This window comes from Vidua macroura, chromosome 8, assembly GCF_024509145.1.
Source record: "Vidua macroura isolate BioBank_ID:100142 chromosome 8, ASM2450914v1, whole genome shotgun sequence".
NCBI lineage: Eukaryota > Metazoa > Chordata > Aves > Passeriformes > Viduidae > Vidua > Vidua macroura.
Genome location: NC_071578.1, coordinates 17434783 through 17506614, shown reverse-complemented (window position 1 = coordinate 17506614; position 71832 = coordinate 17434783). Strand labels below are relative to the sequence as shown.

The 71832-nt window shown below is 44.4% G+C and overlaps 1 protein-coding gene across 2 annotated transcripts; it reads right to left on the bottom strand.

The window, feature by feature from the left end:
- Positions 1 to 41672: 41672 nt before the first annotated feature.
- Positions 41673 to 59946, bottom strand: CXCL12 (C-X-C motif chemokine ligand 12). 2 transcript variants are annotated; one of them, XR_008438184.1, is made up of 6 exons: positions 59736 to 59946; positions 54499 to 54616; positions 51008 to 51094; positions 47469 to 47566; positions 45057 to 45639; positions 41673 to 44845 (listed from the first exon to the last, which is right to left on the bottom strand). XR_008438184.1 is itself a non-coding variant. In XM_053984148.1 (5 exons), the coding sequence occupies exons 1-5, from the start codon at positions 59794 to 59796 to the stop codon at positions 45608 to 45610; spliced, it is 396 nt and encodes a 131-aa protein (XP_053840123.1). In that variant the 5' UTR covers positions 59797 to 59946; the 3' UTR covers positions 41673 to 45607. The 2 variants fall into 2 exon arrangements, 1 of the variants encoding a protein (XP_053840123.1); XM_053984148.1 differs by having other exon boundaries at positions 41673 to 45639.
- Between the last annotated feature and the right edge of the window lie 11886 nt (positions 59947 to 71832).

Sequence of the window (71832 nt, the reverse complement as noted above, 5' to 3'; positions counted from 1 at the left end):
CGTTCCACGCTGCTGTGCTTTCAAGTTGTCCCAAGGAGGTCCTCCATGCTGGCCTTTGAAGACAGAGCTGTGCTGCCCAGGTGGGATCTGCTCCCTGGCAGTGATGGAGAAGCATATCAGAGGCAAACAGCAGACCCTACTGTGCAAGGTTCTGCTCTCACTCCATTTCATGGTAGATCAAGCTGTCACCTAGAGGATGACACACTGAAGTGATTTACTGTCTTTTTTTTACAAAAGACTGGATTTTGTTAGGTGCATTAATAGCACTTGTAAGTACAGAGCCCAGATGAGAGAATCATAAGGATTTGCCCACTGTGGCTAGGGAACAATTCCAAAATCTCTCTAGGCAAAATATTTTGTACCACCAACTATTTCTTTCATTCTCTTCCTTCCCTCCAGGGGATGAGATATTTTCTGGCAGCATCTGCCTTACTTTTCTGCTATTTTCCCTTATTAGAGGCTGAAGCTTACAGGAAACATAAAGCATCTACTCATCTGGGCTTGGACTGGTCGCATTACAAGTTGAATTTTGATACCCATAAGCAAAACGTTTGCACTTTCTTTTCCTCAAGGCTATCCATGGGAAATTGAGTGATGAGAAAGTCTCTGGGCACTGGTGGTTTGCTACATATCTCTAAACTCTATCAGCCAAGAGTAACATAGAAAATGGAAGATGGGATAAGGAGGGATCCTTCTTAATTTCTTTCACTAAAATGCATTTGGACAAGGCAGTTTTGGCTAGCACGCTTGTGCAGACGAGGACTGGGCACTAAGTTTCTTCCTGAAAGCTTTAAGATCCCAAGAGAAACACCATTACCAGCAGCAAGCTGCTGCACCTCTCCTTGAATTTAATTCCATCTAAGCCCTGGTGTGCAGAAAACAATGGGATTTTGTCACCATTAAGGCTTAAATCTCTAGTTGCTGACGTTAAAAGCCAGGAAGAAAGTTTTTGACATAACCTCTGAACTCCAGAGGGCTGAAGGTCAACTTGGATCAAAGAGGAGTCTTTAAAGAGCTCCGTGCTGCACCAGGAGGGTGACATAAGGATGCCATGTACAAATTGCACTGCCTCTCAGGAATGCCTTGTTTTCTGTTATGGCTTTTGTCCTCCAATAGCAGATCCAGGATCCCAAAGCAGAATGTTGTATTAAAATACTAACAGAGGCTTTACCAACTCTGACTTAAATGGCCAGTTCAGAAATCCACTCTGGTCTCAGGACAGGCAGGATTTGAAAGGGATTGTAAATTAAGTGGTGCCTACAAGAGTGGGAAGTCCCTGAGACCTGAGACTTGTCATAATAACTTAGTCCCCAGATAACACACTGAGAGGACAAAGGCATGGGTTGGGTGAATGGGTTTGGCAGCATCAATTGAAGAGTTTGTGGCATCACCTAAATCCTTTTTCAAACACTCTGACCCCTTAACTCAACTGCTGGCTTCTTCCACACCTACAAGAGCCCTCCAGCACACAGCTGGGTGAAAATAAAGGAGGATGCATTGAACACAAACATATGATCCTTTTCTCTGATCCAATATTATGTTCAAAATGAAAGAGTGAAAATTAGATTTGATCCTTAACACATTACTTACACATTATTTACCAGGATGGTAAATTTAGGCACTTGTTTAAAAAACTGAGAAATGCCAAAGTGGGCAGCGAGCTCTAGAAGCCTTTATTTCAATGTTTTGGGGGTTGTTAAAGTATAAGATGTTCTCAACACCATCAGGAAACCTCAGTGGCTGCAGAAGCCTTCTACAGTGCAAGGAGCTGTACAACTAAGGCTGGGGCTAAAAGGCTGCCACATTCATTTGTTCCTGGAGCTGAATGTTGCCTTTGAACCTAGGCCATAGTGCTGTCTTTGAATGCCACAGGTCTATCATTCCCAAGAGGACAGAACACAAACCCAGATGTAAGCAGTAATGCTTTATACTGCAGTTTCCATCTTCTGAGTATTTTACCAGACAGGGCTTTCTAGAAACAATGTTTTCAGAGCTCACCACTCTGGAAATATGCTCCATGAATGAATTACCAAAAGAGGAAGGAGGACTGGATGCCTGCACAGCAGAAGGATAAATGTGCATGCTCCAGGCTTCCCCAGGGGCCAGGATTCGCTGCCTGCCAGGTGCTTTTCTGCACAGGGCCAGCTGGGGCCCACCAGCACTTACTAGCTCTGCAGCATCCCAGCTGCCTATTGCTACACTGAGGTTCTGGGGAGGTTTATTAATGCTAGAACTAATTTAGCTGAATGTACTCCCACCTTGCCATCGCTGGCAACGGTTCTCTGAAGTTCTAAAAATTCCTCCAAAGATAGCTCACAGCTGACTCCGCACAGCTGGGCAATTTATACATATTATGATGAATATATTTTGTTATTTATATAATAGTATAAGTAAAACCAAGTGAAATAAAGTACAGTTTCATATTTTATAATTTTTAAAATATGACTCAGAAAAAAGCCAAGGGACAGATATGTGTATTTCTTTGTTAGGATGTATGCACTCCCCACCCAAATCAGGATTCAGAAATCAGGGCACTGTAACATGTACTTAAAATAACTTAAGACTGTCTAAGTTCAAAAAATCAGATATAAATATGGAAAAAGAAAAATTATTAATGAATTCCTTAAAAACAGAGGAAAAATACTGCCTGATTTTGTTGCACTGATATTAATAGAGTTGCAGTAGGATGGAGCTTGCTCAGCCTCTCCTGCCTACAGCTCTCCTGGACTTGACTAGTACAGATGCACAGTAGATTTCCAGGCATAAAAAATGGGGTCCATTCAGGAAACTCCAGTACTTTTCCTCATGAATGGTCAGAGTTGATCTTTCCAGAAAATACAGGAAGAGTCTGAACTACCACAGCTGAAGGATTTCTTATTTTATTTTAATGAAAGGACACACAAACCATCTGAGTGGAATCTCCAGCTCCTACACAGAATTATGACCATGATTTCCATTCACTACAGCAGGAAAACGAAGTTCTGAGCACTTTTATGTTGTGTTTTCCTTCCCCTCACTATGCTTTGGCACCCATGAGAGTGTATGTGGGGGTTTGCAACACTTTCTGCATTGCTTTCACAGACAGTCTCCTGATACCTTTCAGACCAGAGGCAGAAAAACACTGAACTAGATGATGCTTTGAGGTCCCTTTCCATCTTGCTTTTTATGAGTCCATCAATCTGTCACAACGACTCAAATGGTTAATTTATTAATGTGGAGTGCAGACTTTTGGCTGGGGTTGGTGCCCCATCCGTTTCATAAACACCTGGCAGCTAATGGGGTCAAACCTCACTGCCTCCCTGTTAGTACTACCCAGACTGGGAAGGCACAACAGCATTCTCATGGGGTGACAACCTTGAGTACCCCACAGAGACTGCAGCTGGACACACTGTAGACAGGCATTCTGCTTTGGAGAGCCTTGCAAGACAAAGGTGCTCCCAGAGGGAGTGCAAGGCAGCAGTCTTGGTGCTGCTTTCACACTGTAACTTTTTTGTCGCGTCCATACCCAGTGCTGACCACCCGCTTCAAATCCAGACAGAACTCCTTACTCCTGGCATTTGGCCTCTGCTTCTCAAGGAATTTTCTATGAGCTTGGGCTATATCCCAAATGCTCAATGTCCTGCTTGGCCATTAAGCCTTCCTCTACCTACCTTGCTGCCACTTGCTGAAAGAGAAGTCATAGAGAAAAAAGCAATGGACCTTCAGCTACTCGCTCGCCCAAAAATGAGGTCAGTAGTCAAAGATACCAGAGAAAGAGTTTGTCCTTCCCCTGTTGTGCTTTGTATGTTTCCAAGTGATGCAGCTGCCAAGGATGGAAAGAGATTGGCAGTGTTTGCCCTCAATTCTAATCAGCTACAAAAAGACATTATATAAAGAAGAGACACTTCCCTGGTAATCAATCATGGGTTTAACTCCCCTGCTTGGAACAAGTTATGCTAATTTTGAGAGTTTATTAATAAAATATCAATTAGGATATCTGGGGCTCTGACGTCTGACTTAAAGCAAGTTATCCCCTATAAATTCTTGAAATGGGCAGCTTTCCATTGCTTTAGTGGATGAAGTAATTGAGCAGTGGAGTTATATTAAATCCAGACACATTCAGTATTTAATGCCAATTATGTCCTACTGACAAGGGAGTAGGATGCTGGAGATCTGGCTTATGTCATGCCCTTCCTTTATCCCTTTTTGACAAGATGAAGGTGGAATGACCTCGAATAATGGCATTGCCCTGCTGTTACTTTTGCTATAGTTGGCACATCATATTTTTTTTGGTTATTGATGGTTCACAGCTTTCATGTGTTGCAATCAAGGAGTTTTAAGGCTTTTCCCACCATCAGTATTGAATACAGCTTCCAGCTATCCCTTGCTATTTAATTCCAGATGGGTCGAATCTTTCATACTGCCTGCAGGCACATTGCTAGCTAATGAGTTGCACTGGTCTGAGATCATTGTTACAAGCATTATTTCCTTGGTAAATATTTTTGGTTCAGACCTGAGAAACGGCAGAGGTACAAACAGTCAAGATTTATAATCTGGCAAGAAGTTTGAAAGTCTAGTTGCAAATAACAATGGTTACATTTGTATTCTCTGTTTACAATCTTCTTCCTGCAAGTATGTTGGAGGCTTAAGCCAAGCAGTGAGCCCTGCCACAAGGATGGCACGTTCCCATGCTGAGTGCACAGGGATCAGCATCTCGGGGACTTCTGCTCCTGTCTCTGTTACAGAATCTCAGCCCTTGGCACTCATGAATGCACCAATCCCAGCAACCACCCTGGCAGAGATGTGAAAACGTTTTCCTTTCACAAATGAGAAGGCTGATGAAGAAGAAAGGGACTAAAGTGTCAGAAACACTTGGAGACTAAAAACACATCCAAATGCTTAGTAAGATTTTTCAGAATCTCCTTAATGCAGCTCAGGGTAGGATGCAGCCATGGGGAGGTCATGCAGCTCTCATCTTCTTCCTCAGCATCAGACCTGTAGCCTTAGTACTGAAAACATGCTTCTTCTTGGTAGAGCTCCCATCCCTTGCAGCCACCTATCCCAGAAAACCTGCACCTGCTTTTGATGCCTGCTGAGGCTTTCCTGCAGATTCCACCCTGCAACAGTCTGATCCTCCACCACCTCTGAAGGGATGAACTAATGGCTCCAGTCCTTGCATGTCTTTAAATACCTCCTGAAACAATTGATACCTTGCCTATGGTGGGTCAGAGGTACTGTGAATTAAGCAGGAGCTCAGGTCAGGCTGCCTGGACTCTGCTGGCAGCCTCTCACAAAGAAAGAGCCTCCAGTCCAAGGGACAGGTTTCTTATTGTGCAATACCATCTACATTTTAGGTCCAGTCCTGATTCTTTTACTTAAATAAGCTATCTCATCAGAGTCACCATGGTAGAATCTGATCTCAGTTAACCCAGAATCACCTCACCAATGCTAAGGGTTATTCTAGTTTTAATCTGAAGACATTTTGTTTTTTATGGTATTGCATCCAATTTACATAACTTTTCTGACCTCAGTTACCAGCCTGAAACCACTAATCCAAAACAGTGGCAGAATATTGTCAAAAAAGAGCTGTAAAAAATAAAGCAAATAATTATGAAAACTGGTTAATAGACATAACAATAAGAAACATGCCTCATCCAAATTTCTTATGAAACAGAGGTTTAATAGAATGCAGAGATGGGAAAATGCCAGTTTACATGTAATTATAGAGCATACAGGAAAAATCATATGGTCTCAGGAACTAGAATAAGATAAATGGGGCAAAAATGATTCACACAAATATGTATGCACAGGAATTAGGCTCAAGAATTGCCCCTTTGGCAGACAGACCATCAGTGGGAAATAACAAAGCTCTGCAGGCTATCTCAGAGTCCCCACTACAACACTGACAGAGGAATGCAGAACTTTTCTTAGGCTATGGGAAGAAAGGTATTTCCAAGAGAAGAGAGAAATATTCATGCCAGAAAGCAGAAGAGCTTTTCTGCGCATATCTGGTCATCCATAATCCAGTAAAACAAGAGCTACAAGGTTGCTGAGGAAACTGGAGAGTCTGTCCTGTGCAGGAGAGCTAAAGCAGCCTGCCTGGCTCGTGCAGCTCAGCAAAGCAGAGAAGAGGCAGTGTGGTTACACCTCCCAAAACTGCCATATGACTGCTGGCAAAAACTGCAGAGAAGGAAGAGCCAAAGAGACATATTGATACAGGACCTAATAAGCATAATTATATTTTTACTAGACATGAGAAGCAGTGGTATTCAGGATCAAACATTCAAAATGTAGCCAAATTGGATATCTACTTTTAGGCTGAGTTTAGTATTTTCAAGTGAATACTGGGGTTACAATACTCGTGTCTGTGATAGCAAGAAAGTGGAGTGGATGAGTCACCTGACTCTGTCAACCCTGTGTTCCTACCACATTCTACCATCAACCTTTTGAAACACCAAATGTTGCCCCAACTAGAGGTTTTGTCACATCAAAGCCATCAGCACTTCCTTATCCATGGAAAATTAACATTTTTGAGGGTTCAGATTACGTCTCCAGGGACACCCCATCCCACAAATTGTTAATTCTTGTGACTTTTCCTTCCTCTTAGCTCCTTTACTCCTTTCACTTTTGTCTTAAGATTAAAGGAGAAGCTAAAATATCTATATTTCCCATAGGACAGAGATTCAGAGCTTTCACATGTCTCCCATTAGCACTTGTGCACACTAACACAGCTCTGAATTCTTCTTATAGTCTCTGGCAGGAATGATAACAGGTCAGTGAGAATTGCCTCTGTTTAGTGGTGGTGTACTTGTCTAGGATGCAGACAGAAGGAAAAGATCCACCTGTTCCCTTCTTACCTAAGCTTGCAGAGTGCAAGACAGCTCTCAACGTGTTCCCTGCTCCAGCAGATGTGTCAGGTAAAGGACCAAAGTAGGATTTGCTCAACCTGACCTTTTTGAAGGGAAGGTTGCTTCTCTAACCCGCCACAGTACAGACCTTTGAGAGGTTCAGCTCTGCTCCATCAGTGCTGGCAGTGGCTGAAAGTCACCCAGGAGTGGCACCTGGAAAACTCCAACCTGTTACAAGCACAAGTGCTCAATTTCAAGTCAGACATTACACTAGGGGCAGAAAGACAGACCTGAAAGCTTAGGTTTGGAGGACTGGAAAACATCACTTTGACAAAAAGAACTTTTCTTGCCTGCTTCTACAAGAGGAAATAGTAGAAGTGAACACCCTCTAAGCCTTTACATCAAATGTAAAGTCCTTTTCATCACCTCCTCTACCCACTAGAAACCAGCACCTTGCCTACTGCAAAGCAAATATCCCCTGGAATGGATCCACATTCCAATATTATGGGGCTGCTGTGACTATTCTGGGATTATGATGGTATTATTCTACCTCTAGCTGTTTTAATAAATGTTATGTGATTGCCAGAGAGACCCTGAGGAACCGAATAATGCTGAATACCCATAGTTCTGAATTCCACCTGCATCTGAGTCAATTGCTATAATATGTAAATTAAGTAGTTAATGGATTAAAGCCATTAAATCTAAGACTGGGACATTCTGGGACTAACTATGCCTCTCTGAAAGCAGAAACTTGTTTACTCAGCAATTTCATTAACAGAGGAAAGTTAACTTGCCTAGAAATAGTGGAAATATTTCCCAAGCTGCCACTTCCACCAGTGTGACATGTCTAGGGCGGTCTTGCAGAAGTGACTGTGGACAGACCTGATTTCTTGCAGATGACCACTGAGCCACCAACTCTGTCTGAAAACCCGCAGTTTACAAGGCACTTCTCTGAAAGAGAGCTTACAGAGCTTTCCTAAAAAACCCAGATGTTTTGGGTTTGCTTATATTAAGGTTTTTCCTGTGTTCATAGTTGTGTTCATTATTTTGTTTTTCTTAAACATAGCAAGTGATACCTTTTTTGCAGCTTCTTAAAAGTCATATTCTAAGTTCTGGGTACAAAGAAGAAATTATTACAACGAACTTTGAATGAGACTGTTTCTACATCAATAACAATCTTCAGTATTTCCAGTGGATACTCATTAATATTCCTAAATCTACAAAACTTTTTTCCTTTTTTTTTCCTTTTCTTGTTAATTCTTACCCTAGTAAAAGGATAAGAATCTCATTTTGCAAAATGAGTCTGTGTATACCAGTCCTAGAACAATGTTCTGGCCATAATGGTCTGTGTGATGAGCTTTCTTGGCAGGATCACAGTCCTCAGCTGAAATCTCTTCATGATAGATCTGGGAATGATTTGGGAAGAGGCAAGAAGAGAGGCGACAATAAGTGCTGAGGATGAGGGGTTCTCAGCCTGAGGAGAGGGGTTACTGAGCAGTAGGGAACTCAATGAGGTAATTTTCATTTGCAATTGGAATGCTAAAAAGCACAAAGTATTTGTCCTGGAAAAGAAACAACTCAAATTCATAATATGCAATAATGGACTATAAGTTAGGTTGTGCCACTCCTAGAAAAGAAATCCTGGATTAATTATGTGGTCTGTGGAGACAGCTGTCTGCTTGATAGTGATCAGAAAGCATGAAAAGCTCCCGTATCCAGTAAATCTGGATCCAGTAAATCTGCATCCAGTAAATCTGAGCAGGCTGGCTGCTGAAAGGGCAGTTGCTCTGTTCCCTGTGTGCTCCCTCCCTCTCCCTTGCACCCTCCTGATGCTCATCTGCTCCTCAGCAGCAAACATACCCAGGAGCAGGAACAGCTATTTGGGCCATAGGTGTTATAAATTATGCAGTTTAAGTTAAATTTGTTTTACAGGAATATGCTAAACAAGGTGTCCTCTCACTGTGCATTTGAGCCCTGCTGTGGGGGCATGCCCAACATAGCAGTACACAATGTGGATGACACCACTTTCTGCACCCCTACCTTCACCAGCATCCTCACTGAGTGATTTCCATTGCACTCCAGCCCCTGGCACTGCATGCCTGATTGCAGTCCCTGTCCCTGGGCAGCCTGGCTCCTTCTGCAGGTCTGCACTGCATGATGTGATGGGGATTTGGCCCATGGAGGGAGGCACAGGAAGTGGGCGATGTTTGCATGTCCAGGGCATGGCAGGAGGGCTCAACCAGCCTGAGGGTCTGCCTGCAGTGGGACAGTGGCCTGGCAGTGCTTCCCAGTTCCTCAGCAAAAGCATTTAGCAGCAGGAAAGGGCTAAATCCTGTTGATAATCTTTGGTCCCAATTTGGCATGCCCCCAGCCAGAACACAGAGCAGCATCCCACCCCATCCCATCCCATCTCCTGGGACCCATCTGTCCCCCTAACCTGGAACCCTGTGACTCCCATCTCCTGCTCCCTGGCCCCCCTCTCCAGCCTTCTCTGAGTCTTTGCACCCTGCCAGAGGCTTTCTGACCTTTTCCTCCTGCTAGCACTGTGCTGGCACTCCATGCCACACATGGGAGTGGGTGCTGCCAGACACAGAGCAGGAAATGCAGCTGCCAGTCCATAAAGCACAGTTCATTACCCAGAGAGCAGAGTCTGAAGTTAATCAGTCTGCAGAAGGTGCTGTGTGCCACAGGCTTACTGCTCCCCTGCACGGAGAAGGCAGCTGCTCTCTTCAGCAAATGACTCAGCCTCCTGGGATTCTCTGGACTTGAAAGAATTCAAACCAGACCCTAGAAAGGTTGATAGGCTTGTGCTGGCCAGACTGCCCCCACTGTACTGTGAATTACTGCTACACATGCAGGGAAGGTGGGAAAGCAGGAAAGGTGAAACAGTTTTTGGCATCTCTCACCACCTCCAGTGAATAATTGACCCAACTGATGGTGGTACTATTAATTATTCAGTACTAATATACATTTTGTTCATGATCATGTATAACAGCAACATTCTGTACTTCACAGGAGGAATTACATTTTTCTCTCACAATGCTGAAAGGGACCTTGAGAGATCACCTAATCTTTTCTCCTGCCCAGGTCAAGATAAGCTTCATCTCAAACCCTTCTGAGAGATGTTGCAGTAGTTTGTCATATCACATTCACTTTTTCAGGGTCTGTCCTGCCAAGTTTTTGACCTGCATGATGTCATGGAAAAGGCAATTGAAGGTTCTGCAAAGAATTCAACAGTCTGCAACTACAGGCAGGGCAGTGCCTGTGGTGACATCAGCTGTCATCTCTGGCAGCCCTCAGCAAGGGGATCCCCTGCACCCACCTGACTTGGGGGCTGGAAAAGCCGTGTCTCCAGCAGCCACTGGGAACCCACGAACCAAGCTGAGCTCAGGAAAGGCATGAATTTGGATAGGCTCAATTAAACTGCATTAAGGTGAATCCACTTTGGGGAGAACAATGCTACTGGAATTTACAGCTGCAGACAGCTGTGTGCCACGAGACAGCTGTGTGTTCTGCAGACAGCTGTGTATCCTGAGCCAGCTGTGCACCCCACAGACAGTGTGTGCTCTGACATAGCTGTGCACCTTGACATAACTGTGCCCTGCAGAGCTGAGCACCTGGGGACAGATGTGTCCCAGGCAGAGCTGTGTGCCACACTGTGCCATGTGAACACTGGGACAGCCTGCAGACAGCTGTGCATCCTGCAGACAGCTGTGTGCCATGTGGACAGCTGTGTGCCATACAGCCAGCTGTGCTCCCTGCAGACAGTCCTGCACACAGCTGGGCTGCAAAGGAGCCTTCTGCTCACCACCAGAGTGCCAGCGCTCAGGAATGCCAGTAAAGCTGCTTACCAGGGTCTTCTCTACCTCATTCCTAGCAGAATGAGCTTGCCTGGGAAGTACCCATGATGTAAGAGCACAGGATATTAATAAGACAAGCTCAATTTGAGGAAAACAGTTTCAGAAAATAGCATCAGAAACAGCTCTGGCTTGGATCAGGACGATGGTGACATCTGGCAGATGTCGCCATTAAAGGGTGCTTCTAACAGAACCTGATCAAGAGCATTTCAGACTAATATTCTCTAGTGTGAAAGGGACATATTCCACATTAGGCAACTTTGATATCACCCAAGGCCTTAAAAAGAGTGCTACAAAAACCCATCAACAGTACTTCTTGAAGAGTGAAGGCATCCTTACATGTGCTGCTGCACACATGGTTTTGAACTGTGCATACGTGCTTCTAGTTGCTCTTCTGCCTTCTCTACTGAGCTCTGGGGTTTGGAAAAGGCTGGAGAGGAAGTGATTTTATCTTGGTCTTGCTCTCTGTAAAATCTTGTCCTCTACATTATCTTATAAGTGCAGAATAATTTCGATTGGAAAAGACCTTTAAGACCCTTGAGTCCAACTTTAAACCTAACACTGCCAAGTCTACCACTGAATCATGTCCTTAAGTACCACATCTGCTTGTAATCCCACTATCAGGCACTAGAACTGATGCTGCTGGAGCTCTGGCCTAAGCTACCCACTGTAACTGTATTCAAGATGATACTTCAAGCCAAATTTTACATGGAGTCTCAGTTTGTCTTTTACATCAGATTTATAAGTTGTCAGGTCCCCAGCAAATGAAAGGGAAAAGCACGGACCTAAAATTTTGCTAGCCCTGGTAATGACTAAATAGGCTTATTTGGATTTGTTTTTCTCCATTTCTCTCTTGCAGGGCCTTTTGGCTTGAAGAAGCTTGATGATCTGCTGCCACTGACTCATCACAATAGTCTGTGCTGCTGAATACACATAAGGAAATGGCATAGCAGTCACAGAGATGCACATTAGCCAAATGTGCACTGGGCTCATGGCCCTAAGCTAACCAGAGCTGGAGACTGTTTATAAAAGAGACTTTAAAAGGAAGATGATTTGCAATCTCTATAAAATAACGAGCAGATATCCTCTCTTTGAGACAAGATCTTGGATTCATTTTCCCCTGTATATGGACTGTTCAGGGAGAAAGGCAGCATGAATGTCAAGAATCCATAAATACCCCTGTTTAGTGAACTAAGCAAAAAGAGGGCTGCAGAGAAGGGGGGTGCTTTAAGTGGATATACACGTGCACAGGCATACCTGTTTCTTGCCACACATGCTCTGAAAAGGATGTAAGGTTAGCAGGGCTTCCACAGATCAGGAGGATGAGATCCTCACATGCATTGACTGGCTGCATACACCTTCTGCAGGGATGCCTGTGGCCTCAGACAAACCAATCAGTTGTTTTTCAGTACCAGAATGAAACTGGAGTGCACCAATTCTCACATTGCTGCTCTCAGTCTCCAAGGAGCTAAGAAATGATATAGTTTATAATCTAGCAAAGGATCATTGTTTGCAACAGCAAAACAAATGGGAGTCAAACATTTCCTACTGAAAAGTAAAAACCCACAGATTTCTTAGTTTTTATTTTGCAGTTCTTTTCTGGGGAGAATAATATAAAAAGTTACTGGCATGCTTTGAAATTCCTGTTTGGTGCGAAATCCCCGTTCTTCACAACAGCTTCATCAGAAATCCAACAATCAATCATCCTTCCAAACAAAACCCACTCAAGACCATTAAAATGGAGTAGTATCCCTGTTTCACTCAGTTTCCATCTATTGGTACCTTTTAAGTCCTTCATTGTCATGCCTTTACAGCACAGAGCTTTCTCAAGTCTTGAGGCTCACAGATGTAGTAACAGTCCCACACCCAAATGTGACACTGCCACAAATCCAGCATCCCCAAAAGTGACAGCACTGTACTCCAGCCAGCTGTAGATGGTCTGTTAACATATTCTGCTGTTGCTTTCATTACTGAAAGTACAAGGTCCTAAGATTATGTGATTCCACACAAAACTCTACTTGCAACTTTTTTTTTTTCCTGAGGAGTTTTATGTGGTCTTTGAATTGCAAAGGAAAAGCTTAGAAATGTGACTTTGAAAGCTACTAGAAGAGATCATTGTGCTTCTCTTAAGGGTGGAGAACAATTTTTCCTTTTCAAGCTTGGACTGTAATTATCTGTTCTTTGACTTCTTTCTTTTGTATTGGTTACAAATACTGGTAGACAGGACTCCATTTCTAGAACTTCTCAGTAGAGGCATTAATAGAGGCAGGGAACAGGCTACTATTAATAACACACATCACTGGTTTTCTGCACTTTTCTTTATTATCTAGATACCTGTAGCTACAGATGTGTCTTTTACAATACCAAAAATTTGTATTAGGAGAATCATGAAGTCGAGGTGGCAAATGTGAGGAAGTACCAAATCTTGTGGATGAATGGACTTTTTAAGATAAAATCTTTAATGGCAAATTACTTCAGACATTTTCTCAGCCTTCCCTACCACCTTACACATTCGTTCTGATTTTAAATATATTCCTTTCGAATCTCTGTGAGATCTCATTTGCCTGAGGTAGCTGATCAGTCCGTGGTGCTCTGCCTTCTTCCACGGGGAAAGCGCCGTGGGGAGGGATCGTGCTCGCAGGCAGCAGCCCCGAATGCTCCTTGTGGCCTGCAGAGACTGAGCTGCCCCTCTGTGCTCCACACCCACGTGAAAATGGTCTCCCACCTCAATTTTTCACTTTTCTATTATTCGGGTCTCCGGCCCTGGAGGGGGTGAGGACTGTGAGACAGGGAAAGTTCACAATGCCTGCTGAATCTCCACGAAGAAGGAAAATTCAACCTAGCTTAGGTATCCAGCTGTGGGGAGATGATCTCAGCTGTGCTGCTGCTGCTGATGCAGAGCTAAACAAATCTCCCTGCAGGGAAGGCTGATGCTCCCCCTCGCCTCTGCTCGGGAGTTTAGGCAGCTCCTCACACGACGAGTCCCCTTCTGCAGTCCCATTCCCTGGCACCTGGCTTCCCTTGCACTGCTGCCGGGCACCCCAGGCTCCTCCTGCAAGGCAGCAGGGCTCACAGCTCTTCTTCCACCTCTGCAAACGTGGCTGGAAGCCTCTAGGATCGGGTTTGCAGTGCAATCTCACAGTCCAAATGCCTCTCAGGATCTGGGCTCGTTTTAGTCCCCTGATCAAGTGCTTGCTAAGTCAGTGACATGCCCTTGGGAAACGGCATCATTAGATGCATTGTAAAGTGCACCTGAAATCACTGTTTGCAGCTTTGCAGTACATGTGATGCCTTATTTAACAAATTCAAATGTGTCTGCTTTTTCAATAGACCCTTCTCAGGGTTATTCTTGTGCAAATATGGAGTAGCTCTTCGAATGTCACTTAAATTACTCTCAGTTTATACAGTGGGATCAGAATTTATTCCACAAGGTTTTGCACTAGATCCAGTTACAAATGATGGAAATTTTGAATGCAAGGAAAAATCCATTAAATGTGAGAAGAATTTTACAAACGGAGTCCTTTTTAATGGGGAATAAGTGGAGTTCTAGATTATTTATTAGGAATGCATTTAGATGCAGCCACAATTTTACTGCTCTGGCAGTAAAGGGATTCAAACAAAACATACAAAAGAATTGCAAGTCCAAGAAAAAACTACAACTTATTAACAATAAATTAGACTGTTTAATGTGAGAAAGCTTAATAATGTTGGAATCCTTCCCTGTATACCTGTAAAAATCACACTGGATGACAAATCTCTGCCTACCTGCTGTGTGTGTATGGACAAGAGGGAAGGAAGGGAAAATGTCCATGGGAATAATGGGGATACCTGACACAGGGGGATAACAAGGTTATTCAGAAATTAAGCTTAACTCAAGAAGGAGAGGTCAGTAGAAAACTTTAAAAATCCAGGATAGTTTTTCATGGCTCACCACAAACCTGTGCCAATGTTATGCTGCCCAGATGACACAAAAGTGATTTTCTGACCTGGAAAGCAGAGGAATAAAAATCTCCCAATATTCCTTCCACCATCATGTAGCTTCCCTTTTTCAGTCCCTTTCTACACTCAACCAAATTTTCCTTGTCAGTGTTCACATCTAAATGTCTCCATGCTGGTTTACCCTGCAGAGACTTTCTACAGAAATAAAAACCTAATATTGCAGAAATAAAGCCAGACAGGACCATGGTCGCCCTCCTGTTTTAGTACAGGCAGCCCTTCACAGACTCTGCATTCCCAGCAATCCCTCTGGAATGAGCTGGCTTTTAGCCAAACGCAGCCTGGCCAAGTCCTTTGCATATCTTTGGGCTGCTGTGAAAACTGATCCTTAGATCTTTAGCTGCCCAGTGCCAAGGTCAGCTTTATCCCCTTGTTTTCCATCTAAAATTTGGAAGCCTGTTTCCCCTAGCCTGAAGGCAAATTGTGGGTGCATCTCCCTAATCCTAAAGTCTCCAGCTGTCGACCAAGAAAAATAAACAGGGAGAAAAGTGCCAAGTGCTCCACTGTCCCGAGTTGTGCCAAAATCAAAGCTGTGTATACAGTGTTTTGACTGAGAAATCAACACATTATAAAGTCAAACATGTTTCTCCCAACAGGAATCTTGTGCTTGAAGATCTATTCCTTCTTTCAGATTTGGGATAAGCATTATGCTCTGTCTATTCTTTACATGAAAAGATGTTAAAAATATCTTGGTTTTGAAAATGAAAGATTTACAAAGCCAGAAATATCCAAAGTGTTTTTACAAATCCAGGAAAAGATTTAAAACCTCATCATATTTAAATGCTTTTAATTCTAAACACAGACAGGAGGGTCTCTTGAAGCTTTCTCATTTACTTATCCAATTTTTTTTTTTCTGTAAGTATAATGAGTTTAGAGAGGAAATATTTTGTTTTCCTGCTAAATTCCAGGAATCCCACTTTAATGGCATTTTTCAATTCAGCCAAATATACATCATTGTTAGTGTGGGCTCTGTAATCTAATCAAACCATCTAGTTATCTGACATGATGGATGGAAAGTAGGAATATTATATTTGCTTTCCCATTGAAGGGTAAGGGCCAAATTTTGCTCTCACTACCAGCACTTCAAATTCATTCTATCCCTTGTTATTTTCCTCTTGATGTACTTGAGAGTGGAATTTAGCCCTCAGGGTTAACTAATGCCAAAGGCAGGTCATTTGCTTTGCTAATGAGCCCGCGAGCTTCCCTTCTTCACAGCTACACAAACAGCAATCGCTTCATTACACTTTCAGATAGCTGCATTTTTCTAAAGAAAATATAATTAAGCAGTATGATAGTAATCGTGCCCTGGAATAGCTCAGTGCTTTTGATAAAATTACCTGTACTTGAAACACTTTGAATCAGATTACTCCATTACTGAATGCTGTATAGATAAGAGGCCTCTGCCTAAGATCAGGGTTAAGTCAGAAAGTTTTCTAACAAAGACTACTTTATATCTGAAAGCCATATATATATACATTTGTGTATATATATATATATATATATATATATAAAAGACTGCTTTTGGCTATCATTCACCAAAACAAATTTAGATGAAATATTTGTTCTGGAAACTTACATTTTTCTGTTCTTTCACCTTTGCTTTATATATTGCTTTTCCACACAAAGAAATTTGCACATACAAACAAAAAAAATGGACCCGTTTCAAATCTCTTGGTGCAATATATCTTTATTGTTGGGCAAGATGTATCCCAGTACACTCAGCTAAATCCAAGGTACAGCTACTCTCAAATACCTTTTTAAGACATAGCATTTGGCAGTAAAGGTCTATTTTAGACACATAAGGCAGTCTTTCTGAATTTCATTGCAGTCTATTGCTTACCACACATGGTATTAAAATCTGAATTATATTTATGACCAAATATTACTGAGAGCTCCACACTCCAAATCCCTTTTGGGAATCATCTTAGCTTAAGTGTCTAATCATTATGAATTCCTGAGCCATTGAAAACCTCCACACTGCCCTTGCTAAAGCTGACTGCTTTCCAGTGATCTGTGAAATAAACCCATCTTTCATGAAGCAGTTTTTCAGAGGATATTTCATATTCTTTATGAGAGAATTGTTGACTTAGAAAAGGTAGTTCCTTCCAAATGGAAAAATTACAGAAGGCAATTTTAACATTTTGTTTAGGGGAAGCTCCAAAATGAAACATTTCAAAAGTACTGACACAACCTATTTAAAGAACTCACTTCAGATAAAAATTCGTGTTTCTTTTTGAAAATAAATTTTCAGAATGTCTTTTTAAAATAATTTTTAACATATAAAAGCATTTCAAGGCTTACAAATCAAAAGCAAAATGAAGAGTTCTAAATCTTTTTCATACATGGTCCTTAAGCAATTTGTCTTTATGTGTTTCATTTTACAATAGAAATGTTTTTGACATCTCATCTGAGTTTCCCACAAGACACAAAAGCCAGATCCTAGCTCAGTCATAGGCTTAGATCGAAGTGTATATGGTTTCTAACAAACAGAATCTAGCTTTTGGCACCAATTCACCAAGAATACACAAGTGACATGTGTAATACTAGAAGCTACTTCCTTAACCTATTTTTTTCTCCACTAGCATTAGGTATTTTCCTCAAAGGAAACCCCTTCTAATGTAATGCATGTTTGTCTAATCTCATACATGTTTAAATGGGCAAAATGCATCTCATTTTCTTAACTAACAAAAGATATTTTTTAATGCAACATCATCCGGTAGAGCAATTAAAACCCACATTAAATTCTTCATTAAAAAGTCCTCATTTGACTGTTTGCCATGATTTCAGAGTGGGATTGACACTTTGAACAGGTGAAAATCAGGATACCCAGAGCTAAGCTCTCTGTTTTGCACAGCTTCACTGCTGCTGGATGGGTTCTGACACAGCAAGCCCTCCAGGGATGCACCACTCTGAGTGCAACCCCAAGCACATCCTCACCTCAGAGGACTGCCTGGAGACAGCACAACAACCCACGTGAAGTGTTCAAGTTACTGCAGCCCTCCCTGCCCTGAGCGTTTAGGATTGCTCAAAGTGTCAAGTCCTATTTCTGGCAGGAGGGAAGAAAGTCCAGTGCTGTTGTGAGTCACTACTTTTGCTGCAATTTGCACATCTGTGAAGAAAAGCAAAACGCCTTTTGCTAAACACGGCAGGGCGAAGCTCTGGTCTTTTTCCAAGCAGCCCAGTGCACAGGTGGCCCTGCCTTTGCAGCTGCTCTTCAGGCTGTGACCCAAAGCTGAGGTATTGTGTTCCTTGTTTCGGCAGCTCACAACTTCTCTCTCCATTCTGCGCTCACCTATGTCACGGCTAAGAGGGGCAAGAGGGCCCAACCATCTTGATGGTAAGGGTACCAAGCTGTGTAAGTTACACAGGGGGTTGCATCCTTGTGCCAGGAGGCAATGCCAAGCTAAACCTGGGCAGTCATTCTGCTGCCTCCTTCCAGAGGTTATTGTCACAGCCCGTTCCATAAACGCTGCCTGCAGAGCTCAGTTCAGGGGTCAGGGGGATGCCTTCACTCCCCATGTGTGTGCATTCAGTCCCCAGTGCTGATTCCTGCTCTAGTAGCCTCATGCTGTACGTGCTGGCCTCGAGCCAACAAAGTACTTAACCACATGCCCAGCTTTACTCAGACAAGTCACTACTGCCTGTGTTACAATTTCAGGCCAAGCATGTGCTACAATGTTTTGCTGAATTAAAGTCACAGGCAACACTTAGGAGATTCTTGCATTTGACCTCTGCTGCACCCCCTGTAACCCCTGACTCAGATGCTGGCATCTGTTCATCTGTTGTGGATGTCTGAAGCTTACAAGAAGACCAGGACATGGCTGTGTTTGCCCAATGGCTTCACAAATGACCGGGTTATTTATTCCCTGGAAATGATCTCTCAGAGGTGAGAACAGAAAGGTCAGGTGTGGATATGAATTTTTCAAGATAGGTCTAACTCTTGCAGAGTTTATGCCTCCTGATTGGTCCTGCTCTCAGGACAAGCAATATTTTCCAGGTTGGAAAAAATGAAACTATTTTCTGTAGAGTTCCTCCATCTAATGAACTTCTTGCAGCTGCCACACTCAGAGCAATAGCCATGTCTGCAATAGAAGGATCCTGGTGACCTTCTTTTTATGGTGTGGCTGAGAGCAGGACAGAATAGCAATTGCAATTCCATGTTCCTGACAACTTCCAGATTTCATGTTGAAAAATAATTTTTAGCTATAATCTGTTTTATCTTTGCATCATCCTTGGGAAAGCAAAGCTGTTGGCTCTGTTCTTGGGTTAGCATCACTCTGATGTGAGCTGACCCACCCACACAAAGTCTGCTGTAAATTGCACCCTCATGAGCAGGATTTGGCTGAGGGGACCTGAAGAGCAAAGCTGTCTGGACACCAGGAGGGGCCTGACACAAGGCAGTAACAAAACCTGATTCTCCATCTACCTCCAGGCATACTCGGCCCCTGCAAGAGGCATCTCAACTCTCCTCCCCTGCAAGAGGCATCTCAACTCTCCTCCCGGGGTATGTGAGAGCAATTAAACACCTTTTGCTCTAGGAGTATTTCCTACCAAGGCTGGCCAAGGCAGTGGAGCATGCTAGTCCCACTGCTTCCTAGAAAGACAATAGAAAGGATCACATGTTGACCACGTCTTACTGAAAGCCAAGCCCTTTACAAATCCAGCTAAGGGATGGAAATTCTTAGACCTATGCAGCCCTAACTTGAGGTCTCACAGACTAAGTCCAGCTGGTCTGAGGCGTTCATCTATCAGCAGTGATAACATCACTCAACTCCTGAGCATCAGGATTGTGCCTTCCTGCTTTTTCCCAAGCAACCCAATATCTCCCTGTCCTCAAGCTGGCTGATGGACTCTCTATCACCTCTGTTTGCCCTGTAATTCTCATCTACCTGGAGATAGTGAAAAGTCTTCTACAAATCATGTTCTTTACTTAGGCCCTTTCGCTGCCTTGAGGTTTGAGTGCAATACCTGCAGGCACAGCTGGGACCAGCTACTTGAGGGACTGGTGTAGGGAAGGCACAACACAAGGCCTTAAGCCCAGGAGGCACAAACCTGCCCAGGGGGCACAAACCTACCCAGGAGCTTGTGAAAAAACACAAATCTGTTTGCCCACTTCAGGTGCCTCTTTACTGCAAATAAACAGGAACCTTCCTACAGTAAAATGCAGGTCATAGAGAGTGGGATTTCTAATCCATATAGCATCTTCAGTGAAAGCAGGTTTGCCTTAACTCAGGAAATGTCATTGTGGTTCAGTTCCACAACAGCATGGGCTAAAGCATCATGGAGCTGTCTCTGCATATCTTTGCAGTGCGTTATTGTGAAGGTATATAGATGCAGAGATAGATGACGTATATGGACATCTCTGTGTGTCTGTCTGCACATATGTATGTATGCATGCAAATTAATGGGGAGATTTCACAGCAGGTCTGTCTGAAATAAGTCTTTCTCCTTTAGAAACCATTTGGATTGTACCACTGCCTAAATGAAGATAAAAGTGATTTTTTTTTTTTTTTCTCAGAATTCAGGTAGAAGAATTATTCAGTCTTCATGGGAGAAAAAAAAAAAAAAAAAACACAAAACAAAACAAAACCAAAAAAAAAAAAAAAAAAAAACAAACAAACAAACAAAAAAAAAAAAACCTGAACAATTTAACAGAATTCAAAGAGTGACTTAGAAATGCCAGTGAGCATGCAAAATGATATTATGCCAGGGCAGGATTGAGATACAACGTCCAGGAGCCAGCTAGGAACTACACACAGCCCTGCAGGGCTGCTCATCTCTCCTGGAAATGGGCAGGGCTCCAGAGCAGCCATATCAGTGCTGAAGATGGCTGTGAAAATTGTGATTTAAGTTGCAATACTCATTCTCTTTTTTTACCAATTGAATGAGGTGCAACAGCAAGGTATCATGGAAAATACCAGTGCTGAGACTCCTAATTTTTCTCTCAAGCAGGCATCTGGATTACCAAGTGTGTCTGCAGAGTGCAAAGCCATGCTGCTTGTGTGTGGGGACTGGGTAATCCCAATACAACTGGCTAGTGACCAGAAATGATGCAGGAATTATTAGAAAACATCTGCTTCCCTGTCATATCCTGCACTATCTGCATTCCATCTGCTTTGGCTGGACATAACTTTTGTATAAATGTCTTGTGAATTTGTCCCTTTGGGAGTAATTTTATTTTTAAAAGTATATGACAAGTGATGGAGGGAAAAGGGCTAAATAAATCTGTTGTGGTGATTGCATTCTGCATTACTAGCACTTCTTGAACACTTTTGAGAGAAGACATTTCTTTGCTGAGTTACTTTACTGAATGAAATAATTTCTTCTGCTTGGGGAACAAAGATTTATTTATCTCCAAGAATGTAAAAGGTCATTCTTCACTGGGCCTATAAACTGGATCATTCTTTTGGCAGCAGCTGCTGCTAAACTATTAATGTCACTGGTAACATGAGAAAATAAATAAACAGAAATGTCTTCAAAAAAGCTAGAAGAACTAGAAATGGATATAAATTAAAGTATGTGAACATGTAATCTTGTCTCCTGCACTCTAGGATTTATTCCTCAGTGTTCTCTGTGTCCAAGGGTGGCAATCTGTTGTGGAGCTGGCAGGTCTGCTGTCCAAGGCTCAGCAGGTCCTAGTAATGGATCCTAGTGCTGGTCCAAGCTGGCCTGAGCAGCATCCTGGGAGCACCAACCTTGTGCTTTGCTAATGCAGGATTTCTGACTTGTGCCTGCAGGAGCACGAGTTCCCCCAGTGCAGTCCCTGGGTCAGGGTGCAGGGAGTCAGGGTGGGCTGACAACACTGCAAGGCAACTCAAGGTAGAGACAGGGGAGTAAGGACGAGGGGAAGAGGGGAGGTGAGAGTGCTTGCCCAGCCCATGTCAGCAGAGACCTGGATCTATGGCTGGTGTGGGGAAAGCCCACCAGAGATCAGGGATCTTTCTCTCAGCAGAAGAAAACTCCTAAAATAATTCTGTTCCCACTACAAATCTAAAATTTGCTGAGTTTACCAGGCTCACCAAAAATCCACTACAGTCCAGCATCTGTTCAGCAACTCCTCCAGCCAGTTCTTCATTTCTCTGGTGTCACCATCTCATGCACACACTTCACAGTGCTATTGGGAAGAGAAATTCAAGAGACCTACTTCAGTGGCTTACAAGTGTTTATCCCAGGCTATCTCTGCTCTTCAGAAGTCACGCTTCCTCAGCTCCCTATCTCTCCAGCTGGTCTGGAATTCAAGCTGACTCTGGCAAGCCCCTTGAAACATCAGCTGTGGGCACAAGCAGCAGCCCCAGCTGCCTGTGCTCTTATGCACGAAAAAAGTTTTCTGAATCAACTTTGCTCCTCTGCATATTATCAGGAAATAGGAATGTTTGTGATTATGTCTGGTGAAAACTAGTGCTGAGAAATAGTAGTGAGTAGGCAGCCTGGGTTTGTGGCAGATAAGCACAAGGAGTTGTACTGATTAGCCAGTGTTTATCCAAGTTATTCCAACTTCTACAGTGAGCAAAATGAAGCTGCAAATCTCTCAAGCCCAAACTTCCTCCAGAGGTTTGTGACTGGTATGGAAATGCTGCAAATGAAGCCCTGGCTAGAAACAAAAATCTATATAAAAATACTCTCACTAACCTCAGACTTTGCAGTTTATAGCAGCATGGATGGAGGTTAGAGGACCCTGGCATGCTAATGCCAGCCCTGTGTAAGGAAATCAGCAGTAGATATTGAGAAAATTCAGAGGAGAGAAGACAGAAAACTGAGCATTTTGAACCTTACAACTAAGGTTGTAAGGTTGAAATTACTTAAAGGAGTAATTTCAGAAGGGGAAAACCTCAGGCTTGCCAAATTGCCTGTGACATCTGCATCAATATCCCAACTCTGGTTATATTCAGAACCAGGTGCTCCTAAGGAAGAAGGAAACTGCCCGCTGGGGAACTTGCTTACTAATTTACTTTATTAGCAGTTTTCTGCCAACATTATAACTGTCCCTAAACTCTTGTTTATAAAAATGCATTAATATAATAGTAAATATTCCCATAGCTTTGAGGAGCATCCTATTTTATTCTGAACCTTTCTATCTCCAGGCATCAAATGCAACATATGGAGAAGCCATTCCTCTAGATACAATCAAACATTATGACTCAATTCCACAGTGTATTTGTGCACATCCAGGATGTTCCTGTGTTAAGAGACACAGCAACAGAAGCTCTGTGATGATCTGGCTTCTACACAGCTCTGATAGTCCTGTCTGCTTCTATAACATTCCTATTTTTTTATCTCTGCTGTAAAGCAAGTCCCATTATTTTCAGTGTCTTCTTGCCCAACATGTTTCCCTAGGCTGTAATCTCTCTTCCTGCCTCTAATCACACTTCTGATTCCAGAGCTTCCTTTTGGGACAGTGTCCCCAGTGATAGATGCGACAGCTTCATGCTATTGACTGGATTATTGTCCATCCTATCAGCAGTGCTGAAAGGAGCAGTCCTGCAGGCTGTGCACATCAAGCAGCCCATTCTTGGCACTGCGTTGGTACTCTCAGCCTCACAGCTTTCCTTTCACTACAAGGAAATGCTCTTTGGCCTAATGCTTTTCTGTTGGAGCTATGTGAGATAGGAGTACGAGGCCAGTGCAGCAAGCACCCTGGTACTGATAGAATCATAAACTAAAAGAGCACTTTCTTCTTTGGTAGCCTTGCTGAATTCAGAAATGGTTGAAGGGCTTGGAGGGGAGCTTGGAAACTGGGCCCTCCCAAAGGGGTCACTTTTTCTGTAGCAAGGCTAACTCATTTTAAGGCCAGATCTGTAACCCCACAACAGCTTTGGTTAGGTATGTGGGGTTTTTACTTATGGTTGAAATGTGCAACCTTCAATGTGAATGAGATTATATCAAAATAAATATGTCTTACTTTGGCACAACATATCCCCAGATGGCTCCTGGAATGAACAATCCAGCTTAAAGGTGCATTTCTACAAGGAAAACAATGCTCAGCAGTTGTGTGAGATATGTACCACTTCCATGTTCCCTTAAAGCAACATAATGTATGTATACAAATCCTGTGGCAACAAAGATTTGATTTTTTTATGTGTTTGGGAAGGGAATGATGGGCAGATGGATTGATTGAATGATGTTTGCTGTTCAAACTAGATCTTCACCTTGGACAATGACAAATGTGATTTTTCTTCTCCCCTGTATCCTCCCTTCCCTATATTTCTTTCTTTTTTATTTTTCTGTTTCAGATATGGGTTGTTTGTTTTTTTTTTTTTTTTTGAAAACTGAAATACAAACCTGAAACTTTACTTTAAAACACTTTTAAAAAGTCCGCTCACTTTTTTCTTTCCCTTTCCATAAATCTTCTTGAAAAACAGAAGAAAATAAGAAGACTACAATACTTGTTTCACAAAGCCAAGTGGTATTTTTATGAAACACTATTGACTTCTTCCTCCAGATCTGAAGGGATATTTCATAAACAAAGGCAAGGCAGAGATGAGGGACCTTTGAAATATTTTCTGATCATTTAGTAAAGGAATAAGCAGGCCCCAGATCACCTCATCTATACATCCTCTTTGCGCAAATCATCCCTGACCTGAACCTTATCAAACACAGGGACCGGGGGTGGGGAGCACAGACCCTGCCAAAGCTGAGTGGTCTCACTTGAAAATCACTGTGTAACTTAACCCATGCCTTCTGACCTGCCAGAAATATATGAACAAGTAAAACAAAATCATTTGCAAGGGAAGAAGGAATGGTCTTATATCCAAGCAGAATCTTACAGTGAGAAAAATAACAATTCTAGACTGCAAATTGCCACGCTGAAATCAGGCAAAAAAGGGATGTGTTTAAAGACTGGGAGCAGAATTTGTGTTCCAGCCTCGGCTCTAGGTTTTGCTGTGGATGGTGAAAAGCCAGCAAAGGCTGTTCCCAGTCCCTGGAAGGTGGGCAAGGAACACGGCAGGCGGCTCCTTCCCGGCAGCGCAGGAAGCCGGGGGTCCCTGCACGGACAGGGGGAGGAGGGGGCTGCAGCAAATGTTTGTATCACCCACCCAGTCACTGCTACCTTTGTCTGGCTCTGATCGAGGGGAAAGCTGCCCTTGGGCACCGTGGGGACCACAACTGCTTTAAAGTCTGGGTAGAGGTAACTGTGTCACCACCTGCTTGATTTCCCCAGGTTGTAAAATGATACGTAAACAGCGCAGATTATTTCCATCTGCTGGGGCTGTTGGGAGCAGGAGGCCTTTATGTTCTCTTTACAAGCCTGTGTACTGAGGGGAACTCAAATGGCTGGAGAAGTTCTCCATGAATGGAGGCGCTGCGCTGAGTTACAGCTCATTTTCAGACAGCTCTGTGTCCACTCTCACAAAGACTGCTTTTTTGCCTGGGAAGTTTTTCTATCAGAAAATGTGGTTTCAAGTGAAAGTAGTATTTGTGGGGAGGAAAAAGGGACCTGCCCATCGTGACAGATGTTTTTCAATATTCCAGGGACATTAAATGAAGCAAAAAGAAAACTTGCCTCCACTTGAGCTTTGGACCAAAATAAAGTTATTTTGTTTCAAAACATTCATTTGAGATGGAAAAAGCTGCTCTCATCAGTTTTGGGGTTTTGTTTTTTAATCTTTGTTAAGAATGCCTCAAAAATGTTGTTTCCATATCCCTAATTCAATTCTTTCTCTTTAAAACGGTTTAGTAATTTGGTCTGCTGGTGTTGTTCAAACAGGAAGCAAATTGTAAAGCAATTACATTTTCTGCAACAGAACTGGCCTTCCCCTTGGTCACTGCTAGCAGAAGGACACAGAGGTAGATGGCCCAGGCCAAGACAGTGGCTTGCAGACCATCCACCTCAAGCTCTGCTGGAGTGCAGCTCTAAGACCTCAGACAGGAAAGCTAAAAACTACAGCCTGTGTTTCCTTTAAAGGGTTCAACACAGCCCCGCTCCAAAGATGCTCATGGTGCTTAGCTCTGGCTCCTTTTCATGGTAGGAACCAAACCAAGCTTTAAGCCCAGTTCAGTCCTGAGCTTCATTTCAGAACTGTTTGGAGTTGAAAGCTTGGTTTAGACCTGAATCTAATCTGTAACCTTGCCTGCATCATCAGAAATGCCCACACGGCCCCGCAGCCCCAAGGCAGTCCACTCCTTTGTGCTGCCAGCTAGGAAATCAAACTCAGACCCAGCCCTTGTCAGGGCTTCATGAATGGGCTTGCTATGTGCAAGATGGAAAAGAGATCTGGGAGCATGGCAGCTGACAGGCAGAGGGAAATAAATGCCTGGAGGATATAGGAAGAGCCTATTAGTAAAGGAGGACTTCTGTTACCTTCATTCCTGGATTGACAAAGAACAGCTATTGGAAAAGGTGTTGGAGAGGGGAGCAGCTGATAGCCACGGTGGGGCAGAGGTGAAACAAACTGCAAGAGAATGGAGACATTGCTAGGACTTCTCTGGAATGGAGCCCAGCCTGGCCCCAGCAGGGCAGGAACTGCCTTGGGTGAGAGAATTGCACTTGTGGGTAAAGGGAGAGCTCACCTTGTGAGCCCAGAGGGATTTACCCGGTGGCACAAACTAACTCCCAGCTTTGCTTCTACTTTCTTGCAAACATGTAATGAAGTCAGGAAGCTCATTGCACAGCTTAGCAGTGCAGGACCTTGGTGCTTTTCTGGACACTGTGCAAGGGTAACATTAATGTCTGATTATGCTGCCAGCTGTGATGCTGATGAGAAGTGCTGCCAGTGACACTGGCCTTTCACCAGCCATGCACCAGCCTGGATTGCCTGTGTTCCTTACAGCTAAAAATCCATCTGCTTGGTAACCTCTGCCCCTGGGCTATGCACGGCCCTATGGGAGGCACGACAGCATTCTGAGAGGGACTGAGGGAGGGGAGAGCAGTCAGACTCCTGGTGCCATCTATCTGCATCTGCATCAGTATCTGCATCTCCATCTGCATCCCCATCTGCATCACTTACCTGCCTCAGGGAAGAGTGTAGCCTCCTCTGCCCCTCTAATACAAAGGCTTGAAAAAATGAAGCAAAGGAAAGCAGTAGAAAGCAACCTGGAAAGGACTCATATATGCTGCTTTACTGAGCTGCTTTCTCTGCCTAGTTGCTTTGAGCAGTTTGGATGTCTGTCCTATGCTATGGAAAACTCCGTGGTGGCAGATGGAGGATGCAGTGCTTTGAATTTGTGTTTCACGCCATTCATCAGAAGGAAGCTGCTCTGGTCCAGATAGGTGTTATTGCTGGGGGTAAAGCCCAAACTATTTGTTCTTCCCATCTCACCTGTGACACTGGATTTTCCAGGTGAGGTGGACCCTTAAATAAGTCTGCAGCCTCGTATATGTTCTTCTCTTACCTGAACCCCTTCCCATTAATAACCAGTTTGAAGCCCATTGCCAGAAGAGGTTTCCAGCATTTTACTTGACTGGTCCTCCAATGAGTATCAGCCAACCACCAGAGCTGGCTGCTAAAGAAATTGGCTTGTTTTCACCTGCCCCTTCCACAACCAGAATAAAATGAGAAAATGATTGCTCTGAAAGAAGCAGGCAGTGAAAACAGATGCAAGGCTGAAGTGCTAACTCCTCTGTCAAGTTAATTGTCTGCCTCTTGCAACTCAGCGCAGCTCAGTTTTGAAAGCTCTTATAGAAATCCAATTATGTGTTGGCTGTGGAATTTTTATTGATAAATAACCAGAGCAATGCAAACTGAGGAGAAGGGAGGGTGGTGAAGGGGTGTTATTCCTACAGAAAGAGTGGGGCCATGGGGGAAGCTTAAATTCATGATTGATTTTTAGGCTTTCAAAACTACTCCCATGTGAATTTCACTAGCAAACCCTGCACTGGCAGTAAGCCATCAGGAATAAAACCGACCCAAGAAAAAGAAAGATATGTGCAGATGGAAGCTTTATGCAGAGCTCACAGAGAGAACCTGCTTCATTGTGCTGTGAGTTATTCACTTAACAGGTCTCTGGACACAGGATTTCTTTATGGAGGGCAGTGCTAGGCAAAGCTATTACAGCCTGGTATCTGCCAGCTGGGAGCATTATGGCCCAGTCCTCATTTTGTACACTTTTAAAAGTCAGCCCAGCTTCCAAACAGCAGAGCTGTAATCTGAACCTCATTTTAATTCTGAATTTTGCAGTTTAGTTTCAGTGAGGATGCTGAAGTCAGTAGGAGTTGTGGATGCTCTGGGAACATATGCTCATCTCTGGGTCAGCAATGGAGCTCTCTAAGTGGGGAAGGAAAGAAATTATACTGGGAAGGAAAAGACAAGGATTTTGTCATAGAAAGGATTCAGGCTGCCTTAGAAGGGGAAAAGAAAGAAATAAATGACATCACCAACCAAAAATGAAAAGTAAGTTTAACCCTGGTGCTTTTATAGCAAATAAAAAGTCATACAAGATATGCCAATTTTGTTTTTTTTACAGACATTTTGAAAGTGAAGCCTTTGTCCAAAGTTTGTCACTAGGAACTTTCATGTCTAGAAAAACTGCATTGGACTATCTTTCCCTTTCATATTTGTTCTTCAGTATTTCTTCTCTTTGGCTTATTTATTTTGGTTTTTGCTCCATTTCAGAATAAAGAATACAAGAACCTGTGGACTGGCTGGAGGCAATGGCCGCTCTGAATTCATTTCAGAGGCAATAAGCTACTTAAAGACCATGTGCACGGTTCTCTGTGAATATTTATTTCCATTCTCTTTTGTTTCAGCCCTAGGGACAGGGTATCTTTTCTTGTGATGGAGTAGACCTTGCTGAGACCAATTTGCATGAAAGACCTAGCAGAGTGGATGATCACTGGGAATTGATCCAGATTTGAAGACTCTGCAAATGAATGCTGGAAATTTTTCAAATACATCTAGACTTTTTATCTGCTTTCCCTTCTGGTCTGACTGGTGGGAGCTGAAGAATGACCTCCTTTGCAGGATTTCTGCATTACTTCTTTCATATCTGGCATTCAGACAGAAAATAAGTAGTGCATGAAAATTAAAAGTAAAAAATAACAAGGTTTTCCCAAGTTCAAGGCCTGGATTTAGTGTGAACCATAACTAGGTCATGCCCTGGACTATTTGCTCCAAGTTTTAGCCTTGAATTCATTTGGTGCTGGGGCAAAGGTCTGGGCTGGCTCTGAGCACTGCATTTGCATTCAGTCTAATGACATTCTCCTGGCCTCACTGGCCTCATTAATTCTGAATGTGACATTGTGTCACCCATGAGCTGACACAAACCACAGAAACTCTTCAAAGGGCAGTGACAGAAAAAAAGGGCTTGGATTTCATGTGCTGGTGGGAAACCAAGAGTCACTGTACATGAACCCCTCCCGGGTCATTCCTAAGCCCCCTTCTCCTTTCCTTTCAGAATCAGGTGAGGAGGAGGGAGGGGTCAGGGCAGAGGTGTGCTGGGCTGTGGGGCTCAGGAGAGGGAAGAGCTCTTGTTTGGATGCCTGTGCAGCCACCCAGCCAGAGCTGTCCCACCACAGGGCCTGCCAGGGAGCCACCCAGGCCACCAGGGCTGAGGGAGACCATGCAGCCACTGGAGTGGAGTTCTTGTGGATCCCTGTGGAGTTCTTGTGACTAGCACTTATCTTCTGATGAAGCACTTTGATGGATGTTTATTTCTTGCTTTTATGGATTTTTGCCCTTCTCCCAAGAAAGTAATTATTCAAATTCTATTAAAAATACTACTTGCTTTGAAAATTCCTTTCCACAATTTCTTCATGTTGAAGAAGTGGACACTGAGGACTAATCAAGCAGGGTTTCCTCTTGCTGCTATTTACCCTTTTCCAATGGCTTCTTTTTTAAACACAGTTATCAGAAGAAAAAAAATGCTGAGACAGATTTAACCCATCAAAAATTAACTGGAAGAACAAAAGTAAAATATTAAGCACTGGTTTTGTGTATTTGAAAGACACACACATCATTTTCATGCCTTGTTTAGCTGTGTCTCAACAGGAGTTGCATCTGTTTGAAACACTCAGATGCTTTAGCATTCTTACATTAAGGCATTTATTCTCCTAATACCTTTGTGAGGTGCGGATATGCTGTCATCCATATTTTACCCTGGAGGTAAGGAGAAAGCCTGCAGGAGGGCCCTGGGAGGCATCCTGATGGCAGCAGTGGCTGTGGAGTGAGTGTGTGCTGGGCAGCAGCCGGCACAGCCAGGTGACACCGTCACACCACGCCCTATAGACTCAGCAGCCAGAGTGCAGCAGCTGGCAGGGAAGCACAGTCCCCCAGGCCACAGGGTCACTCTGCAAAGCAAGATGCCATCCATCAGGCCAGGCCAGGGCCAGGAGTTACTGCTGCAGTACCTCACAAGCCTCTGTTCCTCCCTAACGGGAGCACTGCTTATACCTCTGTCGGAGCGCTTGGGGTTGCACAGGCCATGGAGTTCTCCACAGCAGTGGGAGGGTCGGGGCTTTATCGCTCTCTGATCCTTGAGTGCAGATGTGTTTAAGCAATAAGCATCCTCCTTCCAGAGAGGAGTTGTGTTTCTGAGCATCAGGGGAAGCAGAGAGCCTATCACAGCTCATACATCATCTCTGGTCCTGGAGGTGAGTTGAAGGCATTTGTATGAGGGTATTTGCTCCTCAGGTTTGTAATGATTCCTGACAGCCCAGCAGTGAAATACTTTCCAGAGTGGGAGTACAGATGTGGGGTGATTGGATCTAATTTCTCACAGAGTCTCAGTCGTGTAAATATGTGGATTGAAATACGCAGGGTTATGAAGAGCAGATTACCCAAATACAAGGCTTGCAAGAGGTTTGCCTGTGAGAAAAGCAAGTCTAATAAAAGTGATAGACAGAACAAAGCTGGCTACACATCAGCCACAGGCAAGGCAATGCTCACCTCTCCCCCTGTAGAGTATCTCATGTTCTTTCTGGATGAACCACCCCTTCAGAGGCATGTAAAACACCTCAGACCCACGTGAAGGTATTGGGGCTGTTCCAGGTTACAGCAGCTGAGGACCTGGCCATTATCCTAGCCACAAGTGAAAGGATCTCCTCTGAATGGCCATTCCTGAAGACACACTCTGCCATAGCTTGATATCCAGATTAGAGCAGGGGTACTAAAAGCACTTCAGCCTCAGGAACAATCATTTGAGGAAACTGAGGAGGTTGGTGGTGAAGGGACACGTAGATCACAGGAGGAGCAAAATGATCCAGTCTCAATAAACAGTAAGTGGTGAGAACAGGAAGAGGATATTCACTGAAAGTATGGATGGAAAGTAACTGGAAAGAGACTGAGGCTTTGGCAGTTGATTTAGGAAACTTAGGGAAGGGATGAGATAATTGATTTGGACTGTACTGAACTGTAATAGAACAGTATAAAAATAAAAAATATAATCATCACAGAATCATTTGTTTTTTCTCAAATTATCTTACTGTTTCAATTACCTTTTAGACAAGGCTCCTTTAGAAGGAAAATGGAAAGTATTTTAATTTTAAAATGGCAACCTGAAGTGCTAAAGTACTTTTGAAATTTGCTTTGTTTTTTTTCATCTGAAACTTGGATCCAGCCAAACACGGGGATAATTTCCATCCCCTGTGCTTTGGTAGTGTTCTTTGCAAAAAGGACAACTGACGCCCTGAAGCAGTGAGGGACAGATGTGGAGTGGCTGTTGCCAACACATACTTACCCCAGAGGAGAAGAACTTCCATCCAGTGGCTGGGAGTGACACAGCAGAGCCCTGGCAGTCACACCTCACGCCCCAGCCCAACTGCAGCATCTGTACAAGAGCAGGCTTGCAAGTGTGTCTCACATGCTGTAACTCTCTCTACAGCTCCTCTCTTACTTTCTCTGCATGCCAGTCCACAGCCCAAAATGGAAGGGCAATGTCAGGGACATTTTGTCAAACCTGCAACAGAGAAAGGATAAAGGAATGGTAGAAAAAGCTGAGAAGGATTGCTGGTTAGCACATGTGCAGGGCAGACCAGAACTGGAAATAGAATATAGTCTGAGAACATCTCTTTGGCCTGGCTGTACTAGGTCGTACCTGAATCTAATTCTTCTGTGTGAACTTCATGAGGATGATTAGATTAACCTGAGAAACAGCAGCTGAGTGCTGAGCTTAGCCAAAATGTTGCAATATCTCAGTAGTTCTCTGCCCACACAGGATTCTGCTAGTAGATGGTACTTGCTCCTTATACACATGTAAACTATCTCAGAGCATGATTAGTCCAATTGCTAGCAGTTGTGCATATGGGTTTGTGAAAAAATGGTCTCCTACATCATCTGTTTACTTCTAAGCTAAGTGAGCTTTTAAAAAAAAAATGTGGATAACACCATTCTTCAAATGCCTTATCAGCTAGAGCCTAACTGAGAAATGCAGTCTCCCTCAGGCAACTCTGGTATTTTCCACATTTTCATGCATCACTGTGAGGAAAAACAGTGATGGAGAGTGAAAAATCAATTATGGAGCCCTTTTCAGCAATGGAGAGCTGTCTGCTGTTGGCTGACATGATGCTCTCCGCCTGTTCTGCAGCAAAACCTGGTGTTTTTTTTTCAGTTCCCCAGTCCTGCTATACTGAATCTAGTCCCTGGTAGTCTCCCCATCTGAGTCTGCAGGGTAATTTCTGGCCACAGCCCTGATGAAATGTTTCTCAAGAATGAAAACTGTCTGAGGCACTGAATGACTGACATAAGTGAGACATGACTGATGATTCCAAGCAAACCATTTCACTTCACTTTTCCCAAAGGGAAGATGCTGCCAAAATCAATCTGTTTCCTGAAAAAGGCTTTGATCTTCACACAGCTTCAATTTTCCAATGAGAAAACCCGTAAATTTCCAGCAGACCTCTAGCATAGCTCTGCCTGGGTGTTTGTAGTGTCCCCTGTGCTCCCATTGGAAGGGCTCATATACTTCTCATGTGTCCCTTACAAGGACTAAACTATCTCAAATTCTTTGCAGTGCTGTTTCTTCATTAATATTATGGGTAGCACCGTGTAAGGGGTGATTTACATGCCAAGCTCAATAACAGATTTAATAAAATTCCCTATGCTTTCTAGCTGGAACACCTGGGGTGTGATTTTATTGGCGTGTTAGGTTGCTGGCTGCCTTTTACACACATCTTTATACACATGTAAAATGGATTATATGTCATATATACAAACAAATATACAGATCCAAGCACAATTATGTATGTATCAATACTCTTATGACTTTTATACACACATCTAACTTAGAAAAGTGAAATTTATAAATGAAGTGAATTAATTATAGTTTCCTGTTTCTTTACAATTGAATGGGCAGTGAGTGTTGACTTGTTCAGTGGTCCTGCTAAAAATTATATATATATGCAAATTTCAGAGCAATAAACTCAGAATTGCTTCTTTTTTGGTTTGTTTTCTTAATATTCATAGTAGTTGGCTAAGAACAAACTGAACTGAAGCTACAGGGTGAGTTGAAAACCAACATGCCAAACAAAAAATTAGTTCCTGTGCTACTTGCAGCCTACTCAGCTCCTTGCTCTCCCCACCCTGTCTCACCATCTCCCACTCGTGGGGCAGCACCTGCTGACTGCTGCCCTCCTCTGCATGTGCCAGGGCTGCCATAGTCTTACTGCTGCATGGGTTGTGTCTGTGCAGAAGGAGAGACAGAAGGAGAGTTCTGGGTGTCTCTTCATCCCAGCTTGGGTGTTTGGAGGGAGATGCTTGTTGCAAGAAACTGAGACACCTGGGTCTGTGCTGAAATGGGAACAGAGACCTGGGCATCCACCTAAGTAAATCCCATCCTCTCTGAAGTGAAAGTCTTCCCTAACTGCAGCCCACCAGCACCTACCTAGAAATGCCTCTTTTCTATAGCAAAACTCTCCCTTATAAATAAATAAAGATCCAAAACAAACAAACAAACAAAAAAAACAGTAGGAAAAACAAACACCAAAGCCACATAACCTCTTCTCTCAGAATCATCCATGCTCTGGGATATTTTGCTGCACAATCTGCAGAGAATGATCCAGTGCTGAGCACTGCTCCCAGTGCTGTGGAGAAGGGTGATGACACCCACCCACCCTGGAGATCAGGCACACCTCTGGGCTTGAGAAACAGAAAACCTCTCATTTTTGATGGTTTGTTTAGTTACTCATCGTGGTGAATTAATGTGGGCTTTGTCTCATCAGCCTTCTCTGCATTTTACCCAGCAGGGTCACAAAGGTTGCTCCTCTATGGAAGAACATTTGCCAAAGTCTGAACAACTGGGACTGCAGGATGAAAGCTACTAATAATCTAATTTAATTCCCCTGAAGGCAAGTGTTCAAAGAGTTAGGATCCACAAGTCCTAAGTAACAAGTAAAACAAAGTGATGAAAAGTCCAGGGGGAGGATACTTGGCAAAGTTCTAGGCTTGGTTATAGAGTATAATCCAAAATAAGTCCACAGGCTTTGTTCTCCATGTCATTAAATCCACATACCTGAAACAATTTAGGCCTTTTTTTAAAAGCTTTTTTTTTCTAGATGGACAAAAAGACTAGAGGCACTTGGATCTGATTTTGCCTTTATAGAGCCTGGTGTGTAAGATGAGAGAACACTGGAGATAAACTAGATAAACTCTCTGTGTTAGAAAACCCCAAGAATTTGATCCTGTATAAGATTTCTTATACAGATATAGGGCTTTCAAAGCACTTTCACATATACAGCAGATTCAGGAGACAGGAAAAATAAAATATATACTCTTCCCAGCTTGGAATAAAATTGCATTAAAAGCTATTTATTCAGTATGCAATGAAATGGGAAAAACCCCACCACGGGTGACCCACATGCCCATCCTGCACAGAACATCTCCTGTGCTGTCTGGGTCCTGACTTTACAGACCAGTAAGGACTAGAGGTCATGGATGTACAGTGCCATCTGAACATGGACTCTTTTCCCACTGGAAATCTGAAGACATCTCCACTATTTTTCACCTGTAGATGTTCTTCCTCATCTCTAAGATGGACAAGATTTGTAATCTTAGGTTTTGCCTTTTTCCTCTGGTTAAATCTCTCCATTCTTTCAGTTCACTCACCACTGAAACACCAAATATTGTGATGGATGGTAGAAGAACATCTCATCCTTCCCCTGTTCTCCTGACTCTCCTACCTTTTTTCTGATGCTGTCAAGGCAGTGCACAGCTGCCAAAATGGTGAGAAAGAGACACACAGAGCGAAAAGGGGAGTCTGGAGGGAGGAGGCAAGGGGAAAAAAAAGGCTGCAGAAGTTTAATACAAAACAGGCATAATGACAAAAAATACCACATTTATGGATTCATAACTTCAGCCTAATTCAAACCCATTGCAGAACAGCCCCTGAAGGGGAATGTACATGAAAGACTCATCCAGGTTGGCTGCTGCACATATTGCTTTCCATGGTTTCCAGGCACTGATGTTGCCAGAGCATCCTTTTGGGGCAGTCTCATACCTTCACCTTCTAACCACTGAGGCTCCCTGCTGCTAGGACAGATTCCAGCAGCACTGCAGGGATCCCTCAGAGCTTTGCTATGGCTGCAGGGAAAAACTGATCTTCTGTTCCTCTAAAGTTCCTCTCTTCCAAACCATGGCTGCTAGAAGTGATCAAAAAAGAAATATTTTTTCCTGAGTACTGCTGATATTTTGCCATTTGTTTCCATTACTAATTGACTCAGGGGAAGTCAGTCATCATAACTTATTGTAGGAAGACTCTTTCCACGAAAAATATTTGATTTGGGAATATATTTAATTTCTAAAAGATAAAAACATCTACTTTTGATGTTGCATTGCTCTGTTATATTATTAGATCATATTTGAAATAGTGAAGTCAAAACAAGAAATTCTACCTCATCAGAACCACAGGTTTCAATATTATGGAAATGAAACAATTGAGAACTATTGAGAGAAAATGAAAAAGTTACCTCAGAGCACTTGGACTTTCCCACCAAAGTTTAACCAACATGGCCATGTTCCCATTGAATGTTTGGATTCCAAGAAAATCAGCTTGACACAAAAAAAAATTGTATCCAGATCTGCTTGCGAGACAGCAGGCAAGAACAATCCTTCCTTTACTCTCTCTGCTACCTGCTCTCCCATGGGGTGGTGGGATTGCTGCTTGGGGTGAACCTGTGCAGACCCCCAAAAAATCCCATGCAGGTGCTATGGGGCACAGGTGAAGGAGTGGGTCAGGCCCCAGGAGTGATTTGTTCACGTGAAATGTACACTTCACATGAAAGTTGGGAAGCCCTCCAAGGGAAAGGAGGCATTTGAGAGCAAGAGGAAGAAATAATGCTGGCAAGATTTGGCATTGTTTATCTGCTGATCAATACCAGAGAATGATTCCCCAGCTGAGTCAAATATGCTGAAGAGTACAAACAAGACAATAAACAGCAGATAATTGATAACTTTTCAGAAAATTTAGAAGCGATTGAGAATTTTCAGCTGGAGCATTCATGCAACTAAAAATAATTTTCGTGAAATTGAAGTTTTTCAATGAAAGTTTGCAGATATTTGTATACTCTCTGTTGGGCATCAAATCATAATATAAAGATATCAGATTAAATTGACCTACTCCCAGACTCTGCTTCATGATCTCAGTGTCTTTCATGAGCTTGGTGCTATGGAGAAACTATAAACCCCTTGAAACACCTTTGGCTGACATGTTCCAGTAAGTCATAGATGGGCCATGAAGAAGTGTAGTATAGGAGATGCAGTCTAGCCTGGGGAAGCCAAAGTTGGGTGGATTGCTAGAACTCCAACTCCAACACTGTGACATGTAGGCAAAGCCAACTCTCTGTTGATTTGAGCAGAACAAATTACTTTGTCATTTCCTGTGAGAATCCTTTCCAAACTGTCCATTCCACTAGCAAACATGATATTCAGACTTTTTTCTGTCCTGCTTTGGAATACTAACAAATGTGAGAGTGTTGGGAATCTCTCCCTCTTCCTTCTGGATGAAAATCTAGTTTTGAAGCAGCTCTGAGCGCTGGGGGCACATGACTGTGCACAGCATGGGAGCCACATGCTTACAGGTGCCCTGCTCCATGTGCCTCTCTCTGGCAGTCATCACCATGGAGGGATGACCCCTTTGAGGGTTTCAAAGAGAGGTAGAAATGGAGTGGAAATGTTGTGCCATTTACTTTTTGTTGTGTACATTTCCTGTGCTCTGTGAGGATTTTCTGACTATACAGGTTGTTCATTGCAGTCAACTCCCCTTTACACATTGACATTAAGGAAAACCAGACATGAGAGATATTCATGTCACGAGCATTGTGTGGCTTTTATGCCTTCTCTGCCAAGCCAGCTAGATTGCTGAAGGCCAGATGGCAATGTGAGATACACTGCTGTAAATCATGAGCCTTTCACCAGTCCCACAGTGCAGAGTGAGCAGAATCAGGCCCTCCCACCCAAGACCGAGTATTGCCGGCGATGTAGCCGGGGACTTCCATTTGTTTGCAATTAGGTGCTGGCACTGGGAAAGCCCTGAAGTCACCATGGTCTCTGGGCAACAGATAAAGCTTTTGTTTTTGCACAGACAAAAGGCAGAGCAGGCCAAACCAATGGAGAGTGTGTGAGCAATGGGAAGCCTGATGAAAGGCCATAAAGAATGTCCAAAGTCAGCAACAAATAACATGGCAGCAGGAAAGAGAAATCTTATAGTAGTTAGAAATGAGGAAGGAGGGAGGGCAAGAGAAGGGAGAGGAGGGAGGAGCCAGGATGGCTGGGTGCCCAAAGCAGTGATACACAGGGTGAGCACTGCTAAGACACACATGGGAACAAGGCACGTGGGGACTGTGTGGAGTGAGCTGCACAGCTCAGACCTACTCATCTCCTGCCTGCAGAACATCCTTCTCCGGGCTTTATCTCGAGTAACTGAATGACTGGGAAGCTTTGTATCTCCTTGTCACTTCTCCATTATCTTTTTACAATACTCCTCTAAGGAACTGAAAAACTTCCTGTTAGCCAAATCTTGCATATGTTGAAAGAGGGGAATGTGAAATTAGATGATCTGTAGTTCTTTACTTGCCTGACAAGCCATCCCACGTCTGGTGTGATCCTTCTCCAACACCCAACGAAGAGATAGAGCCTTGCATTTTTTGCAACATGTATGCTTGATTAGAGCCTGGCAGAGCAGATCTTCGACCATGAACTCTATCAGGTAGGGACTGTCTTTATCCTTCTGTGTTTGTGCAACTCCTGCATAATAGGGCCTTGTCTGAATTAAAATAATGATGGACTGAAAGAAAATCAGACTGGGAGATGGAAGAGTAGGCGTTTGCAAGCAAGAGCAGGAATTTGCAGGCTTGTACAACACATATATTCTAGAAATACCCTTGGAATCTCCCTCCCCCATTCTTAGCAAGACCAGATGTCTGCTCTGGAGGTCCAAGGGGGTGGGGAGGACGGTACCAATCCCTCAATAACTGAGTTGGGGTAGACTGCTTAACAAGCAATAATGCCAGTAGAAGAATCGTTGGAACAACCAGGCTGCAGAAAGCACTGAAAGCTGCTACAGACCTTAATTTTGAATATGGACACTTAGCATGAATGGTAGTCATCATCCAGCTGCTTTTGTGGCTGTAGATCTGGCATAGAGAGTTGGATTTCTATTTGCATTCATAGTATTTATTTTTTGAAAGAAAGACATATTTCGTCTCTTTTTTCTCCTTTTCCACATATTTTGTGCAGAACTATTTTGCTAGTGCTCTGCCCTGTGGAAAGGCTTTAATTTACAAAAGATGCGCCAGGCTATGTAACAGGGCTTGGCATTTGCTTCCTTAAGTACTCTACCCTTTGTGTAGGAATAGTACAGTCTGCAGTGTTTTAAGTCTCTCTGGTGCTCAGAGGCAAAACAGATAGAGTGTGCTAGATATTAAACTTGTATTGGCTGTTTGCATTGCTGTGGTACTGCGTGGAAGGACTTGGTGATCTGGGTTTTGTTACACACTCTGAACCACATCCAGAAAGTCCTTTCTTCAGATTTGCTGTTTTATAGGCAACGTACAAACACGTTTCACCACAGCCAAAAGCTTGCAGGCACGGCAATAAATCATGCAGTGCGCTAGGCAGCTGGAATTGATTGCGGATCTTTGGGGTGGAAGAATCACACACATTTTGGAGATTTCAGTGAGCTACAGCAGCATTTTAAACCTCTGTCCTTCTGTTCCTAGGCTGTGCTCTTCCACCTCTCAGCCGACTGGGCTAGACTTCACCTTCTGTTCCAGCCATGGTGGTCTGACTTGGGTCTGCTGAAAGCCTAAGACAGCACGCTGGCTCTGCCAGCTCACAAAGCCAGTGTGCCCAGGTTTGGCTCTCAGTGAGCTGGCAGTGTGAAGGCAGCAGTCACAGGTCATTTTTCCTTGGCAGCAGTCACAGGTCACCATTTTTCTTTGGCAGCTACTGTGAGGAATGGCTGGCTGTGGAAGCAGGACCTGGGAACCATGTGAGCTAAGGATGTGCTGATGAGCCAAAGGGTGTTGCTGGTGCAGGCAGGGAAGACAGATTGGACTTCACAGCTGGGAATGAGCCCAAAAGCATAAAAGACAAACAGCTCTGCAGCAGAGTCATGCAGCTCCTCTCCAAAAGGATCCTGGAGGATCCTGCTCTGATACAGTGGCTGCAAAAGACAGAAAGGAAATGTCTTTCCACCTCTTTCAGAGACTAGAAATGGATGGCTGGCCCTAGCCAGGGAGCACATGAGAGATGTGAAATGCAGTGATGAGAAAGCAGGAGGAAGGTACTGAGAATGGCTTTAAATCACCAAGGTTTTACCCTTCAGCTGGGAAAACTGGGTTTGAGAGGAAAGAGAAGGTCCCCAAAAGAGCCAGAAGAAAGAACAAAGGACAAATAAAGGCAAGAGGCAGAAAGGACAAAGACAAGAAACTCAGGGAATTCCTACAAGAAAGATTACCAGTGTAAGCAGTGTGATCCAGAGGGCACCTATGTGAGCAAACCTCTCCTCCCAAAGTTGGTGGATACATGGACCCAGGACAGGGCTGCAGACTTTCCTCACTGCTGTGCCTCTTCCCCTGCAGCTGGAGGGCAACCTTCATGACCAGAAATAGAAGCCTCTTACCCCAAATCTGTCTCCTGTGTAACAGCTGGAGTCATCCTGAGCCTTGGTCCAAGAGGCTGGGATGGCTGATGATCTGCAGGTGTTATTTAATAACACAGGCTGAGGAATGCTCCCCTGGAACTGGGGCTTTCTGCATACAGATTTCTGAGGCCAGAGGGATCTTCAGCTCATCGTGTCTGACCCTACTGGTAACAGGGGCAAGAGATCTTCACCCCATGTCCCCTGAGAGCCCAGCAAGGTATGTATGCTAACACCACAATGGCCTTCAGCCCTGCTAGGAAGGCATAGGAAGGATCAGGGCTTTCCTTCCCCCTCTCTTGGGGAATGTGTTCCAAAGGCTAATCAACTCCACACCTAAAAATCTGGTTTCAGTTTGAATTTCTCTGGCTTCAGCTTCTAGATCTTGGGAGTTTTGTTTTTGTTTTTGTTTTTTTTTCATTTTGCCTTTGCTAGTCTCAGTGCTACATATTTGTTTTGCCTGAAAGACTCTTGGGACAATTTGAGAGCAAGTAGCTTTATAAAACAAGGAAATGCTCACTAGAAGCTACGTGTGACCCTTATCATGTAGCATCCAAGGTAACACCCTCAGTGGTCCTAGGAAACAGAGGCATTTACCATGCTGTCCTCTGACCAATACCATGCCAGGACCTAATCAATCCAGCCCATAATTAGTGTCAGGATGGCTGAGGCCATGAATGCAGCTGATTTCCTTCAGCTTGCTAATATTGGAAAGCTGCCTATGAAGAGAGCCAGATGTGCTAATAAGGTGGGCTCACCTCCAATTCCTAGGCAGTTCACAGACACATTGCTGTGGTGCTTTGCTGAGGGAGTAAGAACCAAAACTTTCACATTTGAGAGAAAAGACCTGATGAAAGGCACAGCAAAGTGCTCCACAGAACATGGGGCCTATGCTTAATATTAATGTGCAATTTTGTAGCTAATTGCTTCCAATGCATTTTGCAGTGGCCTGAGAATCTCTCACTGACCATCTGCACTCACAATTACCTACTAGTTTTTCATAAATGTCTTAGTAAATAATTGATGGGTTTCCAAAGGGGTCATCAGTCATCTGAGTTTCCTTTTTCCCTTTTTTGCATGCCTTTTGCCTTGCATCAATTTGAACAAGAAATATTTATTAATCAAGAAGCTCAAAAAAGCTCAAGCACTGCCACTGTTATATTAACCTACCCCTGAACTTTGCTCCAGCCAGAGCTGTACAGAGTGCTGGGATTCACCTGTGTTGCAGTAGGTGCATGAGCAGGATTGGCAGGTTGAGCAGGGCAGTGTGGAGGGGCAGGGTGACCTCAGGAAACAGTTTCCCCTTGCCATGAGAACTTGGAGATGGGGAGATGCACTGACCAAAGACCAGTTTTCAGCTCGTGGTTTGGAAACCCAGAGCACTTTCCCTACAACATCACCCAAGTCAGGATTGGTCCTACAGGTCCTCAGGTCAGTTCTACAAGCCTCTAATTTTTTTTTTTTTTCCCCTCTCCAAACTGAATATTGACCCTGCTGTGCCCTGGGAAAAGTAGCCTCAAGGAGAGTGTTGTTCACATCTGCTCTTTTGTCAAATGCATCCCCTGTTACCCCTCATGCTTTTCAGAGAAGCCTTCATCCACCCCCTCAGCACAGATGATGATGGCCTCTCTGTTGCTGGAACAAAACCAGCTCACAGCTCTCAGTTCCATTGAAGTCAAACTGCTGCAGGAGACAAGTTTGGGGAAGAAAAGAGTAAAAAACAATAAAAATAAAGAAGTTTGGGTTTCTGTTTTGGGAGCAAATGGTTAAGGGTTTCCTTTTGAAGATGGCACATTTCAATCTGCTAAACTGCTGCTCCCTGCCAGACCCACCCGTTACCTCAGGTTCCCTGCAGAGAGTCTGGGCATTGGGGCTATATGGAGCCATCCTTGAAACTGGATACAAAATACATCTGAATGTTTTTTCTGAGTGAAGATTGTAGCTGTTAGTTTGTGAGGAGAAAAAAAAAGTAGAATCAAGCAAAAACTTTATTCAGACATATCTTTTTATTAAGAAAATTTTAAGTGCATACACATTTATGTGAGAAATTACAACAATATAAAATTGTTTATTTTCAAAATTTTCTATGAAAGGAGTAATTTCAAAAGCATAATATAACTCCTCCATAAAAGCTGCCTTACAAGAACACAAATACAAATCCCTTTTCACATTATTTGGGAAGATACTTCTTTTTACTTAATAAAAATATAAAGTACAGTATTTACCACATTCTGACAACACAGAGTTCTTAAGGAATGAAAGATGGGAGGTTCATACAGCTCTTTTATAATGATACATGTTTTCTTCTCTGTGGCAACCAAAGTTTCATGTTTTCAGACAAGGATTATCTTGGTGGGATGTTGATTAAGAAAAAATAATCAAATTTTAGATTATGAGTTCCAAAAAACCTTGACTGCTATAAATCACATCACTCAAAAAGAGTTGCCAGAGAAAAGGACCTTCTAGAGGCTAATAAAGGGAAATTGGCAACAAAAACTTCTCTAGGTACTGCATTTTCAATAAAATTTGTATATTTAACTTTGAAAAACACTTTCATTGCAAAATAAACAGTCACCTTTGCTCAAACACCTTAATCAAAAACACATCAAAGTCACCCTTCATTTCATTCTTCCTCAGGCAGAATTCAGATAAGATATTCATACATAAAAGTATAAAGCTAGTATAAATAAAAAACTGACACAGCAATAAATACCATCTACTCTTATAACTGGGATTTGACAGCTGCACATTGAAAATACCCACGTGATGATTTCACATTCATGGAAGCTGCCTTTTCAGCATGGTTCAGTGTTATCTCTTTTCCCCCCTGTTCACATGTGGTCGCTACCTCACTCCCATCTCCTGACGCTTCCTTTCCCCAACTCTGTCTTTGGTCAACAGTTAAAGGCAGAAGGGAAAACCAGGGGCTCTCCCCAAGTGAGATGCTGCCAGGGCTGCTTCTCAGCCTGCTCTGGTAGTGACATGAATGGGACAAACATGTGGTACACTGGGGCAGCCCAGTGATTGATCCCTCTGCTGCAAAGAGTAAGGCTGCTCTCCACAGTGCATCATGCACATAATGTCAGGCTAACAGCAAAGCTTCCCACTCAAGGTTGAATTTGGTCCAAAACAAGAGAAAGCTTTTAAAAGGTTCTCACTTAAGTCTCTGGCCAGGTCTGTGTCACCTCTGCATTCATGCTGTGCTCAACCTTACCCAGGTGAGGGAGGGTCACACTGCTAGCCCCTGAGAGCAGCCCCATGCCCTGAGTGGTCTCAGATACCTGAGAAGTGAAGCATCACTGGCACAGAGGTGTCAGGGCCCAGTCTCTGTGTGGGCTGGGGCAGACAGCCCCCAAAGCACACACAAACACCCAGCTGTAAAAGGTCCCTTGCCTTCCATGGAGTGCATTTTCCTCCTGCTGCTCCTCATGCATTTTCCCCAGGAACAAATGCCCTTGCTTTAGCCCTGCAGCCCCTAGAGGAGAAGGCTGACAGGAGCCCCCCTTTCCTGCAGTACCTCCACTACCTGGCAATACCGTCCAGAGCCAGGTGCCTGGGTTTGGCCAGGGTGCTTCAGCACTGCCCCCCTCAGTGCTCCTGTCAAAGCAGTAATGGGGGGTTGGCATGATCCCAGGGACCTGGCCCTACTGGTGCTGACCCCAGATGCACTCCCTGTTAATGAGCACTGCAGCAGAGCACTGGCAAGGCTGTGCAGTCACATCTACCTAGCCCACCTTCTCACCAAAATGCCAAAGTTTCCCCTGGAAACAAAACGGTCGTGGCCCCTATCATCATGAGCAGGGCATGCTGCTGAATCAAAATCAGAGGATTATTTAATTCTCCATTTACTGCAATGGGACTCAATCAGATCTCAGGCTGTCCTTTGACAGAAGTTATGTGTGAAGGATGCACTTTCCTGGGAGTTTTTCTGCAGTCATTCTTGGCTTGGACACTCACATGTCCACCTCTGGCAAACCACTGGCAAATGCAGGTGCATGTGTGGGACAGGGAATGGAGCCTAGGATATCAAATACAGTCCAGGGAACATAATAAAAACTCTGGTTTTCTCATAAAATGTATTTCTTTCTTTCCCCTTCCAGGAGAGGATCTGATCCTACTAATATTAAATCAAAACTCCAATCTCATCACGTACAGTGGTACCAGACCTTTCAAAACACAGACACAATATACTTAAAGCACCAGGCTGGTAACAAAAACAAAAGGAATGTCAAAATCACAAACACAAATATTTTAGGCACAGCAGTTTGTTTCTGCTTTAAAGCAAATGAGGTGAGGTGTTCCCAGCTGAAGGCCTCTCTGCAATAGCCCTGTTTTGCAGAAAGGAAAAGACAAGATTTTTACCTGAATCCACATGGAAATACTGGAGTCCCTGGATAGCCAAAGCGCCTCTTTGGCACTAAAGATGCCTACCACAAAAAGGAGTGTGAAACACTCCTCTCAGTGTTCCTGACACAGGCTGCAGGGAAGAGGGAAGATTTCTTTTGAATCAACCAGCTTAAAAAAGACAATCTTACAACATTTTTTTGTTTACAATACAAACACAGATACATACAAACACAAGCATTGTGCTGCACAAATGTGCTTCCCCCCAGATCTCAGTGCACAGCATGACATGATTATTGCAGTGCTGCAGATGTCTTTCCATACCATAGCAGATATTGTGTGTACAGGAAGGAATAAGGAGAAAGAAACTTCTGGCTTAGGGGATCGGTGCAAGGAGTGGCGCCTGTCCCAGGCTGTGCTTTGCAAAGGGAGTTCCAGAGGCTATCCTGTTCACCAGCAAACCCATGATAACTGGCAAACTGTGAGTGTTGGCCTTCATTTCCACCTCTCCTTCCACAAACTGCACAGACCCTCTCTTGCGCCAAGCCTCTCTTTTCTCCAAGATGTGGCCAGATATCCTCTTCTGGGTATCTCCAGAGCAATCAGGGATGTGATTACCCTCAGGCAGGTACGACCTCGTTGGTGAAGAGTGAATAAATCTCAGCCTACTTCAGTGCAAAGCCAGACAGGCAAGCTGAAGTCACCTCCTGTGGGTGGGTGGGAGATCCCTGGTGCATGGCAGCATAACTGACTCCTCCAGCAACTTGCAACACGATTGTGTGGTTACAGCTCTAATAACCCATTCCTTTTTTTTTGCTAAATTTATCATCAGAAACACAGGAACATAGGAAATGTCAGATGACATCAGAACTGTGTTGTGGCTCCTAATACACACAACTACTACAAACCAAGTATTATCACCTTGCAAAACCAGATGTGTATTGATCCAGCTGCTCACAGCTGTCAGCAAGGGTTCTGATCTTCAGAGAAGGGCTTTAGCCCTGTAGCCCTGAGTTTAATCACTCACCCAAAATATCTGTAAATGCCACTCGGGGTAATGTTGTCCACTGTCATCAGTCTGATGCTTTTGAGCCTTCCTATGTTCTTGGCCTCTTGACTTCTGGAGGCAAGGAGTTCCACCACTACTTACACAACATCATTGCACTGTACAGTTCATGTCCTTCTAGGTTTAAAACTCCAGGAGACTTGCATGAACCAAAAGAAGTTAAATAAAGCAGGACCTCTACACAAAAAAGGAAATAATATCTTTTATAATAAGAGGGTTAGTTTAATTTGGTATCTGCCCCCAGTGCTAGGTAATAAACCAACCTGTATAAATTCATATTTTTCTCAAATAGTTACATCTTACTATATAAAAATAGCACTATGAAAGCAAGCCAATTTGTGCAAGGGGAAAAAAGCCAAACAAAAAAAACCCCACCAAAAACAACCAAGAAAAAACCTTTGGAAATGCGTGAAGCGTTGCTTTTGTGCTGCATGTTAGCAGTGAAATGTATTCATTCCCTAATACTGGTTATCTGCTCTCTGGGTCCTACAGTAAGAAATCCTGTAGACGGTTTACAATGCTTGCCTCTTACATCTTGAACCTCCTGTTGATGAAGAAGAAAGTGAAACACTATTAAGGTTTATTTCAGTTGCAAAACCTTTGCTATCAGGCCTAGTCAAACAGCAAATCTGTGTCTGGACTAACCCAAAGGCAGCCCCTCCAACCAGTAATTGCTGGGCATTTTGGGAGAAGTTCTCCACAAGGAGCTACTGGGACCCAACAGGGCAAACCCAGCAATGGGTGTTATTTTGGGCAGGTTGTGCTCATCGCAGTTAGTAAGGTGTTCAGAACTAATACAGTAGGAAGGCTGGCTAGAAAGCTTATTCTGGACTTGAAAGCCAGAGCAGAGGATTGTCGGTGGGCAAAGAAACTCAGCAAAAAATACAGCAGGGAAAGGAGAGATTAATCATTTGTGAGCAGCCCCAGTAGCAGAGCAAGTGGCACTGGGAATGCCTCCTCCATCTGCTCCTATCCCACAACTCTGATGGAGATCATGGACTGCAGCTCCAGAGAGTGCCAGGTCTCCGTGAGGATGGAGGAATGTAGAGGGCAGCCAATGCTCTGCTCTTGTTTGGCTTCCACCCTGGGGTGGCTGGACAGTAGAGGCAGCCAGCGTTCTGCCAGCCAGGAGCCACCCCTGAGCCTCCCTGCCCTGGGACCTCAGCTGGTGTGAGCAGCTGGGGACCACATCAGAGCTTGTGGCGACCAGCTGCCCAGTGAAGGTGAGGTGACAGGCAGGCAGGCACTGCACAGTAAGCCTGTGCGGCCTGAAGGGCTGAGGTAGGGAGCTCAGGTGGGGTGCAGACAAATGGAGTCTCCCATGCTCAGTCTGAGCATGGTACCCAGGAGAGTGTGGGTTAGGCATCACAGCAGAGTGCAAGTGTCTCATGTGTATGGTTCACCCAGAACAAGGAGGCAGTTTGTGCTGGTGGCCTCCAGGTTTTGTCTGAAGTGACCCCTATTCCTGCTCCAGGCTGGTCTTAGTGACCTAGATGAGGTCACTAAGACTGAGTTACAAGTGTCAGAGGGTAAACAACAGGTATTCAAAAACTGATGTCTCAGCATATCTTGACAAACACCTCTTCCAATGCCTGCTGGACAACTAGGGCTCTGTGACCACAGCTAGAGACTGTGACTCCCAGTAGAGGCAGTCTCAGAAAACTCATCTAGGCACAAAGACAATGACTAAACCATGAGGAATTTTTTTCCTCTGAAAAGAGGTGCCTGCCTCTGCAGATAACTTTTCCAATATCCCACAGCAGTAACCCGATTTCTCTTGGTGCAGAAAGGCAGGACAAACCACCCTTGTGAGGAAGAAAAACCTGGGACATCCAGAGCATTGGCATATATAACACCATTCTCTGGGACTTGCCTAGCATCTCCCAAAGGAAAGGCATCAACCAGTCACCCATGCACCACATCATGTTGTCACCACGTGGTGCTGCATTTCTCATTAAAAAACACCAGTGGCAAATTCACAGCTGTTATAGTTTAACTCTGTCAGTTTGATATTGGAGCTAAAATAAATGGGGCTCCCAAACCTTTACCCTGTTTTTGACTTTGTCTCTGCTTCAGGTTTTTTTTGGTCTCTTAGTGTGTCCATTTTCCCATTTGTAAAATGGATTTTTTTTCCATTTGTAAAATGGGAAAACCATCCCACATCTGTTGCAGCTAAGGTTTCCCCCTGTTTTGAGAGTTTCATCTATATAATACTCTTTTGCTGGAAGTGGAGAGATGTTATCCTCAACAAATATGGGGGGAAATGGAGGCCTGGATAGGCTAATATATTTGCCCAAGGTCCCATAACATGGTCAGTGGAAGAGCAGGGACTTCAACCTGTGGTATCCCAGCTCAGAAACTAATGCTTCCTACCATTCTTTCTCCCTGGAGACTTTAGTGGTGTTGCACGGGAAGGGCAGAGTGGGCCCCGTTTCTTCTGTTGCTTTTTTTTATGAGTGCGATGACGTGGTCTAAATTAAAAGAAAAATACAAAAAAAGACTGCCATAAATTATCCATATACAAAGGCCTCGTTCACATTTATCTTATGGTCCCTTCACATCCTGCTGGCAGGGTGCAAATGTAACATCCCCTTTCATATAACCTTTGTCTGAGAGAAATGCCAGACAAGTAAAAGTGTCCTGGGGGAAAAACATTTGCAAACTCTGAGGCCAGAACAACCCTTTTACCCAAAATGCCAAAGCCTCCTCAAATGCCTTCCAGAACTTCTCAGCCAGGAGCCTCACCATCCAAAAAGTTCCCCCTGAGGTACAGAGGAAGCAGAGGGGGAGCTGGATTTCTGGCTTCCCATCCAGCATTCCTGCTGACATCAGCAAGAACCAGTGGCTACTCTGAGGGGGTTTAAGGCATTTGGTGCCTTAAAACAAAGCTGTAAAAATAATCACCCACGTTGTCCGCCTTCGTGTGGGGCCGTGACCCAGCACACGCTTGGTGGAATACTGGGAGGTTGTTCTGGCAACTTGAATTTCAACTGTTACTTACAAATTACGTTAGAAATTAGGAAGAGCTGCCACACTAGGCTTTGGAAGGCAGCAGCAGGGCTTGGCTGCCAACACAGCCAGCCCCTACACATTCAGAGTTTCTTTTCCTTTCTCCCAGCTGGCTTAACAGAAAGATTTTTCCCATGTGACTTTGTTATCTTCTCCAGATCCATCAAATCTCTCCTGCGTGTCTGCAGTAGCCACTGAGCTTAATGGACTCCGGCATCTTGAAGCGAGGGAAGCTCTGAAGTGGGACTATATTAACATGACAGTGGATGAATGTTGAATGATGTTGGCCACAGCAGCTGCACAATGATTTTTAAAGCCAGTTAAGGAATTTGGATTCCTGACAGCCTGAATGTTTTACTGATGTCTCATGTGTATATTACATGGAGATGTGATGAATATAAAGCAATAATAAATGCTAAGCAGAATTAGTGAGCAAAATAATTCCCTAGTAAAAACCATTTCTGGTTTCATATTTAACTGTATTGGACTACTATTTTAAGAACTTTTCCTTGCCTTTAGCTGCAGATTTTAACACTTAAGATATTTTCATATTGAAGTACTGGTATAGATTAAGATGTCTTCACAGTTTGGATTCTACTTAAGCAATTACAAGAGCCCTTTCTAAAAAACGTATTGATTTTATTCCAGAAAAATAAATTCCCATGTACAATTGGGTTTTCATAACATGAAACAATTAGCCATTTTATTGCTAGTGCATATAGGGTAATGTCACATTTCATACAGTTTCGGTACAAGTGAAAAAATATAATATATGGCTGATTGAAACTGATAGCTACATTAACATTTATAGATCTATATAGATTCATTTTACAAGCTGTTAGTAGTTTAGAGGGATATCGGTGTTTTAAACTACCAACATTCATATGGCTCCAATTCAAATATATGAATTGTTTGATGCGTTATAAATATATTCCAAAGTACATTTCATTGAAGAAGTCAAAGCTGTGCACTAAAATATATCAAAAACATGCCTGTGAAAATGCTACAGACAGAGCCCTGGCTGTCTGTGGAGCATGAAAATGCCACTGGTGCTAGCATTACTAGTTGGAAAATGAACACAATGCCATGATTACAGGATTAGGTGATGGAGATATATGCTTTCTGTCATCTTATTTCATAGAGCTGGGACCAAATTCTCTCTTGTTACTGAATGTAAACCGGGATGAATCCACCAAATTGGCGGAATTGCTTCTGTATCAGCATTTGGTAAACAAAACCCAGAATCTGGCTGGAGATCAGGCAGACTCACTGGTTTCAGTAGAGCTGGTCTCAGATCTTCACTAGTGGTAATGAGAGCAGAACATGTTCCAGCTGAGTTGCTCTCCTAAGTCAGATAGGCACATAATCATATTTGCCCAACATTGCAGATTTCTAAAATGCCTCCTACGTCTCAGGCTGGGGATGATAGCAAACAGAAACTTAAGCAGGTTTTCCCAGTTTGTAAAACCAAGTGGCTCAGCTCCCTAGGATATTCAGCACAGGACACATCCTGCTCTTAGGCTCAGTCCTGCCTAAACCCAAAGCCATTCTGGCAGCATTAACCTGGATTACCACTGCAGAGAATTTGTCCAGAGGACAAAAGGGCTGAGTGCTGGCAGCAAAGAAGGCACTGAGCATCAGATGAGATGGGAGGAGCTGTCAGGGCTGGAATCACATTGACTTAGTTAGCTGGCTTCCTTCCTTCTTCCTCCTCACTTTTGGCCCCAGTGCAGTCCCCAAAAGGGACACTTGGAGGAATCTCTCTACTTCTGGTGGCATTTTCCCACTTGCTTATTGTAAAAACACTGGGGGACAAAGAATTGTGTCTTTTTTTAACTCTGACCCTTGTTTGGCAGATGCATTTACAAAGGAAACAGTGGAGACCATTCAGGTGCCTGTGCCCTGCATCTATCTGCCCTGGGGCCATACCTTCCCCAGTAATACTTTGTTTTTGCAAATGATTGGATTCCAGCCCTGCCTTCACCCTACAGATGCAGGGGGAACAAGGTTCAGCAGGGTTACAGCGCAGTTACTGTGGGGTGGGAATGTGATGGCAAGGGTGGCAGGGATACTGAGTGCACAGGTAGGCTAGCTGGCCAAAATGTTGCTGCTGGATCAACCTCTGCCCAGGGCTCTGGGCAAGCAAGGGAATGCTTTGTACCATCATTTGGTATGTACCATCTTTCAGTGCTGGAAGGCTGGAGCCCTCCCCTGCAGTTCAACACAAAAACGTGCTCGGTGCTGCTCTTCTCAGCATAACATTGAACACAGATGGGCTGAGTCCACCTCAAAGTAGACATGATCAACCATTTTCAAGGGGAATAAAAATAGATTTAAAAAGTATGAATTTGCCAAGTGTGGCTGGTTTTCCCCTGGTATTGTGGGAAAGACTTATTCAAGGTAGCTCATCGTGCCTTGGCCAACATTAACAGCATTCCACACTGGGCAGCAGAAAAACAATTTTTAGCACCAAGAATCCCTAGGCCTCAGCTGCCTGTGCAAGCAGACACCCAGTGTAACATGGAGAAGGGGCTCCAAAGACACCGGAATGATATAGATTCTGAAGTAATTGTAGTTTGGCTGGGGAAGAAAGGGCATTAAAGGAAGAATTTTCCTTGGGAGAACAGCCTTTTTTTTTTTTTTTGAAGAGGATGAGTTCAGGACCCCAGAACATACTCATTAGCACAATTTTTGCCTCAAACCCTGGCAAAATTCTTAGTTTTACATCTAGGATATATTAGAAACTGTTGTTTTAATACAAATTACGTCAACTCCAAACCCTTCTTTGAAACAATATCTGATTCGAGAAGTTCTTTGTCCACATGGTAAAAGCCAGCCCTTAATGTTCTACCCTTTAATAATTCAGGATGTTAGCTGTTAAGTCCATTTGTCTCTTGCCTTACTTGTTTAAAGCTTTCTCCAGATATTCCTGGATCCACTTTAACTTGGGATCAATGCACACTTGCTTGCTGTTGCTCTTGAGCCTTGCACTGCCAAAGGAGAAAAGTCAGAGTGAGTCTGGCGCACGAAGTTCCTCAGCCCACACCCATCCCCCCCACTGTGCCTTATTTTCCTTGGGTGCCAGTGCTGCTTTTGGTTAACCCATGAAGAGGATGAGTTATTTCTCCCATCCTTGACCTCCCTCACCTATTATAAATATCCCTGGCTTGGAAACCATCTGTCTCCTTTGACAGGCTCTTGTGGTCTGTACTGGGAATCATGTGAGAGTGGAACAGACACAACATTTGAATCTAAGACTTCCAATTCATACCTGGACCGTGAACGAGTTCACTGCCAACAACAGAAAAAATTCATTTGGAAATACTGACATGGTAAATTAATGTAATTTTTGCAAGTAATTGATTAAGAACAGCTTTTGAATTCAACCCAAAACTGAAGTTTCACATGTTTTGAGGACAGACACCTCATGGATGTTCTGAAAGAAAGGGTGTGGTCACTTGTCAGCTTTTTGTTTTATACAGGAGTGAATTAACAGGTTGCAGGGAAGACTGACAATTGAAAGTACCATAGTGCCAGAGGCAAGTTTCCCCTCATGTTTTCACTCAGCATTGGAAACAAAGGCAGAAACCCCCTGAGGGGTTTCTCCTGGATGTCCAAGCTGCGCTTCCCAGAGCAAATTTTTTAGCTAATTTGAATTCTCCGTGAATTTGATACTTGGGCTCTCTTGAATCTTTCATTCAGAAAAAGGACAAATAGCTTTTCATCAACAGGTTTCACCCCGCAGGGATCTCAGGACCTTGAAAGAGCTGTTATCTCCCACATTCCCTGCAGCACCCTGCCTCTTCTGCCCCAGCTGCTCCAAAATTTCCCTCTTAACAGCCTGCCTGCCTTGGGAAAGTGCAGAGAACAGCAATTTTATAGAAGTGCCCATACGAATAAGTTCAGTACTTGTTTAAACATTTGCTGGATGGAAGCCATAATGTTCCTCCCTTTATAAAATGAAATCTGCAGAATATAAAACGATGGTGTGAGAAATAAGAGGTCAAAAAGGCTCCTTGGTCTGAAGTTATGCAACAACACAGTTGTAACATAAACACATCAAGGATCCGTCCTGCAACCCCTGCGCCAGTACAGAGATGAATGGGCCTAATTCATATTTCCCTTACAGCAGTGCCAAGCTGGAGCATTTCCAGTTAAGTGATACCAACAGTGTGTAAGAATGGATTTGCTGATGTTAGCAATGCCTGGGAATTCTTAAGCTGACCTCACAGGGTACAGGAGCAAAAGCACACGTAACCAGTCTCCAGCCACACTCAACACAATTCCTCTCACCTAATACTGAGACACTGATTTCCTCACACATTCATTTCTGAGCCTGTCAGCCCCTGTTCCATGTGCAAGGAAGAGACATAGGAAATTGTATGGAGTGTTTAACCTGGACTGGTTTAGATGTCTACTTGCTAAAAATGCTCATTTCCCTGTACTGAAAAGCAAGGAATTTAGTGTGGACTTTGTAGAAGTAGACATTGACAGAGGAGTACACTGGATTTGGAGAGATGATTTCCAATAGAATGAAAGACAAAAGCCTAAAAGCCTGCTCTTAGGCTTTTTGTTCAAGTACAAGTCCCCTTAAACAAAAAAGGAAAATATACTTGTGGAAAACAAACAAACAAGCAAACCCAAAACAAAAACATAAACCAAAACAAAAAAATCCCAAACAATAAACCCACAAAATACCTTCTAGCAACTGTATGTTTCACTTAGCTCTCTATTCCTGAAAATGGCAGCTTTTAATTTATTTATGCCTTCATTGTTTAATGCTTAAAATGAATCAAGATGAGAAATTAATGTGTTAGTTTTGATTGATTTCATCTCCTGTTTTGATAAACACCTAGTTTAAAGTCATATTTCAAGGGTATTTGGAGGGATGTATTAAGTACCTTACTTGTCAAAGTAACAAAAACAGGGTCAACAATAGATTCACATGTTCTGTGTGTACCCCACACAAACACATTTGGGTCAGGAATGGGCAAGACCGTGAGATGTTTCTGTTTCTGCATTTCATGCTCTTATTTATCTCTAATTATAATCCTATGTTAAGAGATAAATACATACTCGATCCTGCCGTAAATGCTGTCATTTTCTTGAAACTACTCCAGAAAATTCCAAATCATCTAAAAAGCCTTAGCACTGGGATTCTTATGACATCACTGACAGTCCCAGAGCACAAATCTATGCACTAGTGCATGCTTGCTGCCAAAATTGTTTGTAGGTAGAGATCGGAGTTAGTCACAGCTGGTTTTGGCATTTTTCTGAAAGGAAATTATTTCTCAGCTGAAGCTTACATTTTTTTCACTGTCCTCCACCAAATCCTAAGGCAGAAGCACACGATAAAATGTGTATGATATATACACAGAGTGGTTTAAGACAGAAAAAACCCATACTAATAAAAATCGGTTCATGAATGGATACATGCTCACATGCATTCCTGAGCAATCTTGTGAAACCACATCAGTTTTCTGAGTGCAAAAGTTTTGGATGACAAAAATTGATTTTTATAGCATTTGAGTTGCAAGAGGAAAGACTCAACATATGGGTCAAAGACAGAACCAGTAATGGGATCACTGCACAGAAACCAAACCCAGTCCCTGACACCCTCTTATATAGGTTAACAGAAGTTGAGAGTAGTAAGGTTCCCTTGCAATGAAAAGATGAATGCTGGGTTCTTTGTTTGTTTTTTTTTTTCAGAAGGATTTCAGTTTTGAGAAGGGGTCACCCATGAAGAAGTGAACAAAAAAAGACCTTCCTAAAACATACACACACAAATCTACAAAGACAAACAAACAAGCAAAATCTCAATGTTTCCTGACAATTAGGGTTGCTTTTACAGCAAAAATAAAGAGGCTATTTTCCATTGAGAGCCCATTTTTCTGTTCTGCTGCAGTTTACTGAGTCAGTCCCTGCCTGGCAAGCGTCCCTAGATTAAGCCATCACATTTCTAGAGTCTGTACCTCCCGCAGAGGACACGTGAAACACAGGAATTCCTTTTGCTTGTTTAGCTCCACTCCATGGATAAGTGACCCATTGGAAGACTCAGACAGTTATGAAGTTTTTACCCCAAGGTGTGAAGCTCCACGTCCAAGGAATGGACAGCTTGTCTGACATTCCTGCTCATATACCCACGGGGGAACAGGACATGGGACCACACAGTAATAGGGAGATCACAGAGAACACAGCTGGGAAACAACAGCTGGGCTCCTTTACGTGGGGTAAAGCAGGATCCAGCTGTCTCTGACACAGGGGGTGAAGAGATGAATTGGGAGTCATGGCATGAGGAAGACTGAAATTCAACCACCAGAGCAGGCACCGGCTCTGTGACTCTTCTTTTTGACACCCCAGATTTGCACCCAGTGGAAAAGAGCAAGAGACTTACACAATCTGAAGTGAGCAGTTGGGTGTGGAGAGGATTTTGAGGTGCTTAATATTGGCTCTTGCCACGTTGCTCTCGTAGAATCGACAGGGACATCGGTAAGTCAGGCTGACGGGTTTCTCTGCGGGACAAAGGAAGGGAAAGGACACGTTACCGCTTGCTCCCGGTCAGCAGCACAGATACACCGGTCAGGGCTCACAGCATCAGGGCTCACAGAAAAAAACGCCCTCCAAATACGCAGGTGGTAAAAAAAAAAAAAAAAGCAGCAGAAAAGCTGTAGCTTTGGGAGAGCATTTGCCCTCAGCTCAGAGCACAATTTATTCAGCTCAATGCCCAGCCTTTCAACAAGGGTGCGTGGGATTTTGGAAGACAAAGAAGAGGGAGAGAAAATGGAGATAAGTAAAATCGAAGAGATTAGAATAAGGAGCCGCGCCATTGTACAGGGATGCTCCCCGTAATTAGACAAGATAAAGGCCAAAAGAGGAGACACTTGTCCTCGGTGTTGTTCTACTCAAACGATTTTGACCCGAGGCCAAATTAGAAGGTAGCCAGAAGAAAGAGATGAATTCCAGGGAGTTCAGATCAAAACGGCTCGGCTCAGGTGCAGGCTTTTTACAGGGGACTTAGTGGCTACAGAAAAGCTCTAGTTTTGCAGGCGTTCCCAGGGCCCAGCTGACCTTTCCCCACTGCAGCCAGCCCTGACTCCCAACAGAGGTACCCGCACAAGAAGGTGCGGCTCAGAGATGCGAGATCCCAGCGGTTTCACATAAGACACTTGGAGTCTTTTGAATTTCTAGCCTGCGGCTAAGTAGGGCAATCGAGGAGACAGTTATCAGCCAGAGCGTCCTCAATACACTATTCAGGGGCCACCAGACTCGATGAGAGTTCTGTCACTGGTATCACTAGGGACAGAATTAAGTTTAACCCCTTAGGCTAAAAATCTGCCATGTAGATGCAGGCAGGACTGAGAAAAGCAGCCTGGCGCCCACCACAGCCTCTGCTGCCCGGTTTCTCTATGGGACAACTCAATTACTGGCAATCAAGTGCACCTAAGTAAAGTCTTCATCCTGTAAGATGTAAGTTTGAAAGCTCCATGCACAATAAAATACAAACACAGAAGCCTTGCCTGGAAGTCTAAGAGATGCCTAAGATTTTAAAGAATTTCCCAATGGAGCAGTTTTCAGCCACCGCGAGGAATTAAATTCATACACCTAACCCTTAAAATCTGGCTCAAGCTGTAGATGGTCAGATCTATATCTGGCAGGGCTTGAGATCCCATATGGCAATCTGCCATCCTGTTTGTTTAGCCACAAGGGAATACTTACAGCATCCAAACCCAGTTCCCTTTCAAGGCAAATGGGGAGATAAAGAGCCGGGAAGGGCTTGGAATTCCTAAACAGCTGTCTAGGAAGGTGAGAAAAGAGACAGGTTTTCAAGTGCAGCTTATCTACATATATTGCACATTTATCGATGCCTGTCTCTAGCAAGCATAACCACAGACCACAGGGTGAAATTGGTCCGTCCTGAGGAGGGAACCCCCTTTTTTTCCGGTGTCTCTACCAAGAGATGAGGCAGAATTAGATCCCACAGGAGAGGAATTAATCAGTAGGAATAGAGCTTCTCCTGATTCACACCAGAATTTGGACTATAAATTGAAAAAATTGAAGGACTTTTCTATCAGTTTTCTGCCACTCCAAACAGTGGTTCCATCTATGAATTAATAATCTGCAAGGGGAGGAGGAAGGAGGGCTACAGAGTGAGCCTCGAGAACATGGACTAGACTGGCTAGAGCTAATGTGGGAAGGAGTGAGGAAGGCACTAGGATTTCCCACTGCAAATCTGTGCCTGATAGCTACACATCTGTGAATTTGTATTGGAAAGGGAGGTTGAAACTGAATACAGCCACACAACTCTCAGCACAGCTGCAGTGATAGTGTCTCTGCAAGCTTGTCCCAACCAAGTTTAAGCCAGCTTTAACTTAAACAATGTGCAAGAGATGAACTGTTCAGATCCATGATTTGATAATGCAATCCTGTCCTCTCTCAGACTCGAGGTGGGATTTTCAATCTCATACCATTTGAAATCAGGAGGAGAGAAAGTTTAACCATGACTAAACACGTCTGTAAGTCCCAAGGTTGTTTCCTGCCCAAGAAAAGGTATCTAGCACAGCAAGGAAGAGAGGAAGCCCCAGTGTGAGTGTGCTGTTACCCCAACGTGCAGTGGAATGACAAACCCCCTCCCAGCACAAGAATCCCTTTGGTATTTTTTGTGTGCCTTTCTTGGTGGTCAGGAGCAGGCACTGAGCACCAGGGAGTGGCACTCACTGGGTCAGCTCTCTGTATCCCCAACAGGGAATCAGTGACTCCTGCCGCTGCTCCTTGTCTGGCTGTGCTATCAACAAGGCTCAAAGCCAGGGAAAACTTGTGCATGTGGCATCTTCAACACATGAACCCCTATCTTCCAAAAGTAGGAGAGGGAAGGGGCCGTTTGGAGGTTGTAATTTAGGAAGAGAACATTTCTGGTCTTACTCTGAGGCTGACAAACACATTCCTTATCTCTTTTCAAAATTTGAAACATATTGTTGTTGCATGTACATTAGAGCTGATTAAGCTATTAATTAATCTACCAATTTGTACTGTGAGTTCTCCGATATCTACCAAACATTGAGCACAAGCTGAAGCCATTCTCTCAGTACAGCAAATTATTATAATCTATTAATTGCCTTATTACATGAAAACATATAACTGATGGCACATGAAGCTTTTGAGACCTTTATCTGCCTGGCACATTTGGTTCAAATGGATGAACGTAGTCAAAAGTTACAGAACAGCCAGATACTAGTTTGACATCTTAACGTCATTCCTTCAACCTAATTTTACTTAGACAAAAAAAAGAACATCTCCTTTGGCCTCGACTGGAAATTTGTGTTTTGGAATTTTTAAAAGAATAAACAGTGTTATTGTTTTCCAACTCAAGCTGAGTTTTGTTGGCTCTGAACACCTACTTTTGCTGACAAATTCTCTCTAGAGACAAAGCACACACAAAATGCTCTCACAAAGTGGCCACTTGTCAGTGCTGGACAATACCTATTTCATCCCACAGGGATCTGCTTCTCTTTACCCACACTGAGACTGGACAGCAGGGGAAGAAGTCAGTTGCCAGTTCTGCTGCAAAGTTATCAGTAACATGCTGCGTGGACTAGGAAGCTCTGGATGCTTGAATAGAGAGGGAAGCTATATTCAGGAAAGCAGGCTGGACATGAACAGACAAAACATTCGAGGAAATAATTTTACTTATGTTCAGCCTAGGGTGCATTTGTCATTATCAGGAGATGGTTGATAATTTTTAAAGTGTAGAACAGCTCCATTTCCCTGGAAAGCGAGGCTGGGATAGACAGACAGAGCTTTACCAGGTAACTAAGAAGAATTCAGAGGTCACCTGCTCCCTAGCACAAGGCACCCCTGCGAGCCCTCATCTGGATCAGGGCTGAGAGCACTTCATGACATGCAAAGTAGGCAAAACCCACCACTCTTAACACCGCAAGACGGTGGGGTCACTTTCCTTACACTAGTTTCTCTCCGGCCCCTGTGGGCCATTTCCTTCCTCAGGTAGCCAGGTCCCCACACGCTTTTCCCGACACACGCTTATCCCTCTGCCAGCAAAGGAGAGCAGCCGCGCTGGGGGCGAACCGAGCTGCAGCTGGGCAGCTCTGCCGGCCTCCCAGCCCTGAGCAAAGGCTGCCAGCGGGAGGTAAGCGGGGGGAGAGCCCCGGTCCCCTCGTCCCTCCAGACCTGCACTCGCCTCCAGACACGAGGGAAGCCCGCTCAGGTACCCAGGCATCGGCGGCCCCAGCCGCTCGGCAGCTGGTGACTTTGGCAGCCAGGGGCTGGAGCTGGCACTGCCACCCGTGGTCCCCCTGCTCTGCCTTCGCTACTCGCCGCTCTCGCTTCCCAGCCCGCAGCCCCGGGGTGGTGGATACGGCGGGGGCTGGAGCCCACCTGCCCGGGACGTTGGAGCCTCTCCAGGGCAGTGCCGGCTCCGTGTTCCAGCGGGACGGGGCTGTTGTGCGGAAAGGCATCGGGAAATTTTCGGAGAAAATTAACTCTCTCAGGCTAAACAAGGAGGGCACCGGAGGGCATCCTCTGCCTCCCTGGGTGGACAACACCCAAGTTTCGTTGGCCAGAATGGGAGAACAGAATGGGAGCGGAAGTTTGAAAACCCAGACAGAGGACATTCGACAGGTGACAAGAGATGGCAAATCTCTGCCGGCCGCAGGAGGAGAGTCCGGAGGATGCCCGGCGGTTGCTGGCAGAACCCTCGCCCCGCCCGGAGCCCTGGGGCACAGGGCTCCCCGCGACGCGCGGGTGTCCGCTGTCTCCGGAGCTGTCCGAACAGCCACAGAGCACAGCTGGCAAAGTAAGCTGCACAGCTGTAGCTGCCACCGGGCTCCGGGCGCGACACACGGGACGGCGGGGACCGGCGTGGGGCGGGCGGGCAGTGAGACGGCGCTGCGGTGCGGATGTGACTGCGCTCCCAACGCCGCCAGCCCGCGATGCCCCAGACCTCCCGTCACGGCAGCTCCCTGCGCCCCCGAAACCTCCCGTGCACCGCGCCGGGGTGCGGTAAATTCCTGCCGAGTGACCGCTTTGGCTCAGCTCTGCCCTGATTGAGGAAAGATAGATCACGATAGGGGACAGAAGAGGAACCGAACAACCGCCTGTTTCTAATTGCTTGTAACTTTTAGGGCAGGTTTTTTGGGGTTTTTTTGTTGGTGTTTTTTGGGGTGTTTTTTTTGGTTTTTTTGTTGGTTTTTTTTTTTTTTTGCGGTTTTTTTTTTTTTTTTTTTTTTTTTTTTTTTTTTTTTTTTTGTTAGAGGGAAAGTCGATATATATATTTAGCAGCCAAACCACCTCCCTGCAGACCGAGCGCTGTTGAAAGTCTTCCCCCAGACGACTTCAATCTGGGGCGAGTTTGGCAGAGGACCGCTTTGGCCAGCTTTTTGAAAAAAGCCAGGGAGGGATGGAGGAGAGAGAGGAATGGGAGCCTGCCTGCTTCCAGCTTTGCACAGCCATCGCTCTTCTGGCTCACCAGACACCTCTGAACCGCGGCCGGAGCCGAGCCGGGAAAGCGGTGTAGCTGCGAGGAGAGGGGGGAAGAGCAGGGATTTCAGCGGGACCATCGCTCCCGGCCGGGCTCCCGGCAGGAGCGGTGCGAGCGGCGCGGCCCCGCAGCTCACTTACCCTCCGAGAGCGAGATGACGGCCAGGGCGAAGGCGAGCAGCGCCAGGGCGCGAAGGTCCATGCTGGGGCGGCTGGAGGACGCGGGCAGGCGCTGCTCTGCTCGTCCCGGCAGCCGCGGCGTTCTGCTGGCGGCCCCTCCGCCCCTCCCGCTATAGAGGGGCCGGGGGCGGGGGGAGGAGAGCCAGGGGGAGTAGCTAGACTGTGATTTATTGCCCGTGGCATGTTATTACATCCTTCCTCCGCTAAAAAATGGTTGGAAAGAAACCAAAAGAGCGAGGGCTTCTCGCTTCGCTCCGTCAGCCTCCCCCCAGGCACAGCGTCTGTCCCCCCAGCTCCGCGCTCCGAGCCCCCCGCGGGACCGGCGGCTCGGGGCTGCGGCGGTGACCGGTGTCACCGCCACCCCATCCAGCCCCAGCCGGGGGAAGAAAGTTGTTTCCTCACCAAACTGTGCCACCCCGGCACGGCGGCTCCTGACCCAGATAGCGGGGTCCGGGATAGCGGTATGGGACACATCCCTTAAGTGTTCACACCGGGGAGAGAAGAAAACTTCCCCTTCACTCTCGCGGGCGTGAATCTAGATTTACACTGGCGCCCTGGGCATCGCGTACAGCGCCTTGTACGAAGAATCTTCGCAGAAGTTTATGTGGGCATTTGAGGAGAGAAAAGGCAGAGGGGGAGAGAGAGAGGCGTGAGAGGCTTTCATTTTTTGCCTCTTCGTGTTTGGCCCTAAACACCACCTCTTCCCTGTATTAAATCGACCCAGTAGTACATTTGCTGCCAACATTCCACTTCCTTTGTATTGCAGATGCCACTGGACTCCCTGGCACCTCGGCTGAAAGCCCTGGTAGCCCTGCAGAGCTCAGACGCCCAGGGGTGTCACTTGCCCTCAGCTATTACAGTATTGTCAAGTGTAAATGACTTAAGCATGTCCTCGCTTTCTGCAGCCCAAGCCCACAGGGGTGCAGATTAAAAACTTAAAATAAACATCGAAGCTTTGATTGAATTTGGACTCCTCTGTCTGCATTTATTACAGACATCTTCGGCTGGGCCAGCGCGGGGTCAGGTGGGTACAGCTAATCCTTGTGTGGAGATGTTTAAAGGACAAGGTCATGATGCCACCAAAAGCGCCTGCATGGTTGTTTTGTACGCCGGGTAACTTCTAATTCTCTCAGCCACAGACCACCAGGTTGGACACAGGGGTCCAAACGTTGCATCTTGCTAACCTGTGACAGTTTCACTGAGAAAAGATTGTTTCTAAAGGCCAGGAGAAATGCTTGCGGTGATGCTTGGTGATGAACAGGATCCCTACCTGACAAAGACTCACATCCAACTCCCTACATCTAGTTATTTGTATTTCTTAGCGCCTTCTTACCAAAGAGGACTGAATTTGTTTAGGCTGATTTTGCTCCCGGATCCCCTCCTTTCTTTTAGGTGAGGAAGCACAGTAGTGCACGAACTTGATGCATTGAAAGGACCAATAATTGTAACCAGTGCTGTGAGCCTGGCTACGGCTGCCGTGACAGTTGTGACACTCTGCAGGGATGCGAGAAGTTCATCGTAATTGCAAACACCTCTAGGAGTGCTGCTGTCCCGCCAAGTGCTCCCACTGGCACACGAGGACATCCACACTGCACTTAGCAGAGATACTGTTATGTCCACACCACACTTAGAGTCACAATTACTTGGAGTAATAACACTTAAAGCAACAGCTTGTCTTTGCTGTTGCTATTGCCGCGGAGAGAAACATCTCAAGGATCAAAGAGACTGCATGAATGTGGAATGAAATCAGAGCCAAATCTTTGCAGCAGTCCCCCCTCGGCATCCCGAGACATGCAGGTGTGTTGTAAATGATGGTGAAAACTAGTTGGGTTCTAGGAAATGTCTGGACAGACCTTCGGAGCTGAGTCGAAGAGTCGCAGCACGGAGATGAAAGGGCTCCCTCTACACCTCGGGATAGCTGAGTGAACTAGCAACAAGGCAGGAGGATGCCTCGGTCCCCCTGCGCCTCGTCTGTCCTCCCCCTCCGCCACAGGCGCCTCTGCATGGGAGATCAAGCCTCCCGAGGAGAGGGGACAGGAGGACCGGGACAGCGCACCCGGCACCATCCCTCCATGACCTCCCCGACTCCCCCCAGCCAGCCCGGGAGGGGGATCCCGGCGGGGCAGGGAAGGGGTTCGGCTACTTGGTAAAGTGCCCGGGAGCTTGGCGGAGAGGCGACCCGCCGTGCTGACCCGCCAGTCCGACGGCTGCCGGGCGACACGCGGGGGCTCCGCGCCGTGTGCCCCTGGCGTGCCCAGCCCGGTGCGCTCCCCACCGCGCAGAGAGCGGGCACCGAGGCGGGCTGCGGGGTTGTTTTGGCAGGGCGATTTCCCCGAGCAGCACAGGACGTGCCCCGGCGGGATCCCCAGGCGGAGGGGAGGTGTTGGGTCGGAGCGCAGCCGAGTCCGCAGAGCGGGGCGCGGGGACAGCGAGGGACGGAGCCCGCACCGCCCCACAGCCCTGCAGCGGGGCTGCCTCCGGCTTCACGCTATCACCCTGCTCCTGGGTGGAGAAGGGGTCTCCAGGCAACAATCGAGCTCTTCTGAATGAACTCCGAGCGATTTTCATGAACGACGATTTTTGGTTTTTCCTCCCATCAAGCACAAACTGCTGCCTATGATACAACAACTATGAGCTTAAGATTTAAACAGTATAAAGTAACAAAACAGAACATCAAAACCCCTTCTCAATGTGAGTCTCGTGGTTTACCTCCCCGTCCCAAACTAGAACTAGGAACTCAGAGATCTGGACGAATTGAACATTTAAAAGGAAAATCAAATAACTTGCCAAGTGTTAAATTCCTTGAAAAGTTCGTTTCAACTTAATGTTAACTCCCACAGAATTGACCAGTGTTTATCTGAATGCTCAAAAAATCCAGCCTACACCCCTTGATGATCTGGGTGGCTGAATATCTCCCTCTCCCCCTTCTCCCCCCAAACAGCTGCAGCCAGAACTCCTTAATAGCCAGTAAATTCAATCTTTTATCTGAATGCTAACAAAGAAAGGATGAATTCAGAAACCTTAAATAGACCTACTGTTGACTTCAACACAGCTTGAGACAGCCTTTTTTAATAATAAAATATTCCAAATTTTTAGTGTGTTTGTATCAAATTACATTTCCTCTTAAATAAGGAGATGGCAACATTTCTGTTACTTAGAATTTTAGACTGGCAAAATACAGCAATGAAGTCATTATTATCTGAAGCTGTTTTAAACTCCCTTAGATTACATCTAAAATAAGCGATTTCTAGCCAGCACAACTAAGAAAATTTTGTGTGAGTCAAGAATTAAATTGAATGTCCTCAGGTTGGAAAATAGTAACCTTGTTTTCACCTTGTTCTCACTAATGCTATTTCACTGAGATCTTCCATAAAGTTTCCTGGACTTATTATCTGTAACTAAATGCACCACTTTTTTGGATGGCCAAAGTGCTCCCACAGAATCTATATTTAAGTGGAATTAAGGTAAACAGTGCATCTCAACAATTTCAAGTAAAATACATTACAGTATGTTACCTTGGGTTCTAGAGTTAAGGAAAATTACATTTAGAAATCTGTATTTATTAGGCTGTTGGATTGCACAATAAAGATACAAAATCAACCTTATCTCTCTGTTTGGGCATCTACTAGCTCACACAATAATGACTACAGCAGTTTAGTATCATCTCTAGATGCAGATTTTTTTTCAAGATTATGTTTTTTAAAGCATGTTTATACAGCTTATTTCCTTATTGTATGATACTGTGACAGGAAGGAAATGAAAGATGCTAAAATGTTAAAATTTATATTAGCTACTGAATTCTATCTGTAGTGTGCAGAGTTAAGAGTACTTGGAGATTTTAAGTGCTTCAATATTTCTATGTATCTATATTATTTCATAACTTAACTCTGAAATTCTTTATCATATTAAAAAAAATAAAAAACAACAACAACAAAAAAACCCAATCAAACCAACACATCCAAATAAAATTCTTCCTGTAGTTACTATATGACCTTAACTTACTTCCATCTTACTGTCATTTTTGTTTTGCTTAAGAATTCTTTTTTTTAAAATAGCAGTCTTACTCTTGCAGCATTCCTACAGAATGTTGTTCCCCCAAGACTATTAATCAGGTGAAAGCTTGAAGACTTTGTCATCTTGCTGCACATTCAAGCAACAGATAGAAAAGGAGAATTGTAGTGTGGCTCGAAGATCTTTCTTGACTCTTGTCTTTGACCTTCTCGTTTCAAGTGCTACAACTATTTTCCCTTCTTATTGCCATGGCAGGATTCCAAAATCATCCTTTACAAAGGTCCTGTGGCAAACAGGACTTATAGCAATTAAGTATTTTCAGCAGACCAGTATAAACCAAGAGATGTCATTTGTTGGATTTGTCTGTAGAAAGAAAAAACAATTTCCCCAAACAACCAGATTTCAGATAGAATTGCAAGAGATCTGTTCTCATAGTAGTAAAATAGCCTCCAACATTCATGTACACAGACATATCCATAATGTATGTTGGCCCTGAAAGATTCCTTGGAGGGCAGAGGGAGAGATCAAATAGAGGTCAAGTGAGTAACTGTTTATAGATGGTTAACTAGAATGACAGAGAACTGTGGTAGCTGCTTTTGTAGCAGTATTTAAAAGTTTAGGCTTGCTTCCCTGGGAGTTTTGCATGTGATTTCAGTGGATATGAAATCGGCCCTTAAGGGCAGACTCCATCTCTTCTTTTATCCCAGCAGAGTACATCCCAACTTGGTCTAACCTTTCATGAAGAAACGCAAAACGTGATAAATTTTGCTTGGGTTTGTTATGAACATAGCTCTTGGCCTCACTGCAAGGAGTTTCCTGAAAGCTTGGGGTAAAACAGAGCCAAGTTTGCCGTGTTCTGCCTCTCCCTCTGAGCACCAAGCTGACACCACGGAGGGGGTTTTATTCCAAGAGTGTTTCAAACTGTGTGGCTTTGCTTGGGTTTCGCTTGGACTGTTCAGGTTCACTGAGCTTGCAGGCCACTGCAAGGAACCTGGACCTCAGCAATAAAGGTCCTCTATTCCCAGCAAGGGGAGGTACCTGGGAGGTCTGGCCAGGGCCAAGCTCAGCTCTGCCTTTATACTCTCTCCATGGGAAAGTGATGCACAGACAACCAGAGCATTAGAAGTGAAATGGTTTAAGAGTCTGCAGGGAAAAGACTTAACCCAGTGTTCAGGTCAGAATGGTCAGGGGTCCTTACAACACCCATCTCATTTCTTTCAGGCTTTCATTTGACTAATCAAATATGAGTCACATGCCTCTTGGGATTTTTTTTTTTTTCTTCTGTCACTATTTGCTTTTAATCTAAGATAGGCATGAACAAAGCACCATAAACCAAATATCTATAGACTTTGGGGATTTTCAGACTCTGAAGCAAACTTCCCAGCTGCATTATTCCTCAACAAAGACCAGGGTTTTGTCTATATTAACAACTTGTGAGGTGAATATAAGAACAGATTTACAGAGCAAAGCAGTAATTCCATTTCATTTTAAGTTTTTTTTTTCTTTTTTTTTTTTTGAGTCTAGCTGTAGTCTTGTCCTAAGAACTGAATTGCTATTTAGCAAGAGGATTATGTGCCCTACTGGAATTAATTTTATGACTTTTTTTTTTCATCCTAAAACAATCTCCTTCACACATTCAGAGACAGCTCTGCGATGCAAAGCAAATAGGGATGGGGCTTCAGACAGTCCACGGCGAAAGCAGATCCCGGATCCCTACTAAAACCGAACGGTAGGTGCGAGCCCAGAGCCGCGGCAGCCGCGTCCCGGGTACCGCCGCGGCCTCCCGGGCTGCGGGCGCCGCCGGTTGCGTGTCCTGGGGGGCCCTCTAGTGCCGGGAGAGCGCGCTGGGGCCGGGGAACACCGCCCAAAGGCTCGCCTCGCACTCCGCGCCACTGCGCTTCCGGCTTTTCAAAGTCTGCTTCTTTCTCCTTTTCTTTTTCCTTATATTTTTCTTCTTTTTATTCTTTTCCCCCTTCTTTTTCTTTCTCGTTTTCTTTTTTTCCCCTCTTTTCCCCCTTTTTCTTAACCTCTTCCTTTCTGCAAATATTCAGGAAAAATCTGAAAATCAGAATTCTTATAATTGCCTTTTTAGATTAAAAAAAAAAAAATCCATTCTTTTAGTGTTGCTTTGCAAAAGTCCTAGAGCCAATTAAAACCCTGAATATAGTCATTTTGGGCAAGAGGAACCACAGAGTTACATCACATAAAAGATAAGAAGAACCACAGAGCCACATCACATAAAAGCCCAGAGTAATAGGTAATATAAAAAATGAGAAAGGAAAAAAAAGGATGTGTGAGGAAAAGGCTGGTGTGCTATTTGCCCAGAGCCAGGCATTAGGGCCTGGGCAGCATATTCAGGAAATACCTGCCTGCTGATGAGGCAGATAAATTAAATCTAGTTTAGAGATTTGTTTCTGGGCTATGAGCAGCTTTATTATTCTCACATTGAAGCAAGATCTAGCAAACGGATTGTTTGTGGTGATGGAAACATTTCATTTGCTGGAACTGCTCTGACATTCATTGTGTAAAGTTGCCAGATGGCAAAAATGTTTAGTTTGCAATAAACAATCATTAACATCACTTAAGATACATGTCACTCACACGATAGGAACATGTGCCTTACAGGTCTAGGCCTAACGGGGGTGTGGAAATTGGGACACACCAAATGCAATAATTTGCTCACTTGCTGGAGTGGTGTTTTACTCAGAACGTTCCTGGAACTTACAACCAATAGCTGACTGCATAACTGAAGTTTTCAAAGACAGCTCCTAAACCTTTTCTCACTTAGAGGGAAACACTCAGCCAGAAATGAGGCCCTGAAGGACATACCCATGACCTGCCACTGCCCCAGCATATTAGCAGAAATATCAGCTAGTCATTTCTCCTCCTTTGAGCAGCTCTGGTCTTGTGGCTGTAGCTACTCTTCCTCTTTCTGCTTCAGCATTTTGGGTTTGCATACATGTTTCAGGAGATTATCACCATTCTTACCAAAACACAGAGTTTGGTACTCTGACAGTATCATTCAATATAATGGATCCCCAGCTACTTATAAAACTTCAACCTTCCACGAAGAGCATCAGAGTCGTTCAGTTACAAGACATGGAGAAGTACAGTAAAGCCATCTAACTCTTTTTTCTCACAGTGCAGGGTTGTTTCTGATTGAGGATTTATGGCCATTGTGTTCAATTGGTGCTTATAAGTTTTTAGGGATTCAGCTTCTATTTCTTCCCTCAGGAGGTCTTTCTATAGTCCAATATGACTTACCATCAGAAGTCTTTCCTTCCTAATGTCTCTACTTTTAAATCCTCCCTTCTGGAGCGTAAAAAATCTATTTATGCTAATTTACTACTTTACAATATTCCTCTCCGGAGATGGTTTCTGTTTCCTCTTCGACCCACACAACCAAATGATAAATGTCTATGTTATTTCATTGTCCTATATCACGAGTCCTAAAAATGTTGCTCTTGTGTATCTCTGTTCACAAAAAGGCACTGAGATTTGCTGCTGTGTAGGTGGTTTTATACTTTTAAGCTTTTGTGGCTTTGTTAGCTCACCAAAAGCAGTTTGCATGCCATTTTCAACCTGGCAAAGACCATATAGGTTAAGGGATTCATACAGACTGAATTTCATGTCAACAAGTTCAGCCATGATTTTAATTGACCAGACTGGAACACAAATGTGCAAACAGCAAACATTTGAACAAAGCATCTGTGTAGGCTTTGTAATCTCATTTTTAGGAGTTGCTCAAAATTACTAACCTCAGAAAAATCAGTATATTCATAACTATGCGGCTGCAGGAATTGGTTCCTCAGAACTTGCTTCATTCCATAAAAAATACTGAGATCTAAACAAGGCAGTTTAGAAAAAAATTTGTCAGATAGTTTTGCTTTTATTCTAATCTGCAGTGACTGCTCACATTTTCAGGAAAAAGAACTGGCTCAAAATGTGTATATGCATTTAAACCCCTGCACCACCTTCTTGTTTTGTGACATGTCCATTAAGCTAAGCCCTAAGAACATGACATATATATTAAGCTAAGCTCTAAGAACATCAGTCTCCCACAAGGGAATAAAGTAGGTGTTTAAACTTGGCATAGTCACCCCCTTCACACATGCATACAATCAATTCCCCAGCATCTGCAGCACAGTTTACTACAGCTTTTTTTAGTGTGTGTTAATTTAGCATGTACACAAAGCTCTGACAGTGTATCCCAGGTGGAGGGACTGATCCTTGGCCCCACTCCCATTTCGTAGAGCAAACACAGCACAGAGGTGTCAACATCTGTTAGAGCTTCACAGCTGGACATTCCCCACGTGCAGTGAGGTGCCCAACACAAGTCTGCCTGGTGCTCTCACCCTGCCCTGGTGCAGCTGCCTCAGTGGTGTTTGGGGGCAGGTCTGGTGTGGGACCTGAGCTTGGTGTGTCACAGAGCAGGGAGGCTTCACTGACAGAGCACAACCAGCTGACAGCCACCGAGCCAGTTACAGATGCAGAGGAAGATGATGAGAGCAGTACAAAGGCCACATTATTTCAGATCAAAGGTCTGTGTAGCTCAGAATCCTCTCTCCAGCCACGTTCAAGAGCAGATGCTCAGGAGTGGAGGGCAAGCATGGCTGAAGCTCCCTGCAGCAAGCCCTCCCAGCACATGGCCCAGAGTCTGGGCTCAGCTCCAAGAAGGATGTGAAGCTCCTAACATCCCACTGATTTCAGCAGTTTCAAGCAGGTTTCGCATCATTTGATTTTAGCAGGGAATCAGAAACTTCAGTAGAAAGAAGGAACTGTGGATATAGACTCTGGTTTTTGAAAAACTTTGCACTCTTCTCCCTGAAAAAACAAAATCCAACTTCCTCCCCCACCCCACCCTGATTATAAACAGCCTTTTTTAGCTTCTGCAATATCCGAAAAACTGCAGTTGGAATTTATAGAATTATAAATGTCTGCCCTGAAGATAAAGTCAAGAACACCTGGAAACAAGAATAGTATTGTCCTTTCCTTGCCCAGCAGGAGCTCATGGCAATATCCCTGTGCAATAAAGTACCTATCAATAACCTCATTGGAAAAGTCCAAATTGTAGAGCAACTAAGACAGCAGGCACCAGAAAGGGAACTCAGAGCGAAGAGAGACTTTAGGCTTGAAAGATCAGTCCTAGAATGCTAATCTGTGAGGTTACAATGGTCTTTCTCCCTATGTCCAGTTAGCAAATTATAGCTAGTAGCTTTTCTTGTGAAGAAGAACAAAATTAATTTCTGCAATGTGCCCATCTAAGGACATAAATCCTGTTTTTTTGCAATCCCTTTTCCCAGAATAACACCACAGCAAACATCCTCTTCCCTTGTAACTGAGGAAATGAGGAGAAGGAATGTGCCTGGACCAAGCCACTCTGCACAAGAGGCCAGTATCTGATGTGCTGGCTCGTAAATGACACAAGAAGATTTTCTCTGGATTTACAGCCTCATTGGTTCTGTGGGGGCTGTAGTTTTCCCTTTTACATTTCTTGGAGGTGTTGCATGTACTTTCAAACAGGAGATCCAATGTGGAAACAAAAGCTTTTCAGATCTCCCACAGAAGGTAGCTTTTTCCTCCCAAGCAAACACCCTGACCAGGTGGACTGCCTGCAGCTGCAATGCAGGAGCAAGTGTAAGTTGTTTAAAGGTCATAAAAACCCTTGGGCTTAGCTTTTATTTGTGAAGAAAAACCCAGGTGGCAGATGCTTCTCTGCACTCCTCCTAACATGTGCCATGAGAGTGAGCCTGCCTGAGAGCTGTCGACAATACAGGTGAAGAAGAAAGCAGCTGGGTTGGCTGTATGAAATATATCTCTGTGTAGACATTGCTGTGCAATGTTCATTGTAGGTCTGTGGGGTACCTCCTGGCCTCCAGCTGCCATCTCAGAAACACTTGGGTCTCAAGCTTCTTATCATCTGACAGGCACGCTGCACATGTGAGCTGTTCCAAACAGCATTAGAAGCCTGTGTCTAGGCATCCAAATCCCACACAGAGGATTCTATTCTGGTGTTTTATTCCCATTTTAAGGATGGAAGAACCAAGGCAGAGTGTTACTCTGAAAAATGGCTGCAAGAATGTCCTTTCATTTGTGGTGAAGCAGAGTCTGGAAGGCCAAATCTTGCTTCCTGCAGATGAGTGCTGCCAGGTCCAGCTGGCTGGTGTGAGTATTCCAGCCTTTGGGAAACAGCTGCTCAAGGAGCACTATGGCACTAAGAGCTATTTATGGAATTTGGGATTACTCAGACAACTATACTAAAGGCAAGGCTGAGCCCAGGCTCTCAAGTGGTGCAGATTACTGCCATAGCTGCAGGGATCCTCAGCTACAATGGCTTCTTGTGAAAGCTGAGAGATTTTCAGATGTTGCCAGAGATAATTCATTGCCTGTCTTCCATTTACCTACTCCAAGCCATGGAACCGACCCCAGGTCCCTCATGGGACACAAGACAAACATCCATCCAGCTCAGCTCTTGCACACTGGAGTGATTTGCCCTGGCATGCTGGTGCTGCAGAACACACTCTCACTGAACACGAGCTCAGCCAGCACCACTTACTGCTCTGTGCCTTCAGCTCAGCCCAAGCCCAGCCTGATTCAGTCCCACAAGTGGGGCAAAGGGGTCAGGGATGCTGCAGTGACCTATGCAGCTTACAGCCCATGGCTCTGGGAGAGAACCTGGTGTATCTGTAGGGAAGTGTGGAGTTCCTGGCACGTACGTGCAAGGCAGTGGCAACTGAAACAAATGTGGCTGAAGCACATGGCACAGCATTTCTGTCCTGACTGACACAATGACAGCTGTACCAGAGCACTGACTGAGAGAGTGAGGACTGATGTGGCTGATCTGCCCCTACTTTGCCTCCTGGGTCCTTAGGGGAAAGTTGCTGGGAAGAGATCAGCACTAAAAAGCAGCAAGCACAGTTCCAGGCCTGGAGAGTTCAAGGCTATCAGATCCTTGGTGGCCTGGGACTGCTGCTTCTAGAAGGGTCAATACAGAAAGGATTAACTCACTGGCAAAGGGCCCAGTGAGTGTGGGGATTCTTTCCAAAACCTCCCAGCCTGAAGGGCTTTATCCAGCCCTAACTCCAGATGCTACAAAACAAGAGGAATAGGAATTTCCCAAACATTTACTCTGCTAGGGCTGTAAGGCTGGAAGAGAGAGGATCATGCTCATCAGGGAAAACAGCCCAGAGCATCAAGGTAGAACACTGCTGTGAGGCAGTGGCACAGACAGATGAGCAAGAGCTACCTGGTACTTGCACTAGGACCTGACTCAGAGAAGTCAGCTTCCATAGTTTCCACTGTCTGCAAGCCCAGAGGCTGTTTTTGGTATGCTCCACAGCTGGCCTATCTAATCTCCCTAATTTTTTTTTTCTACCACCCTCTCATCCTTCCCTTTGCTCACCTTGCACATTTACTCTTAGTTCATTTCCACATTTTTCTAAATTTTTTCCTCCAGCTCCCTATTTCTCCCTTCCTTTTCCCTCCTTTTCTCTCGTCATTGTCCTGCTCTGCCTCTGTTCTACCTCTCCTTTTTCTCATCCCACTCTTCCCACATGCTCCACTTCCCTGGAAGCATCTGCTAGAAGACTGGGTCCCACATAGCCCTTAGAGATGTGTAAGCACTAGCAGTGTCCTTGGGCATGTGGAACCTGCACCTTTACAAGATGCTGCCCAAGACATCTTGTCCTCAGGAAGGAGGGCTTAGAAATATCTGCTGTCTGCATCCTTTACTCTGTGGGATGTATCAGACTGCTCTTTCAGCACTCCTGTGTGGCCAATACTAGGTCCTCTCTCTCACTGTCATAGAAAACATTTAATTTCTAAAAGCTATAAAGCTGTGTAGGTTAAAAAGTGCATCAATGTTTGTGGACTCCAAGGTTATACAATACACGGCAAGATCTGGTCTGAGTCCAGATCCCATAATCGCACAAATAACCCTCTTATTCCACACCTATTTAATCCAGACTCTGCTGACAGAGTCTTTCAAAGCCCGCTTGAAATGTTAAGGACTTTCTCTTAATTGCAACCTCAATTTATTCTTCATCCA

What these genes read in the sequence shown, in the direction of transcription:
- CXCL12 (XM_053984148.1), bottom strand. Translation starts at nt 59,796, where the DNA reads ATGGACCTTCGCGCCCTGGCGCTGCTCGCCTTCGCCCTGGCCGTCATC. An exon ending in CGTCATCTCGCTCTCGGAGG is followed by an intron (nt 54,617 to 59,735) that starts GTAAGTGAGCTG and finishes TTTGTCCCGCAG; the next exon opens with AGAAACCCGTCAGCCTGACT. An exon ending in CTGGAGAAAGCTTTAAACAA is followed by an intron (nt 47,567 to 51,007) that starts GTAAGGCAAGAG and finishes CTTTTAATTTAG; the next exon opens with ACCACGTCATCGCACTCATA.